General features: G+C 39.6%; 1 protein-coding gene and 1 non-coding gene across 2 annotated transcripts; both read left to right on the top strand.

Moving 5' to 3' along the window:
• Window positions 1-9,438: 9,438 nt before the first annotated feature.
• LOC131742969 (U6 spliceosomal RNA) lies at window positions 9,439-9,545 on the top strand. Its single transcript, XR_009331626.1, has one exon. It is a non-coding gene; the product is annotated as a U6 spliceosomal RNA (small nuclear RNA).
• Window positions 9,546-16,569: 7,024 nt separating this feature from the next.
• Window positions 16,570-64,602, top strand: DSG2 (desmoglein 2). Its single transcript, XM_059040264.2, has 15 exons — window positions 16,570-16,694; window positions 32,433-32,468; window positions 34,778-34,912; window positions 39,222-39,383; window positions 39,529-39,673; window positions 40,488-40,654; window positions 42,743-42,880; window positions 42,995-43,180; window positions 47,084-47,349; window positions 50,426-50,568; window positions 50,859-51,086; window positions 55,748-55,975; window positions 57,888-58,009; window positions 59,229-59,564; window positions 61,201-64,602. The coding sequence occupies exons 1-15, from the start codon at window positions 16,656-16,658 to the stop codon at window positions 62,221-62,223; spliced, it is 3,354 nt and encodes a 1,117-aa protein (XP_058896247.1). The 5' UTR covers window positions 16,570-16,655; the 3' UTR covers window positions 62,224-64,602.
• The last annotated feature ends 1,132 nt before the right edge of the window (window positions 64,603-65,734 follow it).

The following is a 65,734-nucleotide window of genomic DNA, read 5'->3' as shown; positions in this document are numbered from 1 at the left end:
GCAAAGTAATAAATTGTTTGTTTTTTAACCCAGAAGGGTACAGTCCTGAGGGTTCCTGTGGGGAAGAAACCCCCTAAATATCCTTACATCTAGCATTCTTCCCTCTCCCTGGTGCCATGATCACCAGAAAGGCATGTGCTAAGACAGCCCGGGGAAGCACAGACAATCTGTTCTTCCAAGACTAGGCAGCTGTGGCAACAAGGCTTGCAGGGTGCCCATCTTGAAGTGAGGGGAGCTACATCCTTTGCAGCAGCCTGCCAGGTCCTGAGGAAGTCACCTTGCTATTACTACTGGGGCCTTTTCTCAATAGAGGGGTCTTGCTCTGGGATCTAGAACACAGAGTTGACTTGTGACTCTTGTTTATGCATAAGAATTAAATTAATAATCAGAATAACCCTTGTTCCAAGTTCAAATGTGTTTTCAGGATCCTCAAAGTATTTAACATTGCCTCTTAAAATCCAACTTATGAAATGGGAATTTTGCTTCTTTGGCAAACTGCAGAGGAAACTATGCCATAGTAGTAAAGACTAATAAGGGAAAAATTGAAATTAAAGGAGTTTTAAAATAAAAATAGATCAATCTTGTCTAGGAGGACCTAAAATTGATTTGCCATGTAAATGAAATTCAAAGCAAAAATGTATCTGTATTTTTTCACTAAAAATAAAAATTGTTTTCAACAGAAAAACTTTTTAAAAACTGTTTTTGACTTAATGTATTATAATTTTTAAACAGTATATACTAAAACTTTAACAGTCAAACATTATTATAATAAAACTGTTTTGCAACAAATTTATGAGTACTTCCTTAACCATTTAGCAAAAGCTGAACTACTCTCTGCAGTTAATAATTGTTAAGAAATATGATGTAAAAAAGAGATTGCACATGCATTTTTATCAGTATTCTACATTGTTTTTCTAGCTGATACTTTTTCTGTATCCTGCCAGGCAGGAAGGAAGTACTGGAGGACTCAGGATCTCTTCTTCAGGTAGAAATAGTGCTGGATAAGGTGCAGGGCAGACTTATTAACTGGATGATTTAACTCATTTATTATTTGTTTGGTAATTTGGAATGGTCTCTCAGGCAAAAAAACTGACATTCTATGAAGACTCAGAGAGAAGTTGAAGTAAAGAGAAAGTAAGGTTTCCAGCCTAACATGGTGACAAAAATGTACCTTGGTGACAGCCATCAGCCCCTGTAGTGAGTTTGTCTCCCAGTAAATGCCTGTTATTTTTATGTCTTCCTTTAAAGGGATGCCACAAAACAACTCCCTTCACAACACAGATCTTGCTTTGGTTGACCTTCCTCATTCTTAAATGCAGACAATTCAACCTGGACCTGGGGTATGGGGAGCAGAAATTGGATTAGAGTAATGTTGAATGAAGAAAAGTGGATGGCTTAACTCAGGCTTCCAAATTAATCTCAGGAAAATGAAAGCTATGAGGGTAAATTCCCCCAAAATCACCAGTCTCTCTTCTTCACAGAAAGCTGAACGAATAAAAACAGCAAGATCAGTTTCTCTTATCTTAATTTTCAGAAATCAAGTAAGAAGGTAAAGGAGTACATTCAACTGACTAGCTTCACTGCAACTAGCAAATAAGAAATAACTAGCAATTAAGTAAAAATTACGGATCTTTCCTTCTTGTTATTAGCAATCCAGTATTTTCTCAACTCCTTTACTGAGTCTACAAAGAGTAATTCTGAATCCGTGATCACATGATTTAAGACTTGCTCAACAGCACAGTCTGAGATCATTTTTATGTAAGGGGGATAACTGATGAGAAAAGAAAATAATTATTTAAATTCCAGGTGCCAGAAACAACACATTTTCCACAAAGAACACTGAGATTTCTTCAGCTTTGCCTGATCCAGAGTGCACTACAGTTCCCTCCATGACAAGACATAGGCCATTCCAGGTTGGTGTCTTTGCTTTCTTCTCTTTTTCTTTTATACATGGACTTTTTTTTTTTTTTTAACAAATGAAAAAAAAAATCTAAGCACAATGCAGGTGTAGTTAAAACTCAAGATAATGATGGTCTAAAAGTGCAAAGGATGCAGTTACCAGAGCAGGAAGAAACGTGACATTGGTGAGGTCTACCAGATGGCCAAGAGAGTTATATTCTAATTTATTTCTTACAGTAGCCCTGAGATTACAGTCGTAAAAACAGAGACCCAGAGAAGCAAAGTAACTTCCTCAAAGTCATACAAGTGACACAAATCTAATTGTATTATTATAATTATTAATTATAATAATTTTTATATTTTATATTTCAATATATAATAATTATTTATAATATAGTTCTAAAATATTTATTATAATAAATACATAATATTTATTATAATAATATTATTATATTGCTGAATTATATTATTCAGCAATAATAATACTTATTACTCTCTCGGAATAATGTTTATTTTCAGCTCTGACTTGAGTAGAACATGAAAAATTGGAAAGAAAACAATGAAAATTATACAATAAAAAGATTATAAATCTAGATATAACTCTAAAGATTAAAGAAGCAGTACAATGTAGGCATATATATATATAATATATACAATTGAAAGGTAGAGATAGAAAGATAAAAAGGTAGGGATAGATGAAAGAATGCAAATACATGATTTGTTGCTGTTCTGAAAAATATTTGGGTTTATTTTTCAGGCCACAGTGAGCAGTTCTCCTCCACATTTAATAACAGAAACAAGCTACCTGGAAGTCATGGAATCTCTTTTCTTGTAAACTCCTGAAGACTTACTTTGACAGCACACTATTTAGAAGAGGTAATGTGATGTGCCTAGATATAAAAAATAACTTTATATTTAAAAATTTTTATTTGATATTTATATATATTGCAAAATGATCACCACAATAAGTCTAGTTAACATCCATCACCACACATAGTTACAAAAAAATGTCTTTTCTTCTGATGAGGACTTTTAAGATTTTAGCAACTTTCAAATATGCAGTTCAGTATTATTAACTATAGTGATCCTGCTGTACATTACATCCCCAGGACTTATGTATTTTATAGCTGGAAGTTTGTACCTTTTGATCCCCTTCACCCATTTTACCCATCTCCCAACCCCTTACCTCTGGCAACCACCAGTCTGTTCTCTGTATCTATGAACTGGGTTTTTGTTTTGTTTTTTAAAAATAATAACTTTAAACGGTTCCTTCCACCTCAGTGTTTCCATGATTTGTGAAAAACAACACATTTTAACAACTACAACAAATGTTTTATTCCCATGAAAGACATGGGACCACTCTATTTTTAATTTTATGCCTCGGAATATCTCTGATGTTTTCTGTGAGCTGAATTTTTATTAAATTAGCAACAGTAAATTTGAAAACAGAACATCAAATTATGATAAAAGCCAAACACTGATATTGAAAGAATATGTCCTCATTTCCTCAGAAGGCAGAGGAAGTACTTATTTTCTTTCATAATCAAGAGAAGGTTGCAAAGAAGTTTCTTAATTATAAAGCAATACAGAATCAGGTAATCTTGGATTTATTTAAATGACATAATGTTATGGTTTCTACTCCTGCAAGGAGGCATTGTTACTAAGCCAAAAATGAGCATTTAAACACAAAATTTGAGATTAACTTAGTCATGGCTTCCCATGTCCTACTGACTAGTATTGATAATAAGATTGTATGGTCTTAACTAGGAGGAGAAACATACACACACACACACATATATGCACACATATGCATACATATTTGCCTCCAGTAACTATGTAGCTTGGTATAGCTGAAGCAGTGTTTTTCCATCATCCAAGCCATGGACCAGACACTAATGTTCAGTGGTACTGCAGAAACAAAGTTTCTATACATATATATATATATATACACTACAAGGAGTCTACTCTCTAGATGTATGATTAAAAAGAAAAGAATTGGGGGCTTCCCTGGTGGTGCAGTGGTTGAGAGTCCGCCTGCCGATGCAGGGGACACGGGTTTGTGCCCCGGTCCGGGAAGATCCCATGTGCCATGGAAAGGCTGAGCCCGTGAGCCATGGCCGCTGAGTCTGCATGTCCGGACCCTGCGCTCCGCAACGGGAGAGGCCACAGCAGTGAGAGGCCCACAAAAAAGAAAAGAATCACCTAAATTTTCCACCTAAATTTCTTTAGGTAAGACACAATGAAGAGGCCTTGCTTGACCAAACTTTTAATTATTCTCATCCAGGGCTGACACCCACAACTTTTGATCAGTAAAAACATGTGAAATAAGAAATGGAGCTATTAGTCAAAGATACAAAGTTTCGGTTGTAACTGATGAATAAGTCCTAGAGACTAATGTACAGCATAGAGCCTATACTTAAAAATACTGTACTGTATACTTAAAATTTTGCTAAGAGGTAAGTCTTATGTCAAGTGTTCTTGTCACACACACAAAATAACAGTAACAAACAGAAGGGTAGGAGGTAACTTTTAAAGGTGATAAATAGGTTTATGGTATAGATTGTGGTAATGGTTTCATAGGTTTATACTTATCTCCAAACTCATCAAGTTGCATACATTATGTACAACTTTTTGTATGTCAAAAAAATTTTAATGTATAATAAACCCTTAGTCTAATAAATCTTGACGATATTTTTCTTCATCTTCCTTTTTCTTCTCAACTTATAAACTGCTATGGATTCTTCCTCAGAAGATATTTTATGGCTGCTAATGTTTGAAATCTAAGTTGATTTTCTAACTAGTCACTCTTTCTATACACATTTTCTTGGACTCTGGAACTGTCCTCTTTGTGCTGGTCTTTGAATATCTTTTGAATTGCAAGCCAACAACAAAGGCATATGCTGTCAGGATGATCCAAGACCTTCTCTATGCAACACTCTCCCAGGGCCTCCAGAACAAGCCAATGAATGCTATTGCCACCTTTGCCAACTCTAGCTAGGGAAGGATGTCTCCACTGAAAGAACAAGTCAGGAGGTGCTACTGAATATTTTGATAGGAAACTGTGAGCTGTCAGGAAAAGAAAACCTGCTAGTTTGCATAAAATGAAAACTCACTACTGGAGGACCTAAGAGAAAAATTTTTAATTTCATTACTCAATCAAAAATAACTGTATATTATATTTTAATGACTAACAAAAGATAAACTTGAAATTTTTGTTTTGTTTTGTTTTTCAATTGTGTGTTTTAAGTTAATGGCTAAGAGTTCGGGCTTTGGAGACAAAGTACTTGAGTTCAAATCTCAGCTTCACCACTTACTAGCTGTGTGGCTTTGGCAAGTTACTTCACCTCTTTGCACCTCTCTGGACTATTGTTATAGAGATAATAACATTCCCTACCTCATGAGGTTTCTGTAAAGAAGTTACAAGCATGCACTTGGGACACAGCACTCATAAAGATTTGAAATAAAAATAATTATTACTATTTTTTCAATCTTTAAAATGAACTCCAAAAGTTGAGTGGTGACATACAAAACTACTGAAACCATACAAACTCAAAACATCTATATTATCTGATCCTAAGTCCTGTTTTACAGATGCTCAAACAGGCTGAAAAGTAATTTGTCCAGGGCTTCCCTGGTGACACAGTGGTTAGGAATCCGCCTGCCAATGCAGGGGACACAGGTTCGAGCCCTGGTCCGGGAAGATCCCACATGCCGCGGAGCAACTAAGCCCGTGCGCCACAACTACTGAGTCTGCGCTCTAGAGCCCATGAGCCACAACTACTGAAGCCCGCGCGCCCAAGAGCCTGTGCCCCGCAACAGGAGAAGCCACCACAATGAGAAGCCCGTGCCGCAACGAAGAGTAGCCCCCGCTCGCCGCAACTAGAGAAAGCCCGCGTGCAGCAACAAAGACCCAATGCAGCCAAAAAGTAAATGAATAAATAAATAAAATTTAAAAAGAAAAGTAACTTGTCCATCAAAGGTAGAGTTAGGAATTAACTAGGCCAGTTCTCTTCTTGTGATTCCAAACTGCCACTGTAATATTTCGTTTTCTCTAATCTTTTGCCTTAACCACAGAGCTTGTCCTGTCTACTCTACTCTGCACTGGAAATTCCTCTGAATACACAAACAAATAGAGATGAATTCATTCAAATCAAATTGTGACTTGTAGCCAAACTAATGAGAATTTGACCAGGTGACTGCAATATTTCAGTTGCGCTCCCTTGGAAAAGGACCGAATGGGAGGCTTTTTTACCCTAAGAGTTCTAACTATGTCATTTCCACCAAGTAAAATAGGGCAGCTAGGTGGCTTTGGGCAAAAAAAAATAGTTACTTCCAAATTAGCATAAAAGGAATGATGCTACTGACCCAACCTCCAGTAGGATACGCATGGTTAGGGAATGCTGGTAGAACAGTGATTACCGTACAAAGAAAATGACCACACTTTACATCCAGTTTCTATAGGATTTATGGTGCCAGGTGAAAAGAAGTTTTATTTACAAAAGCTAGTTGACCCAACAATTGTCTTTACCTTTGCATATTTTATTACCTTATTTCTAGAATAGGATATGCTTAATGTTTTCGTAATCACTACTTCCTACTCCCTTTAAAAATCTGACCATAACTAGTTGATAAGTTTTTTTAATTGTTTGATAAATTAATTCACAGCCAAGTATAAATCACAGAGAATTATTTATTCTCCTCCTTGGAGTATATACCTTTAATACCTAAATATCTGCAAACTCAAAAAACAAAGCAAAATTTCATTATCATTAAGTCATAGGTCAGGAGGTGGACTGTTTAGTGCATGGACACTTTCCTCTCACGTCACATATGTGGCACCTATCTGTCCATATAGGCCCACGGAGCACACCCGAGATTCAGGTTTCACATTCTGACCAATTGACCTAATGCATCTAGTCTCTAAGAAATAAAAGTAAATAAAATGTTCCATAGAAATTCCATCATCTTTTTATTCCTGAAGCCCAGAATAAAAATTGTCCTCTGATTTAAAAAAAATTGGGGGGGGTTTAGATGGCTTATTCATACTTCTAAAGTGAAAATCCGAGTTATAAAGAACAATAAACCATACTCTATGGACTTGAGATTCCTATTACTGAAAATTCCAAGGTCCAAACAATGGAAACTCACAATGGCACTTTTATGAACCATAAAACAATTCTTCCATATGACCCTTCACATGGATTTTTCTTTGTTCAACAAGTTTTCCCTGTAATACTGCTCTGCTTACCTTGTTCAGTTGTCATAAACTTACTGATTACTTCAGATGAATGTTCTAATCCTAAAGTTAAGCAAGAAGTACAAGGATACACTCTCTTCTTCTTTCATACCCACAGGAGTGTTAGTTAGAAGTCTTTGTTGGTTGACTTGCCTTTATTGTAGCTGATTCTGCATGAAATGGGTGTGACTCTCTCCAAAGGTATGAATCATTCAGACATTGTTTCAGTAGAAGTTAAGAGAGGTCCACCTAAAAAAATGTTACAGCAAATTAGCAGACAGTTCCCTTGTAAAATAAGAGGTCTGCTTTCAAGGCATATAGTAATGTTCATAATAAACACTATGATTTTTAAAAAATCTTTAACCACAAATGTCCTCAGACCAGCTGGTAAGGGTTACTGTGATCGTTAAAAGTAAAATATCAAGAGCAATTTTTTTCCCCACTGCCTTTTTTGTATCACAGTTTTGCTTAACTGGTTTGATAATGTTTTAACATATTTCTGTCTAATAAAATCTCTAAATGGGAACTAGAGGAGGTGATGAAACTCAAACTAGGTCCACCGCAAAAAAAAAAATAAAGTACAGTTATGCAAAACGGGTTTAAGAACACTTTCCTGAAATGCTCACATACCAGGGACATTTTGATTTTCTGTCTTATGATATCTGAAAGACTGCTTCAACTCTCCAATTTCCTGGGTGTGTACAGATGTAACTGAGTTAATTAAATTATTATTTATCATATTAAAAGATTTTCAATTGCTTATGCTATAAAAGTAAAGCTACATAGGAATAATTTGCATTCGTAATATCAAATTTGGGATTCAAGAATAACAATATCATAACTTTTGCTCAGCAGGGTAGTAGGTCCCAATATTTCTTCTGTGTAATACGTGTGACAAGTGACATTCACAAGCTCACACCCTCCCATGGACAAGTTCACCCTCAGGCTCCATTTGCCTCCCTGGCTGGAATCAACCCTTTCTCCACCCAATGGGGATGTCAAAAATGCAAGTAAGTAACATCATTACTGAATAACTTTAAATGTGCTCTAATGATTTTAACAAGTAAATCAATGACAAATTTCAGAACTTGATAATTAATAAGTTACGGCATCGACTTGCATGGTACAAAAGTTTTTAAAAAACCACCACGAACGTTAGTTTTGAAAGTAACTTAAAATCAGTTAACTTCTTTGAATCCTTGTTTTTTCTTTAACATGGAAATTGTTATTTATTTTTGAAATTTTGCTTCTCTCTACTACAGTATTTATAATCATCAATCAGATCATTTTGAAAAGGTCTTTAAAGCCAGTATTTTACTTCCACCTTTGCTCTCCAAAGCCATTGCATCGCTTCTATTTCACTTTTTCTTGATATGCAAGAATGTCACTTGTCTACGTGCAAATGAATGAAGCAACTGCCGAGAAACCAGTATTCTTTTCTGTCTTCTGAGGGGTTTTTTGGTGGATCTCCCTAGGCTCATTAGTCACATTTGGGTCAGCATGATGGTTTCTGTCTGACACTCTCAGTAAACACTCTTGTGCTTACTTGTGCCCGTAAGCCCTACAAGTCCTGTCACACAGTCCAGGCCTGCTATTAGCAACCAAACTCTCCTCCTCTCTTCCCCAGCCACTGCTACTTCCCTTATCTTTCCAAGAATTCCTATAAACAAACCCTAGGGTGAAATCAAAGCTAGAGATTTATTCTGAAATTTTTTTCAGAAAACGTAGGTGGAGAGATAAAATCAACATTGTCAAGTGGCACACTCTTGTAATGAATGCTAACTTTGTTCACCTCCAGAGGGAAAAGGGATTTTCCACATTGTTTATGGTTTCCGGTTTCGCACTTTGTTCCCCCTGTAAGGAAGGGAGTCTTGAAAATGAGGAAGAACACAGAAATGTTCTCCACTGACCTCTAAACTCCTCAAACTTTACACTGTTCAGGAAGCCTTAGCAGGCCCATCTGTGATAAAATTGTGAGGTAGAGGGATTTTGTCCACTGTGAAGCAGGCCTCCTAGCACATCCACACCTCAGTTTGGTGACATTTACTCATGTCCTTCCAGGAATATAATGCTCTCTTCTCTTTTCCCCTTTACCCTAATTTTACACACACACACACACACACACACACACACATCCCTATCCTCCAAAATAACCTTGAAAATATTGGGTTGGCCAAAAGGTTTGCTCGTTTTTTTCCGTAAGATGGCTCTAGTAGCACTTAGTTGTCTTTAACTTCATTGAAACAATTTTGTTAGATTGTATGTGACAGCTGTCATATCAGCGTGCACTTAAAAAAACACTTGTGCTTGCTTTAGCAGCACATATACTAAAATTGGAACGATACAGAGAAGATTAGCATGGCCCCTGCACAAGGATGACACGCAAATTCGTGAAGCGGTCCATATTTTTTGATTCACTTTGTCATACGGCAGAAACTAAAACACCATTGTAAAGCAATAATACTCCAATAAAGACATTAAAAAAATAAAAAATAAAAAAAGACATCAAAATTGGTGAATTTTTGTGTAGCCATTTTATTATTGAAGATGGAAGAAAAAAAGCAACATTTTTGGCTTATTATGCTTTATTATTTCAGGAAAGATAAAAACGCAAAAAATGATTTGTGCAGTATATGGAGAAGGTGCTGTGACTGATCGAATGTGTCAAACGTGGTTTGCAAAGTTCTGAGTTGGAGATTTCTCACTGGACGATGCTCTACCGTTGGATAGACCAGTTGAAGTTGATAGTGATCAAATCAAGACATTAATTGAGAAAATCAACGTTATACCACGCGGGAGATAGCCGACATACTCAAAATATCCGAATCAAGCACTGAAAATCATTTGCACCAGCTTCGTTATGTGAATCGCTTTGATGCTTGGGTTCCACATAAGTTAAGCGAAAAAACCTTCTTGACCACATTTCCACATGCGATTCTCTACTTTAACCTGATGAAGACGTTCCATTTTTAAAACAAATTGTGACGGGCAATGAAAAGTGGATACTGTACAATAATGTGGAACAGAAGAGATCGCGGGGCAAGTGAAATAAACCACCACCAACCACACCAAAGGCCGGTCTTCATCCAAAGAAGGTGATGTTGTGTGTACAGTGGAATTGGAAAGGAGTCCTCTATTATGAGCTCCTTCCGGAAAAGCAAACGATTAGTTCCAACAAGTACTGCTCCCAATTACACCAACTGAAAACAGCACTCAATGAAAAGCATCTAGAATTAGTCAACAGAAAACGCATAATCTTCCATCAGGATAACTCAAGACCACGTGCTTCTCTGATGACCAGGCAGAAACTGTTACAGCTTGGCTGGGAAGTTCTGGTTCATCTGCCATATTCACCAGACATTGCACCTTTGGATTTCCATTTATTTCAGTCTTTACAAAATTCTCTTAATGGAAAAAATTTCAATTCCCTAGAAGACTGTAAAAGGCACCTGGAACAGTTCTTTGCTTAAAAAGATAAGTTTGGGGAAGATGGAATTATGAAGTTGCCTGAAAAATGGCAGAAGGGTGAATACGTCGTTCAATAAAGTTCTTGGTGAAAATGAAAAACGTGTTTTATTTTTACTAAAAAACCAAAGGCACTTTTTGGCCAACCCAATATATTCACTATTCTTTCATTCACATGTTCCACTAGTATATACTGAAGACCTGCAATGGATCAGGCACTGTTTAGGTGCTGAATACATAGCAATTCATAGAGAAAAACCCCAGCCCTCATGAAGTTTACATTCTAATGAACAGTGACAGGTAATAAATAAATAAATAAATGCACAGTCTTTTAAATTGTGATGTGCCAAGAAGAAAAATGAAGTAGGAAAGGGCAATGGGGAGCCCTGGGGGTGGAAGCAATTATAATTTTTATATGGGTGGTCAAAGAACATCTCACTGATAAGGTAACATTTGAGGGGAAAAAAAGTGAAGAGTGAGTAAACCTGGTACATGTCTGGAGCAGAACCTTCCCAGGAAAAGGAACAGAGAGTACAAGGGCTCTGAGGTGGAGCATGCTTGGTGTACCTGTGGTGTCCATTATGATGTAAATAACTGATAAGAGATTAGCATGCCACCCTCTCAGGAATATGCATGTATCAGCCAAGGGAACCTTCAGCTAAAGGCTTTCAGACCTTAGTCAGTAGGAGGGAGAGGCATTCTGATGGGCCATGAAGACCTTGCTGAGGTTTTCTAGACAATCTTGCTTTGTACACACGTCAATTCAGCATTATTATAGTCTCATCACCTTGTAAAACTAGTGTATGATTTATTTCGAAAAAAAATCTCTGACGATGTTGGTTCAGCACTCTACTTAGACCCAAGGACAGACAATTTTGTTTTCTTTGCTGAGCCAAATCTCATTTTGCAACTGTAGTGACTTCCTCTAATTCTCTGGTCTGTGAACACTGTTGACAATTTCCTTAAGTCATTTTGGTTCAGGACTTTGCATCTGAGGAGTCAGTCCTCATCTACTGACTCACGAGGAGGAGCCTCTGGAGAACAGCTCAGCTAGAGCCTGTGACTCACGGCATGTGGCTCTCTATCAGGCAGGGTGTTGGCGGTGACTGTTCACCAAGGATGAGCTGGCTTCTTTGCACTAGACCACGGGGCTGGCAGTCTACTGGGCTTGATTATTACTCTGTAAGTTCTAGCTCAGAAAGGTAGCAAAGCTCTTCCCACCCTGTTGTTAGAGGCCCCACCCCCCAAATCAGCCAGTGTTCCTCTTTTACTGCCTAAGGCAGGGGCAGCTCTTGGTCCAGCTAACTGGAGAATCCATGAAAATTTCAACATCCTGACACCTAGTGTCTGTGATGTCCCTCTTGCCTTGGCCTCTGTGGAAAAAGACCATGACTCCTTCTCCAGGACAAAGGGGAAGGATGGTCCTCTTCCATTTCTCCATCCCAAGTGTAATACACTCTCTTCTCAACCTGACCCTGAACTCCTCCAGCTTTGCCTTGTCCATGTCCTTCCTGCCACACTCAACTCCGGAGATACTATATCCGAGACACTTTTACTTCTTAATTATCAGCCAGGCCACTGTGAAACTCTGACTCACACCCACCATCCGCTACTCCTCTCCAGCTCCTGGGCTGCAGTATCATTGGGGAAAACAGACAAACACCCACCAACACGTGTGTATGTGCACATGTATGCATGTGCGTCTCACACACACACACATGCACACACACACGCATACACACACAATCCCAGACCAACATTTTCTGACCAGATCCACTATTAATCCATCCAGAGTGGATATTTCGAACACCTTCCCCCTGTAACTCTCCTTTTCCACTTGTAATTAGTTCCTTCCATGTGGGCTTGGTTCAACAAATCTTTTTTTTTTTTTTTCCTTAAGGTAAAGTAGCTTTATCTTTTTTTAAAATTTAATTTATTTATTTTTTATACAGCAGGTTCTTATTAGTTATCTGTTTTATACATATTAGTGTATACATGTCAATCCCAATCTCCCAATTCATCACACCACCACCCCATCTCACCCCACTTTCCCCTCTTGGTGTCTGTACGTTTGTTCTCTACATGTGTCTAACAAATCTTTATTGATCATCTAATATGTGCTGGACACCAGGGGCTGGGCCCACTATGAATAATTTATGGCCTCTGCTCTTAAAGAAGTAACAATCTTGAGAAAAGAAACAATCGAAGTAGCAGACAGGAATGAACTAACCATAAACCACAGTGTGACTGCTGCTATGTAGGTTGTGTGAGTCACTTTGAACACAGCCACAGAGAATGAAAGGAAAGTTAAGTACAGTAATTGGAGAGAATGCAAAAAGGAGAATTGAGGATGACTCTCAGGTTCCTGGCTTGGGCGGCCAAGTTGACAAGGCATATGAGGAAGTAGCAAGCCTGAGCTGGAGAGGTAGAGAGGGATAGGTAAATCTTTTTTGTCAGTATGTTGAATTTGATATCCCTACAAAATTATTATGGTAGTTTGACGTCCCTATGAAATGTCCAAATGGTAATGTCCCATGTTCGAAGCTCAGAAGAGAAAGTTGTGATGGATCTGCACAATGGAAGTGGCTACAGAGTCGTGCTAGGTACCAAGTAAGAAGAAAAGATAGAAAGGAAAGAACTCAAAAGGCATAAACACTTAACAGGTTGGCAGAGAATAAGAAATGTATTGAGAAAGAATAGTCAAAAAGAAAGAAAATTAGGCGACTCTTTCTGCCTCCTAAGTCTACCTGCAAATGTGTTCTCATTTCAAACTACTTGCTAGACTTTTCTCATTGGATATTGCTCTAATATCTCAAATTCAATTTTCACACACACAAAAAAACCTTTACTTCTCACTTTCCTGTTTGTGTCAACGTTATGAAAAAAAAAAAAGCTTTTTTCTCAGATAAATCTGAAACCCCTGACTCTTCACCAACAGCCTTTATGCTTTGAGTTACTCTGTCCTGACAGGTTCAATGTCTCCTTCACAATTATTCATCCTTTAAGAATCAGCTCACCACACCACTCCACCCCAACCTCTCAGTCCAAAGCACGAGTTAGATACTCTCTTCCCTACGTTGGCTTTATACCATGCAAATAGTTCTACCACTGCACTTATAACAGTCTATATGTTAGGTATAGCTATACTATTTCATAAGCATCTATTTTTGTTTCTTGGATTACTTATCATTGTATTGACAATAAAATGCAAATTAAATGTTTGGTGAACAGAGACAAACAAAATGTTGAATAAATTAACAGATGAGTGGAACTAAACCAGAAAACAAACTCCTCCTCTTTCACCCTTCTCCCTTTACCTAGATATATGTCATAGTTTTTCCTGTAACCACATACCCTTTACGTTCTTCATTTTTTAAATTGAGATAGTTTATGTACAATATTATACAAGTTACAGGTGTGCCATATAGTGATTCACAATTTTAAAGGTTATGCTCCATTTATAGTTATTATAAAATATTGACTATATTTCCTGTTCCACATACCCTTTATTAATCAACATTCTATGAGAAAGCTCTTGACCATCATAACCAGTTTTTGTTGGTCTTTATGAAACCTTTTTTCTTAACATTTTTGTTTTAGATAATACTAAGAGATGATTCTAATAAGCTAATCACCTGTGTGTACATGTGAAACAAAGTATGCTGGGAAGCATAACCCAGATAGATATTTTGAATATATCTAGATGTTAAAGCTAATTATTTGCACAAAGTACGTTTTTTAACTGATGCATTATAAGTACGTGTCTTAAAAGTACATTTACCATACTGTTCAACTAATTTAGGGGGGAAAACCTGCAAGTTAAATCTTTCACATCTTGTTAACACTTCAGTTTATTTTAAAGCAAACAGCACTTCATTGGGAATGGCATTTGTTCTTGTGCAAAGAGATTTATGAAATAGATTGACTCTCATGCCAGCAGAAAAACGTCAGGAGATAGAGAACTAGCTGTGTATGATCTGACTTCCAACAAGTCCCTTCAACTCACTGAGTCATAAGTTTCAGAATTTTTAAAGAGGAACTAATACAAGAATGACATACTATGGCATTGGATTGTACACACGTTGACATCTCTCAAAGCCTTACAATAAATGTCTTATAGAGGAATACTTTCCTGAAACTGCCTTTGACAGCCTCCAGGGGAGAGTAAATAATCCAAAAGAAGTAAAATTTGCATTAGCTTTTCTCATTCTGGAAGCTACTATTATCTTCATTACTAAACAGAGATCAAACTCTAGATAATGAGGCATAAATACTTGCCTATAGGAGTCAGTTGCAACAGCACTAATTTTAGGTAGGACTTATGTATAGTTTCCAGGGATGATTTGTGAGTGTTTTGGTAATGTCTGCCTTGTTTAATTAGTAGCTTTCCCAGCAGTGATGGGGAATGAGAATTATCACCAAGGGTGCTACCAACCACTCCTAACTCAAGAGAAAGGAGTGGAAACTAGAAGACATTCTTCCTTCCTGACTCAGCTACATAATCAATGTTTATTGAGAGTCCATCATGGTACTCAGCACTGTTCTAGTCACTGGAAACAGTGGGAAACTAAGCAGACACTCCTCCTAGATACTTAGTCCTCAGTTTAGCCACTGATACTTAAGTAACACTATGAGAAAAGTCACTCTTAATTTACTCCCTAAACAGAGGAAAATGTGGTTCTCAGCTCAAAGAGGGAGTGGTCCCTGGCAGCTTAGAAAGAAAGGGACTAAGGCAGAGATGGCCATTGTACTGGATCTGGAAAAGTGGCAAGATTAGAACTGGGGAAAGAAGGGTAGGAGATACTGGAGGAGGGAGAGGAAGGCACTTTTAAACACAAAAGGAACTCTGCTATTTTGGCCAACTCTGATGTCAAATGTCTTGTTTTAGTAGCAAATCAACCCTTTAGACTTTTATAGGCTCTTCCAATACTTCACTATCAATAATTAGCCTTTCTTAGAAGTTTCCTAATCTGTTGCTGATTCTAGAGTTTCTGTTTTTTCGAGAAGAATCCAACTTAATATTTACACTTGCAAAAATAATAACACCACCACCATTTGTTGAACCCGGATGTGCTAGACACTACAGAACGCATCATATAGATTTTCTGATTTAATCTTCACAACAGCCCTATTTGTTGGATGCCATTAATCCCATTTGATAGATCTGGAAACTGAGGCACAGAGAGGTTGTCCAGGTCACACAGCTAAGTAACTATTGCAGAGAGGATTCTGACCTCTAGTGACGCTTTGTGTAAGAGATTCTGTAAATCATATCGAAGTGTATATGTTTCCCTGAACCCCTCTAGAGTTTTCTCCCAGTCGAGGCTAGTTAACAAGGGGTCGAAGAACTGTCCATTTGGATAATGTGTGATTCTTCTAATAACCGCTTGTCCCTGAGCCAGACAAGCAGCAAACCTGTGGGAAGCACTGAAGGGGCCAGGGGAAGAGGTGAGAAGCCTTCGCGGAGATAACCACCTGAAATCCTGCTCCAGAACCTTCGCTCCCGGAGAGCGGTCCACACGCACCTGGCCGCGGTGAAGACGCGGGTCCGGGCGTCACTCGTCTTTCTCCTCCGCGCCACCTGGGCCTCGCGCAATTACAAAGCGCTAGACCTTCCGGCGGCCTCAGCCGGCCGGGCCGGCGCACTGGCCGCCGCGGGCCTCGGCTGCAGAGCCGGGCCACCCTCCGGCGAAGAGTGGGGTGGGGAGGGGAGGACGTCGGGGCGGGGCCTGCCACTCCAAGTCCCCAAGCCGGGGACGTCACGGCTCCAGGTGCGTGTGCGGCGGGGGGCGGGAGTCCACCGTGCGCCTCCCTCCTCCACGCAGGTCCCACCTCAGCGCGAGCAGTTCGGCTGGGCTCCGGGCTCCTGGCTCCGGGCTCCATTTTCTCGCGGAGGCCACACCTGGAACCGCGCCTTTGGGCGGGGCCGCGCGGCCGCCGCGGGGGAAGGGACCCTCGGGCGGGGGCGCCGGAAAGGAGCGGGCGCGCGCGCGGGGACGCCGGGAGCCGGCAGCGCCGAGGGGTGCTGGTGGCCCGAAACGGAGGCTGCGACGCGATGGCGCTGGGCGCGGGCGGTGCGCTGCTGATTCTCCTGGTAAGTGCGGGGAGCAGGGGCGCGGAGCCTCGGGCGGGCCTGGGCCGTTGCGGGCGCCGGGCCCGCGCCCCGACCTGCCCGCTTCCGCCGGGCAAGTATCGGCCCGCCCTGCGCTCCCTCTTTGTGCCCCGAGGTGGGAAAGGGCCGAGCAGGCGGCGGCGAGCGCGGACCCTGCGGCTCCGCTGGGAAGGAGCGGGCGTGGGAAGCTGGCTGAAGTTCCGTTTTTCTTGCCGCCACGCACAAGCCCTGGCGCGTTTCTCTATCTGCGATCCGCGGGTGTAGTGAGCCCTGGAGCGGGGACACCTTTCCTGGAGGTCGAGGGCTTTGTCCGGAGTCTCCTCAGACGGCAACATGGAGGCGGTGGGAGCAGCGGCCGCGCCTCCTTCCCGGGGCTCCCGCCACCCGGGCGCTGCAGTGACCTGGGGAAACACCTGTATTCCTAGACTGCAGACAAGGGCCCCAAATGGTTCTTTAATGTATTTTACAAAGTGTAATTTTTTGGTTAAAACCACGTTACTTTTGAAATCACCCACATATAGTCTGAACTTAAAGTTCCCAAAGTTGGTGTTTTAAAACAGTCGCCTAGTATTAAAGGTAATGAACATATGTAATAGTTTTAAGATTTTTTTTCATTTTAAAAGATTACAGAAAATCGATATGTAGCGCCACAGTCAAACGGGATTTTCAGAGGTTCTTAAAGGAACTGGCAAACAGTGTTCCATCTCTCGATCTGCATTTCTTATGCCTGGCTTCTACATTCAGATGGGTTTTTTAATATGTTTGTTTTGTTTGTTAAAGGAATTGTACATAATTAAGAAGTGTATCTGCTTTATAAGGGTTTGCTAGATGGGTTTTGATAAAGTGACAGTTATCCTATTCATATAGGCGTGCATTCACCTTCCAGAGACTTAACAAATGTATGTTCACAGAGATTAGATACAAAATCATACTGCTTTCTTATGTAATGGTGAAAATAAAAACTACAAGTACATTCACTGTATTGAAAGCGCTAACTTCCAAAAGATTGCCTTCTCTCTATCCCAGAATTACAATGAAAGAGGGAAAATATTTTTTTCCTTTATATATATATATATATATATATATACATCTCACACAGGAAGAAACATGAATAATGAAATCTAGGGATTTCAGTGAACTCTCACTTGCGTGCTATTTAGGACCTGCGGAGACCTTTGGCACACCAGTTAATTTTCATGCTTTTTATCCATTTCATTTTGCCTAAGTCATTGAGGTAATTTGCAATTCAAGTTTATTTAGTTAATAAAACTTTTCAAAGATAATTTGTGGTTTCCTTTTTGGCCTCCAGAGGAGCAAAGCAACTAGTTCCCTCATCATGGTACTTCCTGACTAAGGAGATTACAAAACTAGCATAGCACCTAACTTAGTTTGAGGGTTAAATATTAAATCCTAGAAAAGAAATTGCCTTTGTTCTCAAATGATATAACAAGCAGGCCAATTCAAGTACATTTACAGAGAAATAGGTATATAATTTAGGCATAATTTTTACTTTAGCAATTCAGTATTTTTACTTTATTGAGCAGTGATTGACTACTCCTTTAAAAAGAGATCATAGGGCTTCCCTGGTGGCGCAGTGGTTGAGAGTCCGCCTGCCGATGCAAGGGACACGGGTTCCTGCCCCGGTCCGGGAGGATCCCACATGCCGTGGAGCGGCTGGGCCCGTGAGCCATGCGCTGAGCCTGCACGTCTGGAGCCTGTCCGCAACGGGAGAGGCCACAACAGTGAGAGGCCCGCGTACCGCAAAAAAAAAAAAAAAAAAAAAAAGTGATTATAACTAACTAAATAAGCAAAATTCTTGGACACTTCTTTGTATTTTCTGCAATACTTTGCATGATATAAATTTGAGTATGTTTATTTTTGGTCAGAGAACAGTGGGCAGTTCAGCATTTTGCCCCTGATGTGTTTGAAGTTGGAAGTATAGATTTTAGTGAAGAATATTTGGAAGCAGCTATGCTGACAGAAGTACTTCTCCAGGACACAGCTCTTTTATAGAAGGTAATAGAAATTGTAGTGCGTATGGGTCAGGGTTCTAGTTGTAGATCACAGAATTCACTCTAGCTAGTTAAAGCAGGAAGATATTTATTTCAGGGCATTGTGTTGATTGCATCCATGTGGCAAAGACTGAGGAAACGCTCCATTTTGAGCTGTCAGTAATGACTTCAAAGCCATCCATCCATCAGAGCCTAAGCACTTAGGGAGCTGCTGCCTCTCCTGTGATCAGGAACCAACACTGTCACCTGGCTGTGTGGAAACGGCCATGATCAGGGTGCCACTTTTGCTGCCAGCTCCAAACCATGCCACGTTTGCTAGGATGCATACCAGCGAAATGTGCCAGGACTCTGCATCTTGGTACCCATGAATCTAGTATGGAATCTACTGGATGAACACTAGAGCCCAGAGTAAGATAGCTGCAAAAACCCAGCTCCATCCACATCTATGCTTGCCAGCAAGAACAGCAGACACGTAGCTTCTGCTTCACTTCCTTCTTTCACATCTCATGTAGATGCTGGTTGTTGAACCTAAATCACATTCAGAACATTAGCTGCTGGGAGTCTATGATATGTGGTCTCTAGGCTTCCTCTGAAGTTCAGGGAGATAAACCAGAAGCGAGATGTTGAGTGGCACCCACATAGCTATCACACAGATAGAGCCCAACTCTATCAAAATGGGAAATAGAGGTAATATTGTAAATAAAGTCAGAGAACCTTTCCTCACCAAGAGTTCTTTACCTGGGATTTACCGACTCCCAAATGGTCCATACATAGAATTCAGAAGGTCCTTAGACATGGCTGGGAATAAATTACGTACCTGTTCTCACTAATGTTTAACTGAAATTTAACATTTCTTTAAATAATGTGTAGGAAAGACACTGCAATAGCATAGCAGTACTTGTGACTTTAGACAATAGAATTCACAGATATTTTCACGTAATACTAGAGGTATCTTAAAATACCATTTTTCTCATCATTAATAGACTTTTTACTATATTTTATTACTTAACGTGTTGATAATGAAGTACATGACATGACTGCATCACAAATTGGTGTTTTTAAAAAAATTCTGATAACCATTTCAATGTAATTGAGTTCATTCATAATTCGATGTTTTTTACTTTATAAATTTAAAAACATTATTCTGAGAAGAGGTCCACAGGCTTCAACACCCTGCTAAAGAGGTCACTTGGGGGAGAGATTTTCTGGTGGTTGCCTCAGTTTTGCCTTTGACTAATTAAGCTTGTCCTTCAAAATCAAACTACATTTTAAAGATTCAGTGGGAGCAAATTATACTGTGAACGGTTGTGTCTACTAATATGTTAGTTTGTTAGGGCTGCTATAACAAAGTACCAGAAACTGGGTGACTTAAAACAGAAATTTATTTTCTCACAGTTCTCGATGCCAGAAGCCTGAAATTAAGGTGTGGGCTGAAACCTACATGTTTCCTTCCTTGCCTCTTCCTGGGGTTGGGTGGTTGACCACCAATCTCTAGGATTCTTTGCCTTGTCGGTGCACACTCCAGTCCTCTGTCTTCATGTGGCATTCTTCCTGTGTCTCTTCATATCAACTTCCCTCTGTGCATGTCTGAGTCTGTGTCCAGATTTCCCTTTTTTATAAAAACACTGGTCCTGTTGGATCAGCGCTCACACTAATGACATCAACTTGGTTAAATCTGCAAAGACCCTGTTTCAAAGTAAGGTCACATTCGGAGGTTCTGGGGGTTAGGACTTCAATATATCTTCTTTTGAGAGACACAATTCAACCCATAACAAGTAGGTTCAACTATCTATAAATTATCAACAACTTTGGAGTTATACTTAAGGTTCTAATATGCAAGTGGATAACAGATTTTAGAATAAACTCAAGTATAAGTGAGATGGTAAATATTGAAGCTTATAAGAATAATCAGTTATATTCAGGGATTTTAGAAATGTATGATTTCACATTTGTTTTTGTTTCTAAAAAATTAATAGGTAATGGGGAAATGGCAACTCTTAACAGAAGTTTCTTTAATTATAAACTTAGGGGAAAGTACTTTACAAAAAGACATGAGCATTAATTTCATTTACATTCTCCCTGATCATTAGAAATACCTGATGAGCTAAATTTAAATCTCCAAGGTTAAAGTCCAGAAATGTATATTGATAGAAACTTCCCAGTTAATCTAATAATTAGACAGGTGTGAGAGAATTACCAATCTAAATTTTGCAAAATAGTTTATTCATGAATGAAGCATACAAATATTTATATGGAAAAGAAATTACGCGGTGCCCTACCGCAGTGCCCTACCCTCGAGCCTGCTGCCTCCTCCCTACGCAGAGCATTTCCTCAGGATTCTAGCTTAGCACTTCTACAGTTTGTGCTTTGAGAATGCATCCTTCCAGCTACTCAGACTTAAAATTTTTATACCCTCTGATGCCGTCCCCTGTCCTCCACACGCAGGGCACTGCCAAGCGCTAATGTCGTCCCCATAAAGACTGTTGCCTCCATCCACCCATCCCGGTGCCATTACCGTATTACGGGCTCTCAGCACATCTGTTCTGGCTTATTTAACCTTCAAACTGTCTCCTGCCTCTCGTCGTGGAGCACTGCTAAAAAAAATCTCTCCGAAGCTCTGGGGGCATAGTATCGCTCATCAGAAGCTGATCCTTTTAGGATCAATGAAGATCCTTAGCACAACTTTTTGTCCTTATTTCCTACTCACTACCGACACACGGTCTAGGTGTCAAATTGCATGCCTTCCTGTTCTTTGCCCTCCCTCTGCAAGTTCTGGCCGGTGCGGTCTTTAAAGCAGATCATTTCCTTCCGCCTCCCATCTGCTCCCGCACCTAAACCTCTCCGGATTTCTCTAGAAGGAGGTCATTTCTGCCTTTTCTGAGCTCCCCAGAACTGCTTTTGCAGCTGCCCTTCACACAATGAATTTTTTCTACCTTTGTTATAGTAATTTATGTACACTTTATCTCTCCTGCTAAACTTCTTTAGAACTGGATCTACGTACCATTTATCTATACTAGCTCAATGCCTTGGACGCAGAAGAATCCTTTAAAAACCTAAAAGCTAATGTATCTTTCTATGTTTGGAAAAAGGTGGAATAATAATCTGAATTTCATTTGTTGAGAAGAAACATTTAACGCTCAGATAGTGTGGGTGTTAAGTTTTTGTTTGACCTTTAACACATTCGGCATTACCAGGTGTGCTTTCGCTATATGCCAAACAGCCTTCTAGATGCTTGTGAGCTGTCCCACTATCATGAAGCCTACAGTGGGGGAAAGGAGAATGTAGGGAAACTAATTTGACATTTTTTGAGCACCCACTATGTGCCAGTAACTGGATTTACTGGATTTAACATTTACATTAATGTTATTAATGGGTGAATCTGGGTAGAACCCAAGTCCCCCGACACCAAATGCCTCTGTCAATCCAAAGGCATCACTGTGACCTCCTTTACAAGCAGTTTTCTATAGTTAGTCATACGTAAGGCCTGAACTTCTGGAAGTAGATAATTGGTTCCATTTCATTATAAGATACCTTTTTTTTTTTTTTTTTTTTTTTGCGGTACGCGGGCCTCTCACTGTTGTGGCCTCTCCCGTTGCGGAGCACAGGCTCCGGACGCGCAGGCTCAGCGGCCATGGCTCACGGGCCCAGCCGCTCCGCGGCATGTGGGATCCTCCCGACCAGGGCACGAACCCGTGTCCCCTGCATCGGCAGGCGGATTCTCAACCACTGCGCCACCAGGGAAGCCCTAGAATTATTCTAGAAAGGAAAAAAAGGAGAAGAAATGTAAATTGAAATTTGCCTAATTGCACAGTCCTGCAGAAGTATTCTAAACAACTTTCTAAAACCATTGATTTTTCACTGTTCAGTTTTGCCAGTCCACTTATTTGAAGCCAATTGAAAATGCCTGTTTTCCACTTTGGACCTTGGAGTCAATTGTTGGTCAGTTTCTGGTAGTTCCTGCAGTTTGACTTACTGACAGGACAGTGCCATCTAGTGATGAAAAAGGACAGTTTGAAGTTCTTGGTTTTCTTAAGCTTCTGGGGGGGAAGAAATCTGGTTTTCTTCATTCTATTCTTTTAGTGTAATTTCCAGGAATATATTGCAGCAAAAGGGTGGAAACAGGCCATCATTTTTGTTTAAGAAGTTATGTATTATGTAGATGTATCTGAAAAGATATATTTTACAGATTTGCGTGTATTTTGCCTGATTCCAAAAGCATTTGTAGCAATTATAGAAAACGCCAATAGGGCTTCCCTGGTGGAGCAGTGGTTGAGAGTCCCCCTACCGATGCAGGGGACACGGGTTTGTGCCCCGGTCCGGGAAGATCCCACATGCCGCGGAGCGGCTGGGCCCGTGAGCCATGGCCGCTGAGCCTGCGCGTCTGGAGCCTGTGCTCCGCAACGGGAGAGGCCACAACAGTGAGAGGCCCGCGTACCGCAAAAAAAAAGAAAGAAAAGAAAAGAAAACACCAACAAAATGTTAACATATTTCAAAAATGATAAATGCTCAGGATCAGTAAATCTTCAGCTAGAAGAAGAGGTATGAACCAGGAGGAAACACTGTTTAAAGCAACTTTATTGTAGTTGATTACTACTTGTAAAGTGGAAAATCTTCTTGTGATGGGAATAACTCAGTTGCTGAATTTCCTTATTTGCAATATATCGTTTCACACATCTCTGTAATTAAGGGCTAATTCTCCAGTCTATGAATTATGCAGGCTCTCCTTCCCTTTCCTTTGCTACTCTGTTTTGTTTTTGTTTTTGCGGTACGCGGGCCTCTCACTGTTGTGGCCTCTCCCTTTGCGGAGCACAGACTCCGAACGCGCAGGCTCAGCGGCCATGGCTCACGGGCCCAGCCGCTCCACGGCATGTGGGATCTTCCTGGACCGGGGCAAGAACCCATGTCCCCTTCATCGGCAGGCGGACTCTCAACCACTGCGCCACCAGGGAAGCCCATACTACTCTGTTATTTTACACAATTGTTTTCAAAAGTGGGGTCTCTGGACCAGCAGCATCAGCATTACCCGGAAACTTGTTAGAAATACAGATTTTTATACCCCACCCCAGCCCTACTGATTCAGAAACTCAGAAGTCTTGTGTTTCAGCAAGAAGATTCACGTGCCACTCAAGTTTGAGAACCACTGTTTATTAACATCCCTATTAGAAAATAATTGGGAATGGAAAAAGAAGATTAAATATGAAAATGCCTACTTTTAGCTATTTATTAGCAACTCTGATTTTTTTTAATGTTTTAGGGGCCAAGGAAATTGACTAAATAAAACAATGTTGACTTTTTTGGGTCTTCTGTTTATTTGTCTATGCTCAGTTAAAAATAGGAGCTGTCCATGATTACACAAAAGGCAACTTGAAAGGACAGTTCACAACATGCTCTAACAACTCAAGTGTAGCACAGCATTGCTAACTCTGTATTTTAAAATTCTTGGCACCAATGAATGTTTCCAAGAAAAATATCTCCCCCTTTAAAGTTAACTTTAATATGACTCACCCCAAATCATATTTATTACATTAAGATTAGCCCAAACATCTAAAGAGCAGGCAAAAGATTATGGTCAATTTATAGAATTTATGATCAATTATAGAATTTATGTCAGACTTAAAGTATATAATTTTACTATCTAAAATTCAAATTCAGAGTTGAAAAATTAAAGTTCAAAATATTGCTTTTCTTGGTTGTTGAGTTTTTTTAAACAGCAGCCATGAAAACAAATGTATGTTTAAACTAGCTGTTGAGTGAGGCTGCCCTAGGAATTATACTTATGTATGGGTCATTTATAAGTTGGATTTTTAAGTTGGGAATTTCTAAATATGGTATAATGTTTAGCCATAAAATAAATTTTATAGACCACATCTCCTCCTTCAAAAAAAAAAAGACCAGAGGAAAATAGTATGAAGTATGATAGGTGAAATTCTAACATAAGTCTGATAAACATCAGGTTTATCAGACCTTCATGTGGAAACAGAGTCTACTAAGGACCAGTTCTGTCTATACAATTAGAAAATTCAGGATATGTAATCAGAGGAAATAAACAAGTGGCATCCATGACCTTTATTTTATCTCATTTTATTTCCTTTAAATTATTTTAGCCAAAGCTGGAAACACTTTAAGAATGGGTTGGGTGTAAGCCAGGGACCTTAAGAGCAATTTCTGATTCTGCCTTCTGTACAATGAAAGGGAGAAACAGAATTTTTTTTTTTTTTTTTTTTTTTTTTTGAGAAACAGAATTTTTAAACATTCTGTGTGGTTGGAAGGGTGGGTAGGAAAGGGAAGTAACAGTTTTTTCTGTGATTGTCGGGGGTGGGCATGAGGTTGAAGAGCAACAGCGGGCATGTGTTAGGTCACCTCTGTTTGGGTGCCAAAGATCACCCGTTGACCACCCTGCTAAAGTAGGCTAAAGTTCTTCCTGGCTGAATGGAAACAATAAGCCATTATAATGCCTCAAAGTTAAAACAATATTTTAAACTACTTTGTACCCCTCTACATCTCATCTTCAGTAAGTTATCTATTGGTCTGAGATATTAAAGTTTAAGGAGTCACCTAACCTTGGACTCAGAATCACAAAAGAAAGCTTCAAAATCCTCTACTTCAGGCTGACAGCCTATTAGCCAGGAAGAACTGTCATCACTGACTTGTAAGTCCTCCAGGATTCTGTTTGTTAAACTCATCAAGGTGAGTTCAGAGCAGGAAGTCTTTTCTAAAGGTGCCGACCTTGGGAACGGAGTCATTGACTGATTGTATTTTTTCAGTGATATTTGACCTTCCCTCATGGCTCTGCCTAAAAGAAAAAAGAAAATTATTTTCTTTCCAGTTACCAAGAAGGCCAGTTTTTACAGGATGCATGGGATCTAACGGTAGAAATTTTTAAATTTTTTTTTTGTAAACTTCAGTAAATTGGGAAAGCTTTTGAAGGATTTTTCTGGTTCATCTAAAAACACTACTTCTTTGACTACAGAGACTAGAAGCTTACTTTTCTTCTTCAGTCTTAAAGGCATGTCACACATGACATTTTTCTATCACCAAGTTCCTTGTGAGAAAAAAGAATGACAGATTTCATAGTTGGGAGAAACCATAATGGTCACCTTGTACAGACGTCCTTCCAATGCTTGAAATCCTTTTACAGCATCCCCACAGGACATCACTCAAACATACAGAACTGAAAATGTTCAAAGGGAAGTGGGAAGGGGTGGGAATGGAGGACTGAAGACAGAGTGTGTCATTTATTCCATTTATATTGTCTGCAATGTGCTACCAGTTTGGAAATTTACATAAATCCATGGTCCTCCAGAACTTGCATGACCTTCTTGACCCTAGCTATTACAGTAACTTGCAATCAGAGAAACATGGTCTAAGTTAGGGTTTCTCAACCTTGGCACTTTGCATTTAGAGCCAGATAATGCTTTGTTGGGGGAGGGGCTATCCTGTGCATTGTAGCATGTTGAGCAGCTTCTCTGGTCTCTACCCAATACTTGCCAGTAGCACTTACTTCCCCCCCACCCCACCCCCGACACACGCACTCTGGTTTGATAAACAAAAATGTCTCCACACTTTACCAAATATCCCAGGTGACCACAGGATGTCACAGGAAAGGGGCGGGGGAATTTGTGTGCACAAAATCTCCCCCAACTGAGAACTACTGTCCTAAATTAAGAATGTGTGCTGTGAGATACACATTCCTAAGGAAACATCCAAATCATTTACTTTAGGAAGGAGTAGTTAAGATCTTAACTATTTCCTTCGTCAAATAAACAAACAGTTCCACAACTGACAAAATGTTGGTACAACTCTCTTGGGTTGTTTGTACCATGAATGTGGAGCAAATATTTCAGTCTATCATGTCTTTATTAAGTGTCTGTGAAAACAGGCTATTGCAATAGATGCTCTAAACTGCAAACAGCAGAACTATTAGGTAGATTCCAAAAACCCTCAGCTTTAAGGTGCACATCAATTTTGGTAACTTTTTAGTGAAGTGTACTGAATTACTGAATTTTCAAAAACCGAACATACCATGTAACCAGCAACGAGATCAAGAAACATAACCGGCACCCTGACACAGTCTTCACTGAATCCCTCCCCTCTACCACCACCACCTTGACCATGGCGCTCTCATTCCCACCTCCTGGTCTGGCTATTACTTTTGCAGGGCTCCACCTGACTTGCTCCCTCACCCCATTCCGGTCTCTATGCAGATGTAACCTCCTCTGAGAGCCTCTCCACGGTCTTAACTCTCTCTACCACCTTGGCCCTGCTTTAATTTTCTTTACAACTTTTATCACACCCTACTTTTGTCTGTCTCCCCAACATGTAAGAATCCAAGAGGACAGGAACATTGCAGGAGCTTGGGAAATTGAAGGCATGGATAAATCCAGATTTCAGAAATTTTAAGATGAGGAAAATGCAAGTCTTAGAAATGAGGAAATACATCATAATTGTATTCACCGAGTACCTGCCATGTGCCAGTCATTGCAATAAATACATTTATGTATTATTTCTTTTAATTTGTATAATAACTCTGAAAAATGGTACACATTAGGCTGCTTTCAGATGTAAGGACCAAAACCCAACTAAAAGGTTAATTAAAAAGAATGTTTAATATCGCATAACAAATGATCAAGAGATGGGGTGGCTCCAGATTTGACCAATTTCATAACTCAAAGATGTTATGGTTTCAGTTTGTCTTCTCTGCCATTTTATTAGCTTTCTACTCATGGTCACAGATGGCCGTTGCGATTCCAAATGTCACATCCTTGCTCAGCAGTCTCCAGAAGCAGGTAAAAAGAGAGGCTATGCATGTTTTTCTTCTTATCAGAGAGAAGAATCTTTTTCCAGACTCTCCTGATATCTCATTGGCCAAATTCTCTTACACATTGTTATAGACTGAATGTTTGTGTCCTCCCAAAATTCATATGGGATAGTGTTTGAAGATGGGATCTTTGGGAGTTAATTAAGTTTAGATGAACCTTTTGCTACTGAAAAATAATTAAAACACAGCCTCTGGTAAAACAAAGTTAATAAAAGCTCTATCTTTATTACCTCCCCTTTAAAGTGGCTGAGGAGGTCTTCCCCGGTGGCGCAGTGGTTGAGAGTCCGCCTGCCGATGCAGGGGACGCGGGTTCGTGCCCCGGTCCGGGAGGATCACACATGCCGCGGAGCAGCTGGGCCCGTGAGCTGTGGCCGCTGAGCCTGCGCGTCCGGAGCCTGTGCTCCGCAACGGGAGCGAGGCCACAGCAGTGAGAGGCCCGCGTACCGCAAAAAAAAAAAAAAAAAAAAAAAAAGTGGTTGAGGAGCCTGGAAACAATTTAATAATGTGTGTGCTACACCTACATACCCAGATCTTGGCTTCTAAATACCATTCAGTATTAGAAATCAGGGCTCCTTGATGAAATGGTTGATTCTAAAGCTAGGACAGGGAAAATACAAGATGAGCCTGGAGCATCTTGTAATACTAGACAGTAAGAAAGAGCTCAAAAAACAAACATGGGGACATGTCAAAAGGGACACAATCTAACCAGAAAGATCTTTCAACGGCCAAAGCTGGAACTATTTAAACAATAAAATAAATTAAATAGTATTGGATTATAACCCACAGAATAAAATCGATATGCATGAGTCCAAGCTGATAAAAATGATTGAATTAATAAACAAATAAATGGGCTTCCCTGGTGGCGCAGTGGTTGAGAGTCCACCTGCCAAAGCAGCGGGCACAGGTTCGAGCCCTGGTCTGGGAAGATCCCACATGCCGCAGAGCAACTAAGCTTGTGCACCACAACTATTGAACCTGTGCTCTAGAGCCCACAAGCCACAACTACTGAGCCCGCGTGCTAACAACTACTGAAGTCCGCGCGCCTAGAGCCTGTGCTCTGCAGCAAGAGAAGTCACCACAATGAGAAGCCCGCGCACCACAACAAAGAGTAGACCCCACTTGGCACGACTAGAGAAAGCCTGCACACAACAACGAAGACCCAACGCAGCCATAAAGTAATTAATTAATTAATCAAAATATTTTTTAATATAAAAACAAAATGTTAGCTTTAGTGGGAAATGAGTAAAGGCACTCTTGGTACCCTCTTTACAATATGTGTGTAAATCTAAAAATATCCCTGAATTAAAAATTTATTTAAAAAGAAATGTGTGCTGAAACAAATATTGTATGTCAAATGTACTTCAATTAAAAAAAAAACATTTAGGGAAATTCTCAAAAATCAAATGCTGCTATATCTAAAGCATTAACAACAGTAAAATGTAAATGGGACAAAACCCCTTCAGAAGCAGTGGGGCAAAGGAAAAAAAAAGTGTGTGCTAAGCAGTTGTTGAAACTGGGTGCTGGCCATGTGGATGCTCATTGTACTGTTTACTCTGCTTTTGTATATACAGTCATCTCTCCATAACTGCAGGGGGTTGATTACAGGAATCCCCGCCCCACAGAAACCAAAATATGAGGATTCTCAAGTCCCTTATATAAAATGGCTAGGCGCGTCTTACTCCGTACCTGTGGGTTCTGCATCCGCGGGTTCTGCGTTTGCAGATATGGAGGGCTGACTATAACTGCAATTTAAAAGTTTTTAAAGGTTAAAAATAAGTAAATTCATGAAATAAAAGATTCCCTGCTTTCAAGATATTAGCAATCAAGAGTGACAAAGTTTCTTGTGTTAACTACTGAGATAATAATGAATAGGTGGACTTCCGTTGTCTGTATCCCTCAACAAACGAATGACATTGCATATCACAGTTCTACAGCTTTACTGCTTAAAGTGTGGTTCAAGAACCTGCAGCCTTGGCATCATCTGAGAGCCAATTAGAAATACAGAGTATAAAGCTGAACTCCAGGCATACTGAATTGAAATCTTCATTTTATCAATAACAAGATCCCCAGTGAACAAAATACACATTAAAACTTAAGAAGCACTGTTTATAGTCACGTAGTTTTCTTAACAAGTCACATCTAAAAAGTACATTCCAATAAAAAATGAAGATACTCTTATAAAGAGTTTATGTTTGACTAGAAGACTAAATTGGCCCCTTTTGCTTACATCCTGGGACACATGATATTTGGTCAGAATGATAACATTTACTTAAAATAACACATATTTGGGCTTCCCTGGTGGCGCAGTGATTGAGAATCCGCCTGCCGATGCAGGAGACACGGGTTCGTGCCCTGGTCCGGGAAGATCCCACATGCCGCGGAGCAACTAAGCCCGTGAGCCATGGCCGCTAGGCCTGTGCGTCCGGAGCCTGTGCTCCGCAATGGGAGAGGCCACAACAGTGAGAGGCCCGCATACCGCAAAAAAAAAAAAAAAAAAAAAAAAAAAAAACACATATTTAATATCACACCTTTGCTAGGCCCAATAAGATTCTAGGGAAGAATAAAAGTGGTAAATATTTTATCCAGCCAACTCCTCAGTGTGACCCGTACAGAGAAAAGAAACCAGTAGTTAAGAGGCTGGGCAAGAAATATATCACTTTTTAAGAATGTCCCCTGATGATGTGACAATGAGGAATCCTGGATCTAGCCCCTAGTCTTGCCCTTCAAAAATACCCACCAGAGAAACATGCAGAGAGGAGTGATCCATTTGGCATTGCTTTCCCTTGTTATTTTATACCATGCCACCTCTGAAAGTACATAAATTTGGGGAGCACGACTTTGGTTGGAGATATCTCTGGCCATTGCTAGCTGGTAAACTAGTAATAGAGAGGATGAGGAAGAAATAATATATCTGACCATAAAATAGAAAATTAGCCATGGTGGTTCATCTGCCCCAAAGAAACTCATATTACAGACTGAACATCCACTGTCCTTAAGTATCTCTTTGCAAGGGTGGAAACAAGAACACTTGCTACAAGGTAGAGGAAAGAAAGGAAGGTGAAAGATCCATGTGTAGAAGAGACCCTGCAAGAAGCCTTCAAAGGGATGTGAGTAAGCAAAAGAGACTGAAAAATTTTAGAGAAAGCCCTGCTTTCCATGATTTACCAACCAAGGCTTCATGGATCCATGTGACCTGAGATGCACATGAAAAAAGGCAGACAAGACTGAGAAAAATCCAAATTTAAGACAGATTACAAAGAATTAATACATAAATAGGTGAGGAAGTAAAGGCAATAAATATAGACAACTATTTCCGGTTGGAATTATAGTAGAAGAAGGATATATGGAGCAGTAGATTAAATGGTAACAGAAATGAGGAAGAGGTTTGTTTGTTTGTGTGTTTTTAAGATGGGGAAGATCTAACTTTGTTTGACCAACCAATGGTAAGGAAATAAACATGTTTGATGAGCCAGCAGCAAATGAAGATAAAAGATTAGTGAAAGGAACAAGTTTCTTGAGAAGATAAATGTGGGAGAATAAGTGGAAAAGTTGAAAATAAAGCACACAGATGATGGTTAACCTTGCGAAGGCATCAGGACACCTCTTCCTTGGAGAAAGAAGGGAAGGAGAGGGTGATGGAAGATACAATCTCAGTCAAATAAAATGTGGGATCATCTAAGAGTGGGTTCAGAAGTGTGGTCAATGTGATTGGGGTATTGCCTGGAAGTTTGGGATAGTATGAGAGGGATGCGATACAAGAAACAAAGATAAGGCCGTTGTATAATTTATGGTCTGAATGAGCACACTTTTGAGAATGAAAGGGGTGCTAACAGATGGGATGCCTGCACAACAGCACTTGCCTGGGCAAACATAAACATACATAGTCACCCTAGAAACAAACATCACTCCTGAGGAGGGAGCATGCATGTGTGACGGGTCCATTCAATCTCTCTGGCCGTCTCTAGCAGTGTCAGTACAGGGTCAAAAAGGCTTACAGAGTTGGGGGAAAAAGTGAGGCAGGAATATTAGAAGATCAAGAGATTGAGGATCCCTGAGTCATTGGCAATATCTTTGGAATGGTTGGCAATGGTGGAAGTGTTCTTAAGCCACTTGCCTCTTGTGGCAGTTGAGCAAATTTATCAATTTCAAATAATTTAAGTATAAATAGCCACATGTGGCTACCCTGTTAGAAGTGCTGGTTCAGATTAAACCAAGAGAAGAGGGAAGCCAAGAGGAGATTAATGGACCATAAACAAAGTGCTGCAAAAGTCAAAAGGCAGGATGGGGGTTTGTTGTGCAGATTCAGAGTAAACATAACTATTTAGTTCTGTATAATGATGTGTAATATAAGTCCAGAGTGCTTGATAAGAACCAAAGAAAAGAGTTGGTAGGCCTGAGGAAGCTGAGGAATGAAGTCTGAATATGGGCAGTCATGTGTGACCCGAATATGGGGCATGATGGGAGTTAGCGAGGGAGGAGGAGGGGGGAGTGCATCTCACACTAAAAGCCTTGAGGAAAGGTACGTGGATCCCTGAGAACATGAGGTGAAAACCACAGGGTAAGGAGGGAAGGACCAGAGAGTGGCTAAGATTTCAAAAGGAGAGTTTGTGTCTTTGTTTTTCAGATGTGAGTTGTGTTCTGAGCTTCCTGGGGGAGGGAGTATGCATATAAAAGAATATGGATTCCTGTCTCTGGCCCTGGTCATGGTGGGAAGCAAAGGGGAAAACTAAAATTTGTTTCCTTTTGACAAAGACGCATAGTAGTGGTTAAACACCCCCCACCTTTTTTTAATGTCTGTTATATCCTAGGTGCTAGGTTATTCATTAACAAAGTATTTAAGCTGACTTGAGTGATAAATTGTATTAAACAACAAATAATTTTATTTTCCAGATCTGCTTTAACTTTGGAGATGGACTCCATTTAGAGGTAAGGAACCGAGGGGATTATTCCTGTCTTTTGGACTCAGGGGCTTAATTTCATGGAAGACAGTTGTGCCTTTCCCAGATTGAAAACACACACTCCTGCTGAAACCGCTAGGTGGCATTTCGGGGGGCTCCAGGGAGCTCCGGTCCTTTATGTCTCAGTGCAGAAAGAATCAGTGAGAGGCAAAGTGATAAATAAGAAGTGATTTATTAGACTAGGACACTTGTGAGACTTACAAGGGAGGAGGCAAGCATTGCACTGCTCCGAGTACTTAGTGGGCTACATTTTTATAATCAAAGGAAGAGGAGGGAGGGGGAGAAGACCACCTTCTTTTTCATTCTTTGAGTCTTCAATCATTAACTCCTCCTACATGCTGGGTGGGGGAGTTTCTGACCCTATATGGTGCATCCAGGACCGTCATGGCACTATGGAAAAATTATTTCAGGTCTCAGTACAACAAGGGTCTTCCACTTTGAAATGTCGCCTTTCCATAAATTACTGTTTTTGTGTGTGCAGAGAGCATGTCCTAGGGGTCATTAACTTGTCAACATCACTGGGCAGGTTGTAGGCCTTATTTTCCACTAGTGTTTGATTGTTTTGGGGCATGTCTCATGCTTCTGTTTTGCGTGGTTTTATTGCTAAGCAAGCCAATCTGGCTTTGACGCTAAGTGACTTGCTCTGCTTTATGAGTCAAGCAAGCTTGTTTCAGGATTTTTCCATTGCTTTCTTGAATGATCATTAACTTACTGGGGTCTCCCAAAGTCCCCTAAAGTTCTCTCTATCTACAATCCCTTAGTGGAATTTCTGAGCTAACTACTTGATTATCCTACTCTATCCTTATCACCTCAGACTTAGCCATTCCCACTCAAACACAGGAACTTCTATCCAGGGATGTCTGTGCAGCATATTTTGACAATCTAAATGCCCATCAATGAGAGAATGGTAAAACAATTTATGGTACATGGAAGAATGTCCATGATGAGGTACTGAATGAAAAATCAAGGGGCAGGACTTCCCTGGTGGCGCAGTGGTTAAGAATCCACCTGCCAATGCAGGGGACACGGGTTTGAGACCTGTTCTGGGGAGATCCCACATGCTGTGGAACAACTAAGCCCGTGTGCCACAACTACTGAAGCCTACACTCCTAGAGCCCGTGCTTCACAACAAGAGAAGCCACCACAATGAGAAGCCTGCGCACTGCAACCAAGAGTAGCCCCCGCTCACCACAACTAGAGAAAGCCCAAGCGCAGCAACGAAGACCCAATGCAGCCAAAAATAAAATTAAATAAATAAATAATGAATCACCCTTTAAAATAAAAATCAAGGGGCACAATGAGATGTACAGTATAATTCCATTTTTATAAAAAAAGAGACCTTTTTACATGTGCAGATGTGTGGTCATAAGAAAAGATCATAAAAGATATTTATCAAGCTGTTAACGGTGAATGCTTCAAAGTATGAGTGAAAAAAGTAAGAGGATGTTTTACATTTTTACATTATAAACTTTAATGTTATTTTAATGTTTTGATACATAATTTAATTTTTTAATTATAGAAGAATTTTTCCACTAAAAACAAAGAAAAAAATCAGTGACCTAGTGATAACCAGTGTAAATATTTTGAAATAAAATACATGTTATATACAGCAACAAAATGAGTAAAACTGTAAACCTAGTGTAAAAATCATTTCTGATCTTAAAATACTCGGTCAGCTGTATTAAAATGTTCCTTGGATAAAACATATTCATCTATTAAAGCACAACTGAAAATTTATAGAATAGTTTTCTACCTAAAGTTTTTGATAAACCAAAGATGGGTGATTTAATCCTTTAACATCATTCTTAAAACAATAAATTCGTTAACTGACACTTGCACTAGTTTTATTTAAATTGATATCTTATCAACACGTTACTGACATTTAGTCTAGTAATTCATTTTTAAATTATAAGGCACCACAAAAAATAAAACTTCATTTTCAGTCAGTAAGAAAAAAATTCTTGACTTGGTATGTTAATTTTAATTTCCCCGTTTGTAAGATCACTCAATTACTCTCACCTTGTTAACTCTTCACTCTGGGAGATCTCTTCTAACTGATAAAAAACTGCTTTACTGGTTTGGAAACAGCTCTTCGGTATATGGCGTTTGCTAGAGTGTATATATTTCCTCTTTGAAAATGAAGCCTGTTAAAAAAATATGAAATTTATACCTTTAAATTTGCACAGCCCCTTTTCAACTTTTAGTAAATTTCAGGATGCCATACTAATGATGTCTTAGGGTACTTAATCATTTGGGGGCATTATTTTGTTGTTTTAGGCCTTACAGTCAAGAAATGAAAATAAGCTGCTTCCTAAACATACTCACTCAGTGAGGCAAAAGCGCGCTTGGATCACTGCCCCTGTGGCTCTTCGGGAAGGAGAGGATCTGTCCAGGAAGAATCCGATTGCCAAGGTACCTTCTGAAGAGGAACAGGAAATGCATGCGTATTGCTAAAGTGTGGTCTGAGGACTTTCATGTTTACTTTAAAATTTTAGGAAAATCATATGATGTACTTACTGAGGTTTTAATATTCGAGATATCACCTGGAAGAGCCTCTTTCTCATTCTGAAAGATGCAGCATTATTGGTGAATATATATATATATATAATGTAGGGCTTTGATTCAACTAAGAGTTGAATCTGGCACTAGTTGAATCTTTGTTTAACAGAGTGTTACAATGCTCAAAAGGAGATAGTATCATGTGTTGGGGGCAGGGCAGTGTTCTTTTTCCTACCACCCTCCTAGTTTCTCTGGCTGAAGCCCTGGAAGTTGGACTGACAAAAAAACAGATTAACAAGAGAAAAACAAACAAGCTTAGTAACATGTCTATCATGCATGTAGCACATGGGAGTACCCAGAGGTGAGTAACTCAAAGGTTTGGTTAGGATTTGGGTTTATAGAGCTACTTAGCAAAAGAACAATAAATTTTTAGAGAAGTGACAAGACGAAAAGGACCTTGAATCTCCAGGAGCAGCAAACTGGGGGAAGGCAAATATATGGGCAACTAATAATAGAAAAAGCTAGTCAGTCAGGTTTGTTTTGTGGATTCCTCTGGTCCTGTCTCCAGGCTGATAAGGATCTAACTCCTGTGGTTAACTTTTGTCCTTCCTCATAGAGAGGGGTGGAAAGGCACCTTTACGAATTTATGTCCTGCTCTTAAGCAAATAGGGGGAGGGCAGAGAGCTTTCTTGTATCTGCTTCTCAGTTGCTTTCGGCTTGAAATAATTCTTATACCAGAGTTTCATATTCTGCCACCCTACACATGAAAGTAGTTTTCAAAATGAAAAGAACTGATATCTAATAGGTGGTAGGGTGACCACACATCCTGCCTGAAACAGTCTGAGTTTGTAGCCATTGTCCTAGCCTAATCATTAATAACTCCCCTTTCACTCTCAAAATGCCCATTTTTTTGGATAAATTTATATGGTAATTCTATTAATATGTATCTCAGACTTAGCATGTGCAAAGTCTGAACCCTTGATTTTTCCCAAAAGCTGTTCCCCATAAGTTCTACCCATTTCAGTAAACGGTGCTATAATTCTATCCAATATTTCAAAAATGTAACAAATACTGTCAGTTCTATGCCAAAAATGTGTTCCAGATCTGTCCACTTCTCCCCATTGCCACCGTCCTTGTCCAAGTCATTGTCAGCTCTGACCTGTGTTACCAAAAGCATCCCGACTTCATCTCCCTGCTTTAACTCTTGCCTCCACCTCCCCCCACCACAGTCCATTCTCCAGAAAGGGGCCAGAGTGATCTTTTGGGAGTTTTTTGTTTGGGTTTGGTTTTCTTATAAATTTATTTATTTTTGTCTGCGTTGGGTCTTCGTTGCTGCATGCGGACTTTCTCTAGTTGTGGCCAGCGGGGGCTACTCTTCATTGCGGTACGCGGGCTTCTCATTGCGGTGGCTTCCCTTGTTATGGAGCACGGGCTCTAGGCACGCGGGTTTCAGTAGTTGTGGCACACGGGCTCTAGAGTGCAGGCTCAGTAGCTGTGGCTCGCAGGCTCAGTAGTTGTGGCGCACAGGCTCAGTAGCTGCGGCTCACAAGGTCTAGAGCGCAGGCTCAGTAGTTGTGGCGCATGGGCTTAGTTGCTCCATGGCATGTGGGATCTTCCCGGACCAGGGCTCGAACCCGGGTCCCCTGCATTGGTAGGTTGATTCCTAACCATTGTGCCACCAGGGAGGCCCCAGAGTGATCTTTTGAAAAGACAAATCAAAGCATCCCCTTAGTGAGACCCTTTCAACAGCTGCCCACTGCAGTGGAAGGAGTAAACTCCTCACCTCGGCCTACAAGAGCTCTTGGTATTCATTGGCCTTGACCTCCTCTCTGACCTTAGCTCCTATCAGCCCCCAGCCCCCACTCTGCCACCTCCCTAAGCTGACACAAGCCATTCCAGCCTCCCACCCTTAGCACTTGCTGTTGCCTCTACCTAGAACCCCCTCCCCACAGATATTTGCAGTATCTCACAGCATCAAGCCTCTAGCCAAGAGTTAGCTCCCGAAAGAATTCCCTTCCCGGCCTCACCCCATCTCAGTCCCGTCTCTCGTTCTGCTCAGTTTATAGCTTATTCGCCTCCAGGACATTATGTCATAAATTGCTTGCTTGTTGTCTGGTTCCCTCAGTAGAGTGTAAGCTCCCCCAGGGCAGGGGCTTAGACCTTAGGGCTCACAGCTCATGCCCTGTGCCCTGAGCAGTGCCAACATCCAGTAGGTGTTCAGTAAACATTTGTGTGAATGAATAATTGTTCATAATGCAAGTTGTCCTTCATCTTTCCCATCTTATAAACATACATGATGAGCTCCTTAAAAGAAGGAGCGGCTACAGAACAGAAGACAACACTTTCCTTTTTCCAGCAGCATGTTGTTTTCTTTTTTTTTTTTTTTTTTTTTTTTTTTTTTTTTTTTTTTTTTTGCGGTATGCGGGCCTCTCACTGTTGTGGCCTCTCCCATTGCAGAGCACAGGCTCCGGACGCGCAGGCTCAGCAGCCATGGCTCACGGGCTTAGTTGCTCCGCGGCATGTGGGATCTTCCCGGACCAGGGCACGAACCCGTGTCTCCTGCATCGGCAGGCGGATTCTCAACCACTGCGCCACCAGGGAAGCCCCAGCATGTTGTTTTCATAGAAGCCTTCTAAAATCTAAATGTCTAATTACGGTTTTAAATAATAGTATGTATATAAGGAGTTAAGCTTTTCGGTTTGCTTTGGTTTGGTTTGATGAGATATCTGAGTCATTCACACATTCTTTCACACATTCTTTCCCTAAAATGCATTGATTCTTTGGGGTTCAATAAGTGTTAGTTATTCTTCTTACTAATTTTAATTATAAAAGTTGTTCATCCTAGCATGGTAAATATTTCACAATACATATGTGTATCAAACGATCACATTGTACACTTTAAACCTACACAATGTTATGTCAATTATATTTCAATAAAGCTGGAAAAAAGTGAAAAAGAAAAGTTGTTCAGAGTAAAATGTAAAAAGCAAAAGATCTTATATTTCCCCAACTTTCCAAATTCTCTGTCTAGGAGTAATACTGTCAACAGTTTAGTATCTTCCAGATCTTGTGAAATACATAAGTATGTATATACTTACATACTCTTACATGAATACATATATATACAAACCAACTGTTATGTCCACACACAGTTTGGTTTTATTTTAAATGTAAGTGAAATTATATAATACATATAATTAGCACATAGAGATCTAGAATATCCTCTATAAATACTGAAGTATATATGTATATGCACATACACATGTGTTGTGTGTGTGTATGCATGTACTTGGCAAAAAAAGAGAGACAGACAAACAGAAACACAGAGAACAAGAAAGACAAACAGAGAGAGAAGCTCAGTGAAAAGTGATCATGGGCTGCCCCAGGATCACCGTTCCACTCTTGGAGCAGAGCAGCTGTAGCAGGAGATTGGAGTCCCATTGATCATTCTCAACAGCAACCCCCAGCCCCAGTGCATGTTGAGAATCCTCTGGGAAGAATGTGTAGCTAATTCTGAGATTTCAGGACAAAGAATTGGCCAGGCAGGTGGGTGGTGATGGCTTCAGTGATGTCTGAAGAAAAGAAATTGAGGATCCAGTAGGAGGCCACAGAGACACACTTACTAATGAAGAATGAGAGATACAGAAATGGCAAACAAACAAACGAATTAGAGATACAAATAAAGCTGTTTATAGAGGATGAAAGTGTTAACTACAGAAGACCCAGCAGGTTAGAAACCCTGATTTGCTGAAGCATTCCAAGCAGGCAAACACTTGACTATTTTAACCCTTCTATGGAAGGATGCCTTATTCATACTGTCCTGATAGTCGAATGGAGTTATAAAGGTGATTTTGACTCTGCAATTTTTACCTTATGTGCTAAATTTAAAATCCACCCCCACCAAGATGTACCCCCCTAATGATAGCTTAATTTCATAACAACCCTGAGAGGTAGGCAGTAGTGTCTCTTCAGGTTACAGATAAGAACACTGAGACACAGGAGGGTAGGTAACTGCCTCAGCATCACTACCTGGTGAGTGGCTGAGACAGAACCAGAACCAGGTCCTCTGACACCAGCACCTCTGCTCTGGAGCACCTGTGCACCGCCCACCCTCCACCCATCAACATCTGACGGCCTCAGAGTGGAATTTTCCATTAAAAACAATTACCTATAAGTTACAGAGAGTTTAACTTGAGGCATTCCTTTCTTATTTTTATGTTAGATACATTCTGGTCTTGCAGAAGAAAGAAAGCTAAAAATTACATACAAATACACTGGAAAAGGGATCACAGAGCCACCTTTTGGTGTGTTTGTCTTTAATAAAGACACCGGAGAATTGAACGTTACCACCATTCTAGATCGAGAAGAAACACCATTTTTTCTGGTAAGAAGAACAATTTTACATTTATTAGTTTGTAGTTCTTCTTGGGTAATAATTATGATATGTTTTATTATTGTTTTGAAACTATGGTACTTGAATGACCTCAGTTTAAATCTAATCCCTTCTATTATTTATGTCGTGATTTCAGCTAATTGGTTATGCTTTGGATGAGAAAGGAAACAACTTAGAGAAACCAATAGAACTCCGAATTAAAGTTCTTGACATCAATGACAATGAGCCAGTGTTCACACAGGACATCTTTGTTGGGTCTGTTGAAGAGCTGAGTGCAGCAAGTAAGAGGTTATTTTTTTTTTTATGAATGAATATCCAAGGCCAATTTATCCCCGTTGTGTAACTGAACACTGAAACCTCTGTCTTAGTGGAGGCTGAGTATTACCCACAGGACAAATAATAATAAACGTATTGCTCTAGGTTTGGAACTGCTTTTTTGTTATAAATTTTTTACCCTCAAACAGATGTGGTAAATTGATGTGATAGGTTAGGTCTCTATACCAACTATTCAATTTTAGTCTGTATCAGGAAAGCAGCCATAGATAACATGTAAACAAATAGGCATGGTTGTGTTCCAATAAAATTTTATTCACAAAAGCTGGTGGCTGGCTGGCTTTGGCTCACTGGCAGTAGTTTGCTGACCTTTGACATATTGTTTCAACTGTGAGACTTCAATGCAAATGTTAAATGCAGGAGAGATTTCTCTTTGATCAGAATGTAAAGAATAGCTATGCTTCTCCTGAATTGCTTATATTTTCATAAGCATGTATTTGTATCTGTTCATTCTTCTTTCTTTGTATGGGTTATTAGGTCTATTATAAACAAATTTGTGACCCTTCTATAGCAAGTGTTCAGGACTTCATCCTAAGAATTGTATTTACTAACCTCAGCCTCACCCTCACCTTATTTTTCCTATTCCTACCTCCATTCACACTTATTTCCTCAAACAATTAAATGTTTTGATCTTGGTAAACTGATTTTGATAAATACCTGGAATCCTTTTTGGAACAAGTTGATATTATAAATAAAATAATAACATACATTAGTATGCTAAAAGTTGAGTTTCATCTTGGACACCTTTGTTTCTGATGCCAGATACACTTGTGATGAAAATCACCGCAACAGATGCAGATGAGCCCAACACTCTGAATTCTAAAATTTCCTATAGAATCGTACCTCAGGAGCCTGCTAATTCTCCATTGTTTTACCTAAATAAAGATACAGGAGAGATTTATACAACCAGTATTACCTTGGACAGAGAGGTAAATTAATATTTTATGTTATTCCTCTTTTCAGCTCTCCTCTGTCTTTCCAGTTATTCTCTCTCTAATTCTTTGCTAATTTTCTGACTTTGGTCTATGGTACTTACTCATAGGATAACTCGGAATGATCCTTCTCTAGGGATGTGCTGTCTAATGTGGTAGCCATCAGGCATATGTGGCCATTGACCACTCGAAATGTGACTAGTCCAAATTGAGATGTGCTGTAAGTGAAAAATATACACCAGATTGGGAAGACTTAGTATGAAAAAAAGAATGTGTAAAATATCACCTTAATAATATTTTTGTTGATCACATGTTGAATTGATTATATTTTGGATACCATGGGTTAAATGAAATATATTTGTTTAAAATTAGTATTACCTGTTTCTTTTTACTTTTTTTAATGTTTATTTATTTATGTCTTTGGCCACGCTACTCGGCTTGCGGAATCTTAGTTCCCTGACCAGGAATTGAACACAGGCCCCGGCAGTGAAGCACCAAGTCCTAACCACTGCACTGCCAGGGAATTCCCTCTTCTTACTTTTTAAAATGTGGCTGCTAAAAAATATAAAATTACGTAAGCACTGTCCTAGGGCCTCTCCAGTCAGGATCTGTTTGCTAGATAGTTCCAAAGTAATGTTCCTTAATTTGTGTCTCTATAATGAAACGTCAGGAATCTTTCATATTTACTAATAATCTTTCATATACTAATACATATACAGAGGGAGGAAAAATGTTTGAAATAGGAGGCCTATTTAGGGTAATAGAAGTATTTGTAAAAGAAAGAGTAAATCCCAAATTGGAGGAAAATTTGAGTCAGTTTCCTAAAAAGGGTGCTTTCTCTAACATTTCATTTTTTGTTTCTAAGTCAAAGGGAACATTTTAGTTGAAAAAGGGAGAGAGAAGTTTTTTTAAATGCTACATACATAAAGGTGTTAACAGCATGCATAGTAAAATGTTGATGATCCAAAGAATATTGTATTATCATCAAATATAAATCATCATCCAGGCACAGTCAGCGTGTTTTGTGTTACTTGGAAAAAGGATTTGACTCTGGCCAGAGACGGAGAGGATGGTGCTCAACATTCCTATCAAGGTCTTTGTAAAATTAAAGCATATTATTACTCCTAAAATTCTACTCTACCTTTTTGCATAAAATGAGAATGGAAAAGTACTATTTTGAATTAGTAGTGTGATTTTTTTAATGAGCTTCTGTCTCTGGAAAGTTTAACCAGAAAATACTTGCTGTCACTTATTGGGCACTCACCACATGCCTGGTGCTATTACAAGCCTTTTACGTGGATTAACTCAAATTAACTTCACCTGTAAACCCTGTGAAGCAGATACAATTACCCCCATTTTACCTAGAAGGAAACCAAGGATCAAAGGGATGAGTGTCCAACACAGCTAGTAAGTCAGAATTGGAACCCAGCCAGCTGGTTCCAAAGCCTCTGCTGTCCTGCCTCTCACTGAGCACAGGGTCCCCAGGCATTGGCACTGGCTGCCGGCTCCTTAAACAACACCCACACTGAATGGAGCCATCAGAAGGGGACCACGTGGAAGAGAGGCTTCCCTTTGGAGTAATATCTGAGACGTTATTCTCTAGGACACGTTCTCCAAGAATCTAATCTCCTGGGATGTATGGACAAAGCTCACCAAGTTTTGCCTTCACTGGTCAAGTGTTCTTGGGGGATTAAGTTTTCCTGGCTTAACTTTTAGCTGAAAATGATGTGTGGGATAGAAAAAACCAAGTCTTAGAGTCCCATCTCTTCCAGTATAGCGCAAACTACATTTTGAATGCACTCTTTTGTGCTCAGACTATTTTAAGGAGAGACTCATCTCCTGATAAATATCACCAATGACATAATTAAGAATTCAATATCAGCAACTGCATTAGGCTTTTCTGCCCTTTTAGAAAAGCTCTGATGGCAAATAAACAGCATCTTCACAGGATTAACAGCAGATCATGAAACTTATTTATGAATAAAATATACTGTGGTTCATTCCCTTGATGATAAAGTGAACTAAAACCAGAAAGATAGAGCCATTCATTTTCACCCCAGCTGGATATTTTTTATTTCCCTGTAGGAACACAGCAGCTATACTTTGATGGTAGAAGCAAGAGATGGCAATGGACAAGTAACAGATAAGCCAGTAAAACAAGCTCAAGTTCAGATTCGTATTTTGGACGTCAATGACAATATACCTGTAGTCGAAAATAAAGTGGTAACTATTATTTTTATAACAAACATGCCTATGTATATTTTAGTCATAAACTAAAAATATATCACCTAGTTTTGTGTTACCTCAGAATAAAAATTGCCTGTTCATGTTTTGCAGTATGAAGGAACAGTTGAAGAAAATAAAGCCAATGTAGAAGTTTTACGCATAAAAGTGTTCGATGCAGATGAAGTAGGCTCCGATAATTGGTTAGCCAATTTCACTTTTGCATCAGGAAATGAAGGGGGTTATTTCCACATAGAAACTGATACTCAAACTAATGAAGGAATCGTGACCCTTATTAAGGTAAGTACTTAATGTTCAAAACTGGAATGAGAGAAGTTGGTCCAGAGGAGGAAACTGATATATTTTGAGCTCCACATATTTACAAGTACTTTTCATAATCAGTTAACTGGCACCACAGTTGTAGAGATAGGAGCCATCCCTACTTGCCCAATTTCTGTGGTTAGTAAGTGGTTACACTTTTTGTGTTTCTAATGTCAGTAGTAGGAGGGTCACATTTTGAAACACAGTGTTATGTGTGCTTAATTGAATCAATGAACAAAAATTTAATAGTGTTATTAAGCATATGGGTCTTAAAAATTAAAACCCTTGGGGCTTCCCTGGTGGCGTAGTGGTTGAGAGTCCGCCTGCCGATGCAGGGGACGCGGGTTCGTGCCCCGGTCCGGGAAGATCCCACATGCCGCGGAGCGGCTGGGCCCGTGAGCCATGGCCGCTGAGCCTGCGCGTCCGGAGCCTGTGCTCCGCAACGGGAGAGGCCACAACAGTGAGGCCCGCATACCACTAAAAAAAAAAAAAAAAAAAAAATTAAAACCCTTACTCCCACAGAATTTCTTAAACAAAACTTAGAGGATGGATCTTTATCTAACAGAAGAAGTAAAGAAGAATATCAGTGTATGTTTAAATGGTTTATGGTAGAATTACCTTATCAGATTTTAAAATAAAAAGCAAAGCTACAGCTTTCAAAATACTGTTCCATTAAGTCACAGACAAAAATTGATTCCAGAGGTTTCCACATTTTTACAAAAACTTAATATATGGCATAGTAGATACACCCTAATAGCAGGAAGAGGAATGATGATAATGTATAACTGAATAGAGAAAAATGAACGAGGTTTCATTGTAATAATTATTGATACCATTTATCAACAGGCTACTGTATGCATTTAGATTACTTTTTGTAAAGCAAAGGAAAATAGAAAAAGATTAGCTCATGTTTGAAGGGAAGACACATTTTAAGATTACTGAATACATGGATAATGGCATCAGAGACGAAATAGATATACCTGCTTATACAGAGCTAAGCATACTTTTTAGTCATAGATTATAGGTGCAACCATGCTAGATGCCTGAGATTAAAAGCCAGTAATACACATAAGGAGAAACAATCACTTAGTGATGAATAATAGAAATATCCTCAATGCACCATGGTAGCACAAAAAGGAGTTATCAAAGGGGGCATGAAAAAAATAGTAAATTTAGTATTAAACTGACAGCAACAGATTAAGAAAATTACAAATTTACTTTTTCAGTTGTATAAAGAATCACTTCCAAATTATAAAGGCGGTAATCAGATTTCATTCAAATGAATGGACAAGGAAGTTAGATAAAGAAAATATACAAAAAGCAAATGTGTGCATAAAGGATACTCAACATCATTAGTCATCAGGGAAGATACAAATTAAGACTATGTGAGCTACCACTGCACACCTGCTAGAATGAGCTACAATCAAAGAAAGACTGACAACACCAAGTATCAGCAAGAATATAGAATTGGAACTCCTATATATTGCCAGTGGAAACATTAAATGGTAGAGCCAGTTTGGCAGTTTTATAAAAAGTTAAACATAGAGTAGTTATCCAGTGACCTAACAATTTAGTCCTAGCTATCCACCCAAGAAAAATAAAAACATACATCTACAAAAAAAAAAAAAAACACTTGCACGCAAGTGTTCATAGTGGCTTGTATTCATAATAATGAAAAGCTGGTAACAGTCCAAGTGTCCACCAACTGGTGAGCAGATAAAATGTGGTCTATTGATACAATGGAATACTCTTGAGCAATAAAAAGAAATGAAGTATTGATACATGCTACAATGTGGATGAACCTCAAAAACATTATATTTTATACAGACACAAAATACTATGTACTGTATGATTCTATTTGTGTGAAATTTCTAGAAAAGGCGAAAAGCGCTTATATAGAAAACAGATCAGTGGTTGCTTGGGGTGGGTTGTGATTTGGCTACAAATAGGCAAAAAGGAGCTTTTGGGGAGTGATGGAAGTGTTCTAAAACCAACAGTCTTGATATTTGCAAAACCATATAGGCTTATGAAACATCCTCATGTTTTACACTTAAAATGGGTAAATTTCACTGTAGGTAAATCATACCTCAATAAAGCAGTCTAAAAAAGATACAGGAGAAGAATAGATACTTTAAACTGTAGAAACAGATAGTAAATCATCACATGAGAAAAAGCCTCAGCTGTGTTAACAAATAAGTTTAGTATCTTTAATGCTATTGAAGATAGCAAAAATGGGAGTGATAAAATATGCTAACAGTTGCAAAAAGAGAGGTATATGCCCTCATACATTGCTCTTGATGCTGAAAAATTTTCCATTCTCTTTGGAACATGATGGCTATTTATAACAAACACCATGAAACAGTTTTTATGTAGCCAGTACCTAGCTCATTTTTTTTTTATCATTGTCTTGTTCTTCCATGGTCTTTGAATACTAATGACATATGGCTGAAAGATTTTATTTCTCATCCAGCATACATCATACCATCAAAATAAGTGTGTGGGGCTTCCCTGGTGGCGCAGTGGTTGAGAGTCCGCCTGCCGATGCAGGGGACGCGGGTTCGTGCCCCGGTCCGGGAATATCCCACGTGCCGCGGAGCGGCTGGGCCCGTGGGCCATGGCCGCTGAGCCTGTGCGTCCGGAGCCTGTGCTCCGCAGCGGGGGAGGCCACAACAGTGAGAGGCCCGCGTACCACCAAAAAAAAAAAAAAATAAGTGTGTGAAGTTCAAGAGCAACTTAAAAAGACAATAAGTTTCACAAGGAGTCTACAGTCACAGAGTGTATTTTTCTGTTGTTAATTTGTGTTGTGTTATTGTCCCAATGCCACAGTGACTCATATAATAAAGGGGGCAGAAGTTATATATCCAGAAGTCTATAGAGAGGAAAACGGATTTCATAATAAATCATCCAAAAGCAAAAGTGAACATTGCAGTAATTCATACAAACACATGTAATATATTTAATGATATACTGAAGAAAGAGCAAAAATGGTCTGTCAGTACATCTAAATGGTCAGGACCACTAGAAATAAAAAGCAACAGGACCTACATAAACTTTGACTGGGTACTTCTTCCCTCTGTAGCTCAACAGGGGAAAATTAGTTTGTATAAAAACCTTCAGAGCAGTATTGACTGCAAATAGTTGAAATGCCTAATAACAGAATGGCTAAGTAAATTAAGTGTATCTAAATAGTAGAATACTGTAGAAATGTTTTTAAAAAGAAAATGGACAAATTGGAACATAAAATATGCATAGAGTGATAAACTGATTATATCAAATGTACTTGATAAATACCACAATTCACAAAGATCAAAGTGTTTAGGGGAGGATTAATCTTTTATGGCATTAATAGCAAACCAGATATTAATAGACATTATGCTAAAAAGAAGGGGGTTAGATTCTCTGTTTAAACAAATTTGAAAATCCTTGGGCTTAACAAAGCTAAATAGTTGTTTTTTTCTACAGGAGGTCTCGGTTTTATGATATGCCATGGGATAGAGCTGGCAGTGCTGCTGCTACTTATGTAGCCCTTTTCACCAGAACAAACCCCTGGAACACATTTTAAGGAATATTAAATACTGGATGTCCATTAACTTTTTTTTATTAAGAAAAAAAATCACTTCAGATTGCTAAAAATAAAAATGTATACATTTTAAATGATTTTGACCTTAAATAAATTGGGGATGCTTCCTAAACATCCTTAACATTTACGAACATCAAAATTGACAGACTTTTTAATGGCATGGTATCAATATAAGAGTTGGACTACTCAGTACTGCTGTGTTTTTCATGTTTTAAATTATTATAATCTGACAGTAAAACCACACATGTGTATTCTAGTTGTTTTCCCTTTTAAAAGCATTCCCTTTGATTTTGCCTTTCTAGGAAGTAGATTATGAAGAAATGAAGAATCTTGACTTCAGCGTTATTGTCAGTAATAAAGCAGCTTTTCACAAATCAGTTAAGAATAAATATAAGCCTACATCCATTCCGATCAAAGTCAAAGTGAAAAATGTGAAAGAAGGCATTTATTTTAAAAGCAGCATAATCCAATTTCACACTAGCGAGAGCATGGAAAGATCAAGCCAAAGCCAAATAATGGGAAAATTTCAAGCTTTTGATGGTGACACTGGACAAGTAGCCCGTGTAAAGTAAGAGATAGTTATGAATATTGTTTCATCATTTTAAATGACTTTGAATGCCTGTTTTCAAATATCGTAATGAAATTTTAACACTTTTCACTCCTTCGAACCCCGCCATTATAATCACCCAAAGGTCTATAGATTAAATTTCCTGGAGTTGTACATGTCACTGAGAGGCAAAAAGGAGTTTTCCCAGGATCCCCTTTCCTCCACCACTCTAGTATGAGGCAGAGGCTGGGTTGCTCACCTCAAAACAATTCTGGGTAGAGGAGGCCAAAAAGCAACAAAGAGAAAGTTCAGAAAGACACTTTCTAAAATCTGTCTTAAAAGAGTATTAGAGATAAGAAAATAGAAAATAAAATTTACTGCAAATTCCACTTTATACAAGTTTGGTTAAGAGAAATAAAAAATAGCTGCATAATGTATTTTAATAATGGGGAATCCAGTTTCATTTGCTCATAAGCCTTGGAAATTGATCTTCATTTAAACCAGGCTATTTGGGCTAAGGATTGATGAAAACTTTTGTAATGCTTCTCTTGGTCATGGTGACCTTTACTCAGAATATACTTATTAAAAACCTACTAAATGCCGCCCCTGTGCTGGAAGCTGCTGGATTGTGTCCACTCTGTAGCGACACCTAGGTTTGCAAGATCCATTCACATTTTCAAAGTGAATATACGTCTTAGATCTCAGAGCCATGCCATCAAAAGATGACTCTCTACAGAGTTATTATTTATGAAGTTCTACCTAGCTGTAGTCATTTGGTTGAATTTAAGAATCCTCATCTGCCACCCGAGACACAACAGCTTCTATGTTTTCCTGCTGTCGGTGCCAGAGTTGTCGGTTGCTTCACTCTCCTTAGGCCTATGTCCCTGGGTGCCAGCACTCATGAAACATTGTATTTAGATGCGTGGCCAACCATAGCACAAATGGGAATATGGAGGAAGCTCTTCAACAATCTGTTTCCTTTTAGTGAATCTCCTTTTCATGGAATTCATCAGCCAGTAGTAGCAAGTGACCTTTTTCCAAAATAATGTTAACAAACAGCTTCCATTGTGTTTTCTGCAGTGTCTTGGTGACCCCTTTTTGCCCACCTTAACTTCAGGAACCAGTCCAGCTTCTCTCGAGTTTTATAGTCTAGTTTTTATTTCCATGGCTCTAAACTTAAGAAGGCAGTCCCCACCTAAATTCCCAGAATTGAGAATGAGTGTTCCTTATGATTCCTCACACTGTCCCCTGAGAGGCTTAGATGTTCTAATTAATTATCCTCCAACAATATTGTGAAACTTCTATTGAAACTTCTATTTCCATCTAACTATTTAATTTTGGTTGCTGTTTTTAGTAAGAGTTATGACTGTATCAAAAGATCATATGTTCTTCCTTGAAAAATAATGAATCATGTTTCTTTACTCCTCAAAAGTATTTTATTTTGGGGCTTCCCTGGTGGCGCACTGGTTGAGAATCTTCCTGCTAATGCAGGGGACATGGGTTCGAGCCCTGGTCTGGGAGGATCCCACATGCCGCGGAGCAACTAGGCCCGTGAGCCACAACTACTGAGCCTGCGCGTCTGGAGCCTGTGCTCCGCAACAAGAGAGGCCGCAATAGTGAGAGGCCTGCGTACTGCGATGAAGAGTGGCCCCCGCTTGCCACAACTAGGGAAAGCCCTCGCACAGAAACGAAGACCCAACACAGCCATAAATTAACTAATTTTTTTCAAAAAAGTATTTTATTTTTAGCATACACTTACAGAACTTTAGAATAAGAATGATCTTAAAGATTAATTCAAACCTACTATTTTACAGATAAGGAATGAGAGGCACAGCTAAGTGAAATAATTTTCCAGTATTCACCTAATTTAGAAATGTTGATCAGGACAGCAGAATAATCACTCTCTTAACTTTGTCATAATTTATTCTTTTACTGATTATTCATATGCATCAGTTGTTATGGATATTTGACATGACATGTGAGCTGCTATCCTACTTTGAATGGTGTCTAGTTTTCACAATAGAAAACAGAAAATCCCTTAAATGAGACCACACAAAACATTCCATTGTGAAATGTGATTCTTATTACCTTAACTTTGTCTTTGTTATAAGCATTATGTGGGAAAACATTGACAGCAGCTAAGATCAAGCTTTAAAATTCCAGCCATGAGATTCAGAAATATTTGTGAAAATCCAAATGTATCATCATTTACCGGTATAAATATTAAAAGACAGGAAAATTTAGTTCGAGTGTATAATTGAAATTTTTTTAAATAGTCACTATAAACAAATATTGCCATGCATTAGCCACTCATTTTTGTATGCCTAAACAGCCACTTAATAGAGAATAAATCATTAATATGATTGGTTGAATCAAATTCTCATATGTTTGGTTTATATTTATATTTGGATACACTTTAAACTCGATGGTATTAAATAAATTACATATATTTCTGAAAATGTACTATGAATGTTCTCCTTGCCTTCCCAAAGCTATCTCTTTTTGCACTAATTCTCCTTTGCTTTGAAGGAATAAACCCAGAAATCACATTATCAGCATTGTTTTCACTTTTAACCATTTCTAACTGAAAGAAGCTTATTGCTCTGAACAATCAACAATATCCCCAAATTTAACGTACTTCCATTTAAGGCAGTCATTGGTTTTTTTAATTGATATTTTAAAATATTGATAATATGCCAATAAATAATAGAATGTAGAACTGCTTTTCTCCAGGAGTTCTTGTTGGGTGACTAAGTTATCCTCCAAGGTTAACTCCAAATTTAAGAAAAACTAGATTGAAAGCTGTAAGACAGACTGAAGAGCAACTCGTAAACCTCCCGGTGAGTAGGCAAGGGCCATCGCCCTTGCACATATGTCTTGGGTATGTTACAGAAATAAGGAAGGGTCCAAAGTAGGTGTGATACACAGTAAACAGAGGGGCTTTTAGGATAGTTTCAAGAAATTTAAAAACATTAATGCCTGTAATAAGAACATATATAATAAAGCAGAAATTAAGCTTAAAAGAGTTATAGATATTAGTTGTAGATAGTCTCAATTTATCCAGAACTCAAAATTAATTTTGTCTGCTTTCTAACAGATATGCCAAATTTGAAGATATAGACAATTGGATCTCTGTGAATTCTTCCACCTCTGAAATTAGACTTGTAAAAATTCCTGATTATGAATCCACATATGTCCAAAATGGTACATACACTGTAAAGATTTTGGCTATGACAGAAGGTAAGTTATTAAATAGACATTTTTTCTTGGTTATATGCATTTAGATTTTATTTTCCAGCATCAGAGACCTTTGTTTTGATCTTGTAGGAAGGCCAAATGGGTAAACCTTAATATTTCTACTTATTTAGTGTATTAAAAGATATTACTTGATCTGAATATGAAAACATCTAAGATAGAAAGCATCCTATTTTGGTTACTACCTTCTCCTTACCAAATTGGCAAGAGAATTCTAACTATGTCCATATGAGCAGTATATCCAGAATATACATTATCTTTTTCTTATTTTTAAGAATATCCTAGAAAAACCATCACTGGCACTATTATTATCATGGTTGAAGACATCAATGACAATTGTCCCACACTGGTCGACCCTGTGCAGACTGTCTGTGATGACATGCAATACGTGAACGTGACCGCAGAGGACCTGGATGGACCCCAAAACAGCTGGCCTTTCAGTTTCTCTGTCATTGACAAACCAGCTGGAATGGCAGAAAGGTGGAAAATAGTAAGCCGAGAAAGTAAGCAAAATCACTGGACTATATGTTTAAACATGATAGAAATCTAAAATCCTTATAATACAGGCTTTTTTCTTTGCATGAATTATATTTCCAATACAATTGAGTTTATAAAATGAGGGTCTGAACCTCAGGCATAGTGTCTTTGATCTGCCTAATAATAAATATCCTATTTGGAGAGAGTGAAGGAAAATAGATACCTAATATCTTTAAAGTAGCTGGGTATTCTCCAAATTGCTCTTGAAGTAGTTGTCTCGTAAGCTGAGGGATACCTTGCCTTTCTAAGCACAGCAATCAGAGTAGGTGCCTTCTAAAAATCTTGATGTATGGTAACGATGATTCCATTAAAAATAACTCTTACTGAACATATACCATGTGCCAGGCACTCTGCTATCCCTTCATATGCATTATCATGTTTACTTCTTACCCCATAACATTATTCCCTGATTACAGCTGAGGAAACTTTGGCTTAACTAGAGTTAGATAGCTTGTTTGAAGTCACAAAGCTGGTAAGTGATGGACAAAACATGGAAAGGAGTCTGTCTGTCCCCTTACCCCCCATGCCAGAAGGACGTGTGCATAAATCCGTATCTTGGGACATACCCCCTTATTGACGTGCTCTGTTGGCTTCCTTCAAGGTGGTTTCAAATGTAGAAAAATCTATCCAGAAGGCTCTTTTTGTTTTAAACAGGCAGTGCTCGTTTCAGAAAAGTTTTAAATGTAATACCCCAGTTTTTAAGTTTTAAGTTTATTGTTTTCTTAGGCTTAGCAAATTTCACAGTCATTTTAAGAGGCTTTGAGTCATGTTTGGTCCAATTTACAAATTAAACACCTTTAACATTTCAATATATTTATAAATTTAGTATATTTGGCTTCCTTTTTATGTATTTCAATGATCTGAATTAACACATAAAACTTTCTTGTGATTCCTATCCTCTAAAATTCCAGTAAATTTAACTTATAAATACATCAAATCTGAAATCCTCTTCAATGGTCCAATACTGAACAAACCAGTGGTATTTCAACCTAAAACCATAAATCTAAATTAGTAACATGATTACACATTTTAAATTGGAGTTACAAAGCTGTCACATTAATAGGGCTAATTGTCCTTAAAACATGACAAGTGTATAAATATAATAACAAATGCAAATAATTTCTTTACAATGCAAAAATATTAAAACTAAGTCTTTAGTTTGTTTAAATATTCCTATACTTAATTCTGAATTTTCTTAGGGTTCATGTACTCACTTGCAAAACATAGTTATGTTGTTGGTTAACTCAAGTGGTCTCCCCAGTAATGGTGACAATCACCATCTTGATTAATTGAGGTTACTTAAGATCAGGTTTTCAACTAGCATGAGCCCTGGGATGCAGACATCCAGATGATTCTTCTTATGGTAATTAAGTCACAGACCTCAAGACTCACGACAGGATTGGTCCCCTGGCTCACATTATCTCATTCTGTACTCACAGAAGTCTGGGACTCCCACCTAGGCTGACTGCTTGATTGGAGTTTGCCTTTCTTTGACTAAGATAGTAAATGTATTTTGCATTGAACTTGCTGGGATTCCAAGACTTACTTATTTTTATCTAAGAAACGTGATGTTTAGGAAATGCCAGGCACTGGTCTAAGCACTTTACTAATATTAACAACCCTAGAAGTTTGGCATTACTGTCATCAACATTTTACAGATGAGGAAACAAAGGTGCAGGAAGTTTAACTAACATTCTCAAAGTTACAGCTAGTTGAAGAGCTGGAATTAGTATTTGAACCCAAGCACTCTAGCTGTGGAGTCTCTACTCACTACCTTTATGCTCTGTTGCCTTTCCAGATACACAATGGATTTTCTGTCTAAAGATAAAGATGTTTGAATTTGATGGGCTCTTGAATTTTTTCCTAGCCTTAGAAACATAAAACTCTTCAGGATACACATACATATTAGAGTGTTATAACAGGAAATCACTGAGCTTATACTGTATATATCTAGACAATTGAGAGAGATAGGGTTCTGTAACCCAGGCGTTTTTCTCCTTGGCTGTATAATGAGATGACCGACCAACTATTGTGATAATAAATAGCTCCTAACTATTTTATTTATTTGGGAAATGTTTTAAGTACAGAAAATTACAGAGACTAATAAGGCAGATACCTTTGTACCTCCTACCTAGAATTAAAAGAATATTAACAATTTGTCGTATTTGAGTCAGGCCTTTTTCTTTAACAATCACTGACAAAGTAGAAGTACCCTCTGTGCCCTTCCTCCCCTTTCCATTTTTCCCCTCAGAGCCAATCATGAATTTAGTTATATTCTTCCAGGCCATGTTTTCCTGTATTTCTTTTAATAAGCTCATATTCCTTAAATGAATGACTAGATGCTTTCCTCACTTATCCAGAGCTTTGGGGATGATTTAATAAGTATATTTCTAGCTTTGGAGATCAAATTCCATAAAATATGGACCTTAAAATGAGAAGAGGATGTCTCTTACTTCCAGAAATAAGTAAATAAAACAATAAAACCTCCCAAACACCTCATTTTTTATCTTTGTATTCATCCATCTTTGCCTTGCAAGTAAATTATTTTTTAATAAATGTTATACATATATCAAGAAAAGTTTTAAACTATTCTAACTGATTGTTATTTTTACTCATGGGAAAACTGGTCATTATTTTTATTCATGTTGAAAGAAAATTTCTTAAATAATCATCAGTCAGATTTTTTAAAAAATAAGATAAAAGGTCATTTGCACAACACTTTCTGTGTAATATTCTTGCCAAAAATGTGTAGCCTGAATCCAATCCCAAGGAAACGGTCAGACAAATTCAAACTGTGGAAAATCCTTTAAAATAAGTGGACTTCAAAAAGGTCAAAGTCTTGAAAGGCCAAAAGGAAGTTAGGACTGTTATAGATTATTAATAGAGACTAAGGTGACAGCTAAATGCAGGGCATAATCTTTGATTGGATCCAGGATCAGGATCATAAAAAAAACAAAAAACAAAAGCCAAAGAGAGTAAGAGCGAGAACTGTAAAGGGTGTTTTTACAACAGTTGAAAAGTTTGAATATGGGTTATATATTAAATATATTATTATAGCAAGAATGAATTTCTTGAGAGGGTTAATATCCTTTGGTCTTAAAAGATTTATGCTAAAGAATGTCATGAGATCTGCAACTTACCTTGAAATAGTTCAGGGGGAGAAAAGTGTGCATGTAGAGAGAAAGTATTGTTGTAAAATGTAAACAATTTATGAAGGGTTTATCAATATTCATTGTAATATTTCAGGTTTTCATATATACAGTGAAATTTCAAAAATTTCAAATATACAATGTTGGGAACAAAAAGGATGGGACTGGATGAAACAAGATTGGCCCATTGTTGAAAATTATTAAAGCTGGAGATGGGTACCATGGGAGTTAATTATGCTCTTTCCTGGATTACGTCTGTTTGAAAATTGCCTTAATAAAGTTCTTTTAAGAAATAGTAAAACATGGGGACTTCCCTGTTGGCCCAGTGGGTAAGACTCCACACTCCCAATGCAGGGGGCCAGGGTTCAATCCCTAGCCTGGGAACTAGATCCCACATGCCGCAACTAAGAGCCCGCATGCTGCAACGAAAATCCTGGTGCTGCTGCTAAGACCCGGCACAGCCAAAATAAATAAATAAATACATATTTTTTAAAAAGAAATAGTAAAATAAAGGTCATTCGATGGAAATGTCATTTAACTCTCCACTTGTTTGTCACTGTATCCCAGTCATGGAAGAGTTCCTAGCATCTGGTAAACCACACACATTTGTTAACATTAGTCATCATAAAAGGAAGGTATATCCACATCTGATCCTTTGCTATTCACCTGCATATGTGGACTAATTTCATCAAGCACACAGTGTGAATTCAATAGAAAAGTTACGAAATAATAAAGCTTCTAACTGGAGCTAACAATTATTAGCTATTAAAATGTTTCTGTAGACTCACAGATGTAGAGAACAAACTAGTGGTTACCACTGGGGAGAGGGAAGTGGGGAGGAACAAGATAGGGGTAGGGGATTAAGAGGTACAATCTACTATGTTAAAATAAATAAGCTACAAGGATATATTGTACACCACAGAGAATATAGCCAATATTTTATAATAACTGTAAATGGAGTATAACCTTTAAAACTTGTGAATCCCTGTGTTGTACACCTAAAACTTATATAAACAACTATACCTCAATACATTTTTTAAAATTTATTTATTTTTGGCTGTGTGGGGTCTTCGTCGCTGTGTGCGGGCTTTCTCTAGTTGCAGTGAGCGGGTCTACTCTTCGTTGTGGTGCACGGGCTTCTCATTGTGGTGGCTTCTTTTGTTTCAGAGTGTGGGCTCTAGGCATGCTGGCTTCAGTAGTGGTGGCAAGAGGGCTCATTAGTTATGGCTTATGAGCTCGAGAGCGCAGGCTCAGGAGTTGTGGCGCACAGGCTTAGTTGCTACGCAGCATGTGGGATCCTCCCAGACCAGGGCTCAAACCCATGTCCCCTGCACTGGCAGGCAGACTCTTAACCCACTGTGCCACTAGGGAAGTCCCTATATCTCAATAAATTTTTAAAAAGAATGTTTCTGTAATTTAATCTTGCCCTTCCTTGGTAATCATTCATTTTTAGTTCCTTTTTTATCTTGTCCTCGCAGGTACCAGCGTGCTACTGCAACAAAAGGAACGAACGCTTGGGAGGAGTGACATTTGCTTGCTGATTGCAGATAGTAAAGGCTTCAGTTGCCCTGAAAAGCAGGTCCTTAAACTCACAGTCTGCAAGTGCGTGGCAGGCGGTAGCTGTGTAGAAACGTGGTATGACTCCTCCACTGGCCTCGGACCTGCAGCAATCGCGCTTATAATGTTTGCCCTTCTGCTCTTGCTACGTAAGTCTTTTATTTTATTTTATTTTTCATAAGTATTTTAAAAGCTACACTTTAGCTCTTTTAGTAATGTTAGTGCCTTTTTAGGGTGTTTTTTTTTTTTTTTTTAGTATTTTGTTACTACGGTAGTCATTGATTTCTTTTGTTTTTCTATAATCACACTAGAATGCTATTGAGGGTGAGTAGGGAAGCAAGGATTGATCCGTGATAAATTCACCAAAAGTTATTGAAGTGCTCTTCAGAATTTTGTTTTATAAGAATGTATCTCCTGATACATTTCATCATCCTGATTTAAATAACCGAGGTTATTGTACATGTTCTTCAACACCCTTTTAACCTTAAACCTTTTTGGTGTCTCCATTTTGATAAGCTCTGCGTGAGGGAGGGATGTCGTCTGTTCTTCCATACCCAGTGCCGCAAACAGCACCTTGTGCATAGAAAGCTGTCAGAAAAGATTTGTTGCATGCACTTAGATTATGGTTACAAGGTTATTCTACAAACTCATCTTTTTCCCATCGATCCTTGCTTTTCACATTCATCTTGTCAGAGCTCCACCTCCCCAGACCCTCTGCTTGGCTTGCCCCTTCACCTGCACCAACAGGAGCCAGACCCTCTGAGCACTTGTATGTTTCCCAACAGTGACAACCAGCCATCCCCTCCCTGCACGCCCTCCAACGACCTTGGGTTTCCTTTCACTGAAGAACAGAAGACTGCAGCCTGGGGCCGTGTGGCACCAGTCCACTTGACCCCTGCCCATGGGCAGAGAAACGCCTCCAGGGCAGCCTCAGTTATTACAGTGTCAGAAGACGAGCTTGTCAAAGCCATTAGTAGACGTTCAATTGAACGCACAGCACTCAACAATTTATAGTGCACTTTTATACCATCATCTCCATTTAATGGGTAAAAATACAGACATGATGGTAAATGACTTGTCTCAGCTTACCAAGTTTATAGGTAGGTAGGACTACATCTTTTACCTGGAGATTCCTTGCATTGCCTTCTCATCTCAGATCTCCCAGCACCTAACATGGTGCCTCGCACATGGCAGACACTTGATAAACATTTGTTGAATTACCCCTGGCTGATTTCAGTCTTTTCATTACGCATAGTAACTGTAGTGACTATTACATAGTAAGGAGCCTATAGGGAGTAGTCAGCTCTTCCTTGGAAGCTGCCACACGGTAGCGTCAATAAAAGCTAATTTGGGGTGGGCTGCTTGCAGATGTGGTTCTTTACCCTGTTGATCACGGGGCCAGCATTGGCCTTTACTTCATCCTGGAGGTAGAATAAAATTGAAGGAGGGAGCTCTGAAATTTTATTAACTTCTAGATGAAATGTTACATATATTCTAAGGGTTTTTAATGTGGAATCATTTTAGAAAATAGTACTTAGGTAATTCAAAGGTTAACTGGAACTTCAGTGAGTCATGCCTTCTGCCAAATTCTACTCTAGGGTAAAGTGGTGAAGTATTATAGAAGTTCTAATGTTCTAGAATATTGGAATATATTAAAGCTTTTCTACCCTTAGGGACTTCTGATTTCTTTTTTAACACATATATTTTTTAGATGGTGAATTTTCTCATTAAAAATTAAAGTGGTTTAAAAAAAAAACCACAAAAATTTCAGCCTTTAAGTTGGTTTTGATGATTTGGATAGTATCAAATCCAGTCTCGGTGTTCCACTTGTTGACCACAGTCTTGGTGATCGCCAAGACCTCTGAATCCGTAAGACTCCCTCATCCTGCCTTTAGGCTTTGGTATAACTCACCCGAAACAGGCTTGGTGACGTTAGATCAGGGGAAAAAAAGAAAAATAGGGCTATAAATAAGTGAAGACTGAACTCAGGAAGTGATATGCAAATTCCAAAATTATTCAACATAAATTTGAAAATCTGTACTCGATTTTGTTTCTGTCCAGTTGTACCACTTCTACTACTGAGGTGCCATTGTGGGAAGGGCTCCAAAGGCTTTACCCCCATCCCTGGTACCATAGAGATGCTGCATCCTTGGAACAATGAAGGGGCACCACCTGAAGACAAGGTCAGATAATCAGATGTCAACAGAACGTGTCTTCTTTTCTACTTTAAAGGGGCCTTGGGAAGTGTTTCTAACACCTTAGGTCATGAGAGAGTAAAGTGGTTACTACAGATTTCATTCACATGCCTTCATTAAACACAGGGCTCGAATAACAACTTACTTTGTATTTGTTGCCAGGACAGAGCTGAGGTGGTTTTGCTCTACCCTGACAGGTCCTAAGTTACAGAGAATGTAGAAGAAGCATCAGGCAGTGACACCGAGAATGTAGAACAAAGGTTAAAGAGAGGAAGAGTGTGTAAGGATTTAGGTAGAAATGTTAGTCCCGGAATTAAATGGATGTCTTCCACAGCCAGGTGCTTCTCCATTTCCATTCCACACGATGCATAGGGCCGGCAGAGGCACACCCACAACCCCCATGACAGTTGTAAAATGTTGCAAAATCCCCTCCCCTACCTACTTAATAGCCATCTCCCATCATCTCTCTATTGCTTCTTCACCCGGGGGTCTCTTCATCATCATCTGCTATAAGCATCCTGCCTAATAAGATATGATTTAGTATCAAGTGTCAGAGAACTCGGAATAACAGTGGCTTAAATATAAACATGGGCCGTCTGGGACCAATATGATGATCCCTCCACGGCATGGCCCCAGGCTCCTCCTTTCTCCTGTTCCTCCATGGAGGAGTTCCACTCTCCGGCTGTACCCACCCTCCAGACACCAGCTACCATCCCCACATTCCAGCCTGCAGATGGAAGAAAAATGAGGAACCACTTTTTAAGAACACGTCCCGGAAGTTGCATACACCATTTCCACTTGAAATCCCATTAGCCGGCACTTAGTCTAGCAGCAACGGAGGCTGGGAAAGGTAGTCTTTATTCGGGGCAACCATGTGTCCAGAATATAAAACAAAATAAGTGTCCTAGAACTGTAAAAGAAAGCATCAAACTCTAGAGGAAAGTTGAAATGCCACTGGTGCCAGTAGAGTGAATGGGCTGAGACCATACTTTAAAGTTTTTTTGTTTTCTCCTTGGGTTAAAATCAGCTAACAAAACCAGAAGGTAGAGTGGAGATCTTCAGAAGACTCAAAACAGAAGTCATTCGAGCAAAGTTTTCCTAATTTGCCTCTGCGGAAATAGCTTATAACCTGCATATGCTCGCTTAGCTCAGGCCCTTCTACCGACTGTACTGACCGTCCGTGACTCGGCTGTATTTGCTCTCACAGGCAGTGCTGCCTCTTCTAGGGGCAGACCACAGAGACAGTGCAGCTGTAGGCAGTGGAGCAGGAGCTGTGACAACCAAGGATGCTACCGTGAAAGGAAGCAGCTCCGCTTCCTTTATCAAAGGGCAGCATGAGATGTCCAAGGTGGACGGCCAATGGGAGGAATACAGGAGCCTCGTCTCAGGGGGTGCCACCCAGGTTACAGGGACAACAGGAGCCTTGATGACCACGGAAACCCTTAGGACCACGAGAGCCCCAGTGGCTTCTAGAGAAGTGGCCGGAGCTCGAGCGGCTGCGGTGGCAGTGAACGAGGAATTCTTAAGAAGTTATTTCACTGAAGTAAGTGTTGGTTTTTATGTATTGGCGGGGAGCGGGGGGGGCGTTTCTATGTGAACGTGATGTTATTAGGGTAATCATTTTCTTGGATCTGAATGGGACATTGTTCCTTTCGTTAAGAGGATGCTTACAGGCAATGAGAAAGGAGAGGTGTGACCCACTGGGTCAGTCAGTCAGCTCAGTTATGTGTTGACAGCAAATGACCCCACGATCTTGCTTCTCGCCAGGGCATATTTCCCACATTCATGCTTTTGCCCCTCCGTGCAGCTCTGCTCTGCTCCATGTGGTCCGCATTCCAAGATGTGTGCTGAGAGAACAGCTTATGCCCAGGAAGCTGGCATCCTTGGGGCACAGGGAACAGAGCAATGCCAAACCTGGCAATGACCCACAAAGCCACTGCCTTTTCCCACTCACGTTTCATTGGCCAGAGCGAGTCACATGACCAGGCTGATGTCAGTGGGTCAGAAAGTGCCGTCTCTCTGCAGGAGCAGACTTGATAGGGGTGCGCCGGGTAGGGTGGGAGGGGAGAGACTATGTGACCTAAAAAACACAATCTGTTATGTCCATTTGTTTTCTTTTGAAGGCAAGTACTTGGTTTACTATTGAGGTGGTTCATAAAAAATTAGAAGGAGAGTTGCAGGAAAGATGATGGGATGCAGTCAGAAAGCTCTTGCCTGGGATTAGAAATTAGAAGCTTCTCTTGAGAACAAGGTCATGCCTGGGAATGGGATGGGCAGAGTCAGATTGCTAGGGACCTGAAGGACCCTTGAGAGGAGTGAGGGGAGGGGCTTCCACAGAGGCCAGTTTATTTCTGTCCCCTCCCATCTGCATGGCTGCAAATTACCTGAGTGCTTTCCCACTTTCTGCTCCCTCCCATCCGCCCTTCTTTCATACCATCTGCCGGGGAAATGGTAATTTGGTCAGTGTCAAGGAAGAGCACTTCTCATCCATTTCCTATCTCACTGCCAGCCTCCACTCTGGTGTCCTGTTTTATTTCAGTATCCTTTTCTCTCTCTGCTCTAATCCTGCGTGAACCAGTCTTGATTATGTATGTGTGCTCAGCTTTTAATTTGGAAATCATTTCAAACTCATCAGAAAATTTGCAAGAATAATAGAAAGTTTGAACTCCTATATACTCTTTACCCAGATTACCCAAATATTAACATGTTGCCACATTTGCTTTTTGCCTTTTCTCCCTCCCTCCCTCCGTCTCTGTCACAGTCTGTCTCTCACAGACACACCCACACACCCACACGCACACGCACATCCTCTTACATTACCACAGTACAGAGATTGAACAGTGACACATTGCATATTTCAGTTTAGCCAGTTATCCCAATAATGTCTTTTATAGCCACTGTTTTTCCCGTCTAGGGCCGCGCTTTCCATTTAGTTGTCATGACACTTGTGTCTCCTTTAACCTGAAACAGTGCCCTCTGCCTTTCTCATCTTTCATGATATTAATATTTTTTTAAGAATACAGGCCAGTCCTATTGTAGGATGTCCTTCAATTTGGGTTTGTCTGGTGTTTCTTGTCTAACTACAAGACCGAGGTTAAACATTTTGAGCAGGAATCTAGAGTCTTGTTCTTAAAGGAAGTGCGTCACTCATTATATGCCTGTTTTTCTTTCCGTTTTAGAAAGCTGCCTCTTACACCGAGGAAGATGACATGCACACAGCCAAAGACTGCCTTCTGGTTTACTCTCAGGAAGAAACTGACTCTCTCCAGGGTTCCATTGGCTGTTGCAGTTTTATTGAAGGAGAGCTAGATGACCGCTTCTTAGATGACTTAGGATTGAAATTCAAAACACTCGCTGAAGTTTGCTTGGGTCAAAAAATAGAGATGGATACGGAAATCGAGCAGAGGCCAAAACCTATGAGAGAAACAGACGTGAAGGCAGCTTCACATTCATTCTATGAGCAAACCAGGGTTAATTCCGAGAATACTTATCCCTCCGCTAGGAGCTTTCAAGTTCCAAAACCTTTGCATGAAGCAAACACAGAGAAAGTCACTCAGGAAATAGTCACTGAAAAATCTGTATCTTCTAGGCAGGCTCAAAAGGTAGCTGCACCACTTTCAGATCCATCGGCTTCTGGTCACGTGATAGTGACAGAAACTTGCTATGGCGCGGGCTCCACGGTGCCACTGAGCACTGTAGTCCTGGAGCCCAGACAGTCCGAAGGCCTGATGGTGACGGAGCGGGTCCATGGCCCGGCGTACCCCTTGGGAGAGCAGCAGTATGCTAGTGAGGGTAGCATCGTGGTTACCGAGAGAGTCATCCAGCCTCACGGGGGCACACCTGGCCCCCTGGAGGGCACCCCCCATCTGCCCGATACACACTGTGTTATGGTGCGGGAAAGGGAGCGAGGCCTCACCCCCAGCTCCAGTGTGCAGCCCCCTCTGGCCGCGCACGGTATAGCCATAGGACAGAACGTGACAGTGATGGAAAGAGTGCTAACACCAGCTTCCACTCTGCAATCTAATTACCAGATTCCTGCCGAAACCTCTGTAATGGCCAAAAAGACTGTGGTTTCTGGAGCTGGAGTCCCAGGCCCTCTGCCAGACTCGGGCTTCGAGGAGTCTAGTCATTCTATTTATACAATAACCACATCTTCCACCAGGGTCTCCAAGCCTAGCACAGTCCAGCAGCCCTTCTCCTAACCGTACACTGCCCCAGAGTTTAGCTAGCAGTGACTCATTTCATGTTTTCAAAGGACCTGGCTTTTCATGAGCCTTACAGATGTAAGAAGCACATATACCCTGGGCTTCAAATTTTTCTCAGTCACTAATATGCAGAGAACCTCACTGTCTCAGCTTCTAGGAGTGCAATTCAGAAATGCCCCAGGACTTACTGAGGGGGCATAATGATGATGCTGTGACTTAGGTGCCTTTGAGTGACTTACGGCCAAACAATACTCACAATACACACAAAGTAAGTTAAATAGAGAATGAATATGGTTTCTAAGAATTTTATCAAATTAACAAAGTGTCCAGTTCATGAGCCATCCGATAGAGCCCCCCATGAAACTGAGTGGGCCTCTTTGCCTACCATGTTAACATTTAACATTGCTGTTCTGTATTCCATATGTTCCTACACCTAGCAGATTATCAACAACTTATTTATCCAAAGATACATGCACAGTTTGAGTGACCCGTTTTGCTTGTTTGATTTCCTTAAAACTAGAGGCCCTTCAATCCACATAAGGTTAATTGAATTTTGGAACACTGACATGGTAAGAACACACATTGTGTGTTTCTGTGCATGTAACTCTGTGTGTGTGTGTGTGTGTGTGTGTTGTATGACCTCAAAAATGGCATTATACCTTCCCTTTGTCATTCAATAATCATGAAAATATTAAATACTTCAAATTCAGTAGAATAATTCAGGGCAAAATTCATAAATATATAATCACTTTATTTTTTATAGGAATAATAGACTATTAAAAAACTCAGGATACATTATCTTCTAATTTAGTACGTCTAAATTAACTATATACATGGTGGTAAGAACCCTTTTCACTGCTATAAATCCTCAGTGCCTACCATGGGTGCCAAGTCGATATTTGTAGAACTAAACTGAATTTTAGAAGCTACTCTCTTTTATCTATACTTGCAAAAAATACTGAAAGACCCTATAATTTCTATAATTATGAGTTTGAAATTGTGATTTATTCCATATCTCAAAGTCATTGACTAGCTGGTCATGGCTTACTACATGGAATATTAAATATTGTATAGCTGACCTGAATTTGTACATCTTGCCTTTCTTTCTGAAAAGTGATTTGGACGTTTTGGCCAAATAAATAGAGTATTTTTATTGCTCCCTGAAGAAATGATCCAATTCAGGTTTCAAAGTATAAGTGCATATCAGTAATCAATTATATAAATATCCTCCACAACAAAATAATTTCCATAAATTTTAAAGGCTGTGATTTCATGAATTTTTAATATATTTACTAGGAAAATGAATCTCTAAAAATTCATTTTGTGGCACACTTTTACAAATGTGTTATGCAACAGGTTTATACATTTTTACTCCCACTGATGTGTATGAATAAAAAGCAAAAATTTTTAAACACCATAAGCCTGTGGACAAAATGAAGGTCACTGTTCCATGCTATAAATTTTTTATTCTCTACGTACTAATTGTTTTTGCTTTTTTTTTCATTATAGACTTAGTAGTTATTTTTTGCCAAATCTGCAACAAGAATATCACTACTGTGAAAATGTGAATGTGACCTATGTACTCCAAACAAAACTTGGTCTTAAATTTCCTCCTCAGACAGGCTTAAAAAACCTAACATGTCTCCTATATATAAAGTCATCACATTTTCTAAATGATTTTCTTTGTTCCTGAAAGGGTGATTTGTAGTACTTTTTACATTTGTCCTATGGAAGAAACGTTGTATCTGTATGTGTATCATCAAAATATTTAAATAAAAAGACGACCTTCTCTGCAGCCTTTTGCCCATATCTTCTTATTGCCCCCATCTTCTTACTGCCCATATCTTCTTTTTTTTTCTTGTTAAATAAGGTCTATTTTTTAAAATTTTTTTAATTTAATTTAATTTATTTTTTTATACAGCAGGTCCTTATTAGTCATCAATTTTATACACATCAGTGTATATATGTCAATCCCATCAATTTTATACACATCAGTGTATATATGTCAATCCCAATCTCCCAGTTCATCCCAGCACCACCACCACCACCCCGCTGCTTTCCCCCCTTAGTGTCCATACGTTTATTCTCTATATCTGTGTCTCAATTTCTGCCCTGCAAACCAGTTCATCTGTACCATTTTTCTAGGTTCCACGTGTATGCATTAATATACGATATGTTTTTCTCTTTCTGACTTACTTCACTCTGTATGACAGTGTCTAGGTACATCCACGTCTCTACAAATGATCCAATTTCGTTCCTTTTTATGGCTGAGCAATATTCCATGCTATATATGTACCAATCTTCTTTATCCATTCGTCTGTCGATGGGCATTTAGGTTGCTTCCATGACCTGGCTATTGAAAATAGAGCTGCAATGAATATTGGGGTGCATGTGTCTTTTTGAATTATGGTTTTCTCTGGGTATATGCCCAGTAGTGGGATCGCATTTCTTCCCCGTCTCCTCCTGCCGGCACCTGCCAGGCATAGCTCTCTACAAAGCAACTCCCTTTCTGAGTTCCAGGACCCACTCCCTCTCTCTGCACCTGAAGGCCTGTTGGTGATGACTGCCCCCTCCTCAAATGTTGCCAGACTCAGGATCCAGGACCGTCCCGTGAGGTTTCCCCCCACCTGCCTCACCTTTTGTATTTGATCCATTAACCTTTCCTCACTTCTGTCTGCTTCCTGGGGCGGCGGGGACGGCCAGGGCAGTGTGGGAGAGGACACTCACTGACTCAGGTATTCAGCTGCTAAACGATGATTCATTTTTTAAGTTGTAAGACCCTCCCCCCCTTTAAAAATCCTGTTATGTTAGTCTTCTTGGGCTGCTTATGACACAGCACCTCAGACTGGGGGCTTAACAACAGGCGTTTATTTTCTCACACATCTAAAGGCTAGAAGTCTAATATCAAGGTGTCAGCAGGGTTGGTTTCTTCTGAGGCCTCTTTCCTTGGCTGTAGACGGCCGTCTTCTCCCTGTACCTTCACATGGTCTTTCCTCTGTATGTGTCTATGTCCAAATTTCCTCCTTCCATAAGGACACTGGTCATATTGAATTAGGGCCCATCCTGATGACCTTGTTTTCACTTTACCTCTGTAAAGACCTTAGCTCCAAACACAGTCACATTCCGAGGTACTAGGGATTAGGATTTCAACAGTTGAATTTTGAGGGAACAGGACTCAGCCCGTAACACCTAGTAAACAAGCAGACTTAGCTTGAAGAGCTGTACTATTTTTTCCCATGAAAGCCATGAGTTTCTTCATCCAACTATTTGGTTAATAATTAATACACATTGCTTGAAACAGCAATAAAATTTAAACCTGAGTTGAAAGTAGCCTGAACGAAGACACTGCAGAGTATCTACTGAACCTTTAGAGCAAACCTCAAAGGCAATCAAAGCAAAGCACACCTGGTTGTACAGATTCCAAACCCGGGGACCTAAGATCGTTGACAGCACCAAATACCCCAGCTCAGCAACATTGGACGCGGGCTTCATATGAGCTTTTCTGCTT

This window comes from Kogia breviceps, chromosome 15, assembly GCF_026419965.1.
Source record: "Kogia breviceps isolate mKogBre1 chromosome 15, mKogBre1 haplotype 1, whole genome shotgun sequence".
In the NCBI taxonomy this organism is placed as follows: domain Eukaryota; kingdom Metazoa; phylum Chordata; class Mammalia; order Artiodactyla; family Physeteridae; genus Kogia; species Kogia breviceps.
Note: the sequence above shows the minus strand (reverse complement) of the source record. Positions and strands in the feature narration are given on the sequence as shown.

Bases quoted from the DNA above. Each gene is read 5' to 3' on its own strand.
- DSG2 (XM_059040264.2), top strand. From the start codon at position 16,656: ATGGCGCTGGGCGCGGGCGGTGCGCTGCTGATTCTCCTG. The intron at 43,181-47,083 runs GTAAGTACTTAA...TTGCCTTTCTAG, and splicing joins GAATCGTGACCCTTATTAAG to GAAGTAGATTATGAAGAAAT. The intron at 51,087-55,747 runs GTAAGCAAAATC...TTGTCCTCGCAG, and splicing joins GAAAATAGTAAGCCGAGAAA to GTACCAGCGTGCTACTGCAA.